General features: G+C 42.6%; 1 protein-coding gene across 1 annotated transcript; it reads right to left on the bottom strand.

Annotated features, from left to right (window-relative positions):
• Positions 1 to 9,733: 9,733 nt before the first annotated feature.
• On the bottom strand, positions 9,734 to 31,337 carry LOC308374851 (b(0,+)-type amino acid transporter 1; the record flags this gene model as incomplete). Its single annotated transcript, XM_080850799.1, has 6 exons — positions 9,734 to 9,964; positions 19,172 to 19,259; positions 28,760 to 28,884; positions 29,397 to 29,526; positions 30,009 to 30,142; positions 30,639 to 31,337. 6 exons carry the CDS (start codon positions 31,335 to 31,337, stop codon positions 9,734 to 9,736), a joined length of 1,407 nt encoding a protein of 468 aa, XP_080706925.1.
• Between the last annotated feature and the right edge of the window lie 29,611 nt (positions 31,338 to 60,948).

Here is a 60,948-nt window from a genome sequence, read left to right as displayed (position 1 = left end):
TGAACATCTTGTGCTGTTCTCCAGATAAGAAGATTTTAGCAGAAACAAGGCCACAAAATGAGCAGCGGTGGTCCACTATAGTAAAGCTATCTTTTAAAAAGCACCTTTGTCAGACACAAAGAAATATTTTCTACTAATGACTAACTTCTGTAGATAATGGATTCCTAACCATGCGTTAGAAACACAAATGTTGCAGAGTTTACTTAATTCTTAGCCTGTGTCAGCTGGACATATTATTAAAAAGCCTGAAGATGGAAAACAGGCATTTGAGCAGTTAAAACAACTGTTATTTAGAATATAAATGATGTCTTAGCATATACACGACAAAGCCATTCGTACAAGCTGTAGACTGTAAAAAATAAAAATAAAAAATAAGGTTATATGAAATCTGTGTTAATGCATAAGTGGGGACTTTAAGTTGATACCAGTGGCATACTATTCAACACGGCTAGATCCAGTAGCCCAAGCAATGTCTGAATGTTTACAAGCAGTAGTGGCTGCAGCCTTGGCGGTGCAGGCCTCTGCTCCTATTGAACTAAACAGACACTTACACTGAAAGTCCCACATGCTTATCTATTTAATTTTGTTTTGCTCTCACAGCCTCATATCACTATTGACCACTGCGTGACATTTAAGCCAGCTATACTTTTACGTACAGCACAAACAGATAAAAATTATGGCAGCCAGAGCTGACCTACGAGATATGCCTTTTTCCAGAAGAGATTTAGATATTGTTTAAAGATGGTTCAAGCAAACAAACCTTGAACACATAGCCACTACTTCCACACTATTCCGCACTGGCAGCGGAACTGATTGCCCTGATTGTGCACACAGGTGCAAAAGGAGTTTCATTGAGAAACCACAAAGCAGACAAGGCCACTAACCAAGCAGAAAGTTTTATTACTTTTATTATGATTTTAGTAATCCAAGAAGCCTATTGGAACAACAGGTTCTGATACGATGTTGACCATTATTTTACTCCATATATAGCTTTTGCTGCTTGCTTTTCTTGATTTAGTGCAAAACACCTTGAGCTGAAACAACCATCTGACACATACACATTTGAAGAATTAAACACACAAGACTAAATGATATGCTGCAATATTGAGCCATGGTGAAAACATGCCTCAATAAGAGGGGATAGTAAGCATATATTTTTACTTCTTGTTTTTATTTTATGAGAAAGAAGGTTAATCATTCATCATTGATTTTATATTGTTTTAATTCTTATTACATTATTTAGTTTGAAAGATGTTTTAACATTCAGTTATAGATTTTATTGAGTTAAATCCCAACGAAAGAAAGAAATATTGTCTAGCCATAGACAATCACTGCTCATACAACCCCCAGTCAGCCGGACTGGTAGAAAAGAAAGAATTGATCTATTGAAAGCCAATTCAGAGAGTGAAATTAGTGAAATTAAGCATGCATGTTGATATCACTGTTTGAAATGATGTATGGAAGAATCTACACTGCCTAAACTCTCAAACCATTTGCTAAAACAGACAAAGAGATTGAAAATACATGGCAAAGATGATGTTGGAACTAAATGCTCTCAGACTTCTCTCCCCTACACAGGAACACTGTGAGACTGAAACCAAGGTTGGGCCAGGAGACTGGGTCCTAATCAACAGTCTCAAAAGAAAACATTTCCACTTGCCCAAGTGGGACAGAGCATACCAAGAGCTACTGTCAACATCTACCACAGTCAAAATAGCTGAGAGAGCCACGTGGATACATCTGACTAACTGTAAATGGGTAAGCCTGCATACGAGGCAGAGGAATAAGGACCATCTTTCTTTGCTGTTTCCAGGTATTGCCCGCAGTGACAGAAAGACCAGTCTACAAAGGGGGGTTGATGTATAGATTCTTCTCGTCTCAAACGCTGGCAGTAGATATAGTACTGTCCTGTGGGATTAGAACCGAGTGGAAATTGTGGAGTAAAAGGTGTATTCCTCTGCAAAGTCATGGGAGGTTACGCAAAATGGGCCAAAGTATGTGGGGGACTCCTAGTAACGAATGTGGGATTTTACATTGTTGGTCTAATAACATGCTTATAAATAATAGCTATACAGCATCACTATTCACATTTTAACTGGCCCTACGTGCCAGACAATGCTTCACCACCTCCACACATCATTAGCAAAGATGCTCTGTTTGAATGCTATTGAAAACCTGGGGAAAAGAACGATGCACACCTAGGACACTGGACACAATGTAAAACCATTACATATGTGCTTGATAATGGAAGAGAAATACAGTTAAATATTTTATCTGAATGTAAAACAGCAGGGATGTGTTTGAATGGTAGACTTCTTGAAGTACAGGATATAGCCATAGCTGATATGGGGTGGCTATGTGGAAATGGTGAATTAAGAGCTACACTGCCTGTGGGTTGGTCTGGGACTTGTGCTAGAACAATGTTAGTACAACCTTTTCAGTTTACCCCCAGGTCCAAGATGCACCAGTACCTGAGGAACGTTCCAATGCATTCCGCACGAGGGAGGAGAGAAGCAGGGGATGACAGCGAGATTTGGTTCGGCCGCCTGGGCATTCCCCGAGGCATTCCAGACGACTACAAGGCCTTAAACCCAGCAGCGATGGCCTGGCATCTACCCCCTGCCCCTGGTGCGTCATCGGAGCACACACAGATTGGATTAATTTCCTTTACTACGCAGAGATGAAATTCCAAAACCTGACCAGAGACGGACTACAAACGATCAGAGAAGAACTACACGCCAACTCCAGGGTAACACAGCAAAACACGGCTGTGCTTGAGATCCTCACTGCCGAGAATGGAGGCATTTGTGTCATGCTTGGTACTGACCAATGTTGCACACATGTCCCTGACAACACCAGAGATGGGGACTACCTAAAGATCATCCGTGATGGGGGAACCAGACTGCCCAAACACATTTTCCACAAAGAGACTGTTTACATTTTCCTGCCCACTGTAATATTCAACAACCGATGTGTTCTGCAGAAGGCAGAAGGCCTTCAAGGACACAGCAAAGAAACCTTGTTTGAATGTTATCTGAATCCTAGGCGAGCTAAAGAAACACACATAGTCGACGCTCACTATGTTGGCCTACAAATGCAAAGTATTCAAATGTGTGATGAGAAATATGATGACATTTTTGAGTGATTGACTGATGATGATATGGAGTGATGCTCAGTAATGTTCTCTGTTCCGAAAATCCATGTGATGAAGCTCAGAATGATGATTTTGAAGTTATCCATTGAAATTGATAATTAATGCTTAAGAAAGATGATTTGTGATTTTGATTGTGTTTGTAATTTTTGATTATCCATTGAAACGGATAAAAGGAGGGATTGATAGAGATTATTTCCAAACACTGTTAATGACTTAAGAATATAATAATCAAGTGACTTGTATGAATATATTCCTGTGAATTATGTGCTTATGAAAGCAGGAGCATGGCTTTTCTCTGTGTGTGTGTAACTAGAATATTAGGTGCCACTAAGTCTGCATATGAACAAGAGCATGTTTAGACCAGAGGAGATAAGAAAGGAACTGTGCTTCTTCCGACCTTGTGCAAAACTGCCATCCTTGCAAGACAGGGAGCCTCGGACGTGAGAAATCCACCACGTGATCATCCCTGCTCAAAGCTAAACTTCTGACTATATAAACTTGGTGCGAAGAGTTTATCAGGGCTTCACTGTCAGCCTCGGCTGGTAGGGGAGCCCAATTGCAATTGTTGTTGTTTGTCTGTCTAATAAATATACTTTCATGCAGCTCCGGAGTCCTGAACTAACTAGGGTGATTTTTCACCTATCAGTTTCACAGCGAACGAAAAGAAATGTGGCCATTTCATTAGTATTGGTATAGTGTCATGCCCAGGGACACTTCGAAACAAGGTCAGGAGGAGTTGGGATTGAACTAGAAACCTTCCGATTGCTGAACTCCTCTACCTCTTGAACCACTGACACCCCACAACCACTGTCGCCCCAGACTCACTAGAACAATATGGTTTATAGAGAGAAGAAGAGGTAGAAAGAGGTTACCCAGCATGGAGTATGTGAAGTATATTGCAACAGGTGCCGGATATTGAAACATTATTCCTTACTATAGTTGCACTTCAGAGGAATGTTTTAGTCCTAATTTAAAGATGGAAAGGGCGTCTGCTTTTCCGATGGAGATAGGAATATTAATTCACAGGACGATAGCAAAAGGTTCTGCCTCCTGTTGTGTTTTTTGATACTCTTGGAATTACAAGAAGACCTGCACTCTGGGAACGAAGGGGTCTTGGTGGGCATTAGGGGACATTAAGGTCAGTTGAGGTCATTTGGAGCTAAAACATTTAGGGCTTTGTATGTTAGAAGGAGTACTCTGTATTAAGCGCCTAGAGGCAATTGTATTGTTATGGCGCTATACAAATAAAATTGAATTGAATTGAATTAAAATCAATTCTACTTTTGACAGGGAATCAGTGCAGAGAGGCAAGTACAGGTGAGATATTGAAGTAAAATGATTGAAAGAAAAAAAAACTCTTGTAAATAAATATTTTTCCCTAAAACATGTGTGCCACAATTATTGGCACCCCTTAATATAATGTTTTGTGCAGCCTCCATTTGCCAAGATAATAGCTCTGAGTCTTCTCCTATAATGCGGTATGAGGTTAGTGAACATATGGCACGGGATCTGAGACCATTCCTACATGCAGTATCTCTTCAGATCCTTCAGAATCTGAGGTCAATGTTTGTAGACTTGGCTACAGCTCATCCCACAGATTTCTATGGGGTTTAGGTCAGGGGACTGTGATGGCCATGGCAAAACCTTTATTCTGTGGTCGGTGAACCATTTTTGTGTTGATTTTGAGGTGTGCCTAGGATCATTGTCCTGCTGGAAGGTCCAACCACGGCCCATTTTAAAGGCACCCAGTGCAACTTTCGAGGCTTAAAAATAAACATTCAATTTCTAGTCTTTTTTACACGTAGTAAGTTTCAATAACTCCATACCATTACATACCGACATTCAAGCAGCAAAGATAGTAAGTAAGTAGTAAGTAAGCTTTATTTATAGAGCACATTTATATACAGCATAAACTGACCAAAGTGCTTTACAATGAGGCAAATAATACAGTATAACAATAATACAATAACAGCCCACATAGGCAAGAACAGGGGGTTAACAGTTCAGGGGGAAAGGAAGGCCAGGGAGTAAAGATGGGTTTTTAGCCTAGACTTGAAGGCAGAAATAGAGGGGGCGGATCTAATGTCCTGAGGGAGCTGGTTCCACAGACGTGGAGCGGCGACAGCAAAGGCCCTGTCTCCTTTCTGATTGAGCCGTGAGCGTGGCACATGCAGAAACCCTTTGGTACAGGATCTGAGAGACCTTTGGACTGAATGTGGCTGTACAAGGTCAGTGATGTAGGCTGGGGCCAGCCCATTGAGTGCCTTAAAAACAAATAATAAAACTTTAAACTGTATCCTAAAATGAATGGGGAGCCAGTGCAAGGAGGCCAGAATGGGGGTGATGTGCTCACACCTCTTGGTGCCAGTTAAAAGACGTGCAGCTGCATTTTGGACCAGCTGTAGACGTCTGAGTGAGGAGTGGGGGAGGCCGAGGTAGAGGGAATTGCAATAATCCAGCCGTGATGTTATAAAGGCATGAATTACTATCTCCAGGTCTTTATGAGATAGGATGGTTTTGAGGCGGGAAATCACTCTAAGTTGGTAAAAACTAGTTTTGACCACATTACTAATCTGTTTGTCAAGACAGAGTTCAGAGTCAAGGATGACACCTAGGTTTCTGGCGAAGGGTGTGACAAATGGGGTGAAGTAACCTAAATTATTTAGAGTAGTGCATCTTGCCTTGGGGGGGCCAAAAATGATGACTTCTGTCTTGTCACCATTTAACTGGAGGAAGTTGTTGGCCATCCAGTTTCTAATGTCTTCAAGACAGACCAGGAGAGATTGGATGGAGTCCCTAGATTTTAATGGCAGGTAAAGCTGTGAATCATCTGCATAGAGGTGAAAAGAGATGTTATGCTTTCTTATAATGTCACCCAGTGGGAGCATATACAGGCTGAACAGTATGGGACCCAGTATGGACCCCTGAGGGACCCCATAAGAGACAGGGGCAGATGATGAAGAGAACTGGCCTATAGAGACAGAGAAAGTCCTATGTTTGAGGTAAGAGCTAAACCAAAGTAATGCAGTCTCCCTGATACCCACCTGCTGGTCCAGGCGGGTGAGGAGGATGTTGTGATCTACAGTGTCGAAAGCAGCACTAAGGTCAAGTAATATCAAGATGGCATTATCACCAGAATCCAAAGTGAGGAGCAGATCATTAGTTACTTTAAGCAGGGCAGTTTCTGTGCTGTGAAGGGATCTAAAACCTGATTGAAAGGGTTCTAGTATGTGGTGGGTGGTCAGAAAGGGAGTCAACTGTGACAAAACAGCTTTCTCTAAAACTTTAGAAAAAAAGGAAGCTTAGAGATGGGGCGGTAATTTTTGGCATTCAGCATCAAGGTTGTGTTTTTTAAGCAAGGGTTGGACAACCGCATGCTTAAAACATGTAGGGACAGTGCCGGATGTGAGGCATGAGTTTAGAATTACCTGAATAGAGGGGCCAACTGCATCAAAAACATCCTTTATGATAGAAGAGGGAATGGCATCATGGGGGGATGCAGTGGGTTTCATGTGCAATACTAAATCCTGCAGTTCAATGAGAGAAATGGCCTGAAATCGGTTAAAAATAGCTGGTGCACCAGAATGATCTGGTGGAGTGGGTGATGGGGAGGGGGTAAACAATGATCTAATGTTCTCTATTTTATCGGTGAAAAACTTAAGGAATTTCTCGCAGGTATCAGTAGATACATCAGCAACTGGGGAGTTAAGAGGGTTGATAAAAGAATTAATAGTGCTAAATAAAATGTTGGGTTAGGGCTGGCTTTTTTTGCTGCTGCCTGGAAGGAAGCTAGTGCAGTTTTAAAAATTTCAAAGGAGACAGTGAGGTGATCCTTTTTCCATTTCCTTTCGGCTTTACGGCAGGCCTGTCTAAGAGAGCGGCTGGCCTCATCCAACCAACATTGAGATTTTTGCTTGGGGCGGCTATATGTGAGAGGAGCTACAGAGTCAAGTATGGAAGAGCAAGAAGAGTGGAAAAGGCTGACTAAATCATCCGGGCTAGAAGAGGATGATGCCGCTGTTGCAATGGTAGATGCAACAGTTTTACTATGAAAGCTATCAGAAAACTGGGCTGCAGTAAGACAGTTTATGTGGCGAGAGTAACGACCTTGAGTTCTGGCAGTTCGCAATGGATTGGAGAGGGTAACATCAAACAAAATAGGCTTATGGTCAGAGACAGTGGCATCCTCAATCACAATATTATCTACAGAAAAGCCATAAGATAAAATAAGATCAAGTGTATGTCCCAAATTATGAGTAGCTTTATCTATATGTTGAGTAAGACCAAAGGCATCTATTACACCACGTAATTCTTTAACCATGGGTCTGTCTGGACAGCAGACGTGGATATTAAAGTCACCAAGTATGAGAAGACGATCGTGCAATGACACAAAATGGGAGAGAAACTCAGAGAACTCTGTTATAAAGTCTTTGTCAGGCTTAGGGGGCCTATAGATGAGTACACAAACCAGTGGGGACATAGCAGATTCTACAATTACGCATTGCAGTTCGAAAGTGGAGAAGCTCCCTACAGAAAGAGTCCGTAATTTAAGATTATCTTTGAAGACGAGAGCTACTCCGCCTCCTCTTCCAGCGCACCTCGGTGTGCTAATGAACGAGCAGTTAATAGGGCAAAGAAGACTGGCCAACTCCAGCGCTGATCCAAGTCTCGGTTAAAGACAGAAGGTCCAGATTGTGATGAGAGAAGAAGTCATTTAAAACAAAAGTTTTGTTAGACACAGACCTGCAGTTGACCAGGGCAGCTTTTGCTGTGGAGTGAATCACAGTCTGGGGGTGACGGCAGAATTCCAGAGGGCGGATATTCAGGGGATTCACCCCACCGCTACGGATCCGCAATCTCGGACGAGCAGAGCTGACAGGTGTTTGGGGTCGGTGCGGGGTGATGGATAGGCCTACATGACAGGAGAAACTCGGATCCCACGAACAACGAGCCAGGGAGAGATCATTCCGGCCTGTGAAGTGTTGATGGAGGACTTCCTTGATGAGACGTCGTTGTGTGGTGAGAACTGATAGAAAATCGATAACAACAACAATCGCCGCCATTTTCTTAATTTTTTGTAACCTACAATAAATAAAGCAGGCTTCCAGTCAATGCAAAAATGGCTTCTCCCCACCGGCGATTGTTGTTGTTTACGATTTTCTATCGGTTCCCACCACACAACGACGTCTCATCTTTGCTCCTTGAATGTGGACATGTAAGTTATTGAAACTTACTACGTGTAAAAAAGACTAGAAATTGAATGTTTATTTTTCATTGAATGTTTACATAAAGTTGCACTGGGTGCCTTTAAGGCTTACTGGAGGGGGCTGTTAGGTTTTCATTTAATATCTGCTGGTATTTGATGGAGTCCATGATACCATGTATCCTAAGAAGATGTCCACTGCCTTTGGAAGAAAAACAGGCCCACAACATCAAAGATCCGCCACCATACTTCACATTGGGTATGGGGTGCTTTTCTATATGGCTTTCTTTCTGTCTACGCCAAACCCACCTTTGATGTTTGTTGCCAAAAAGCTTAATTTTAGTCTCATCTGACCATATAACTTGGTCCCATTGAAAGTCTCACTTACATTTGGCAAACTGTAAGCGCTTTAGTTTGTTGTTGATTGACAGCAGAGGCTTTTTTTCTGGCAACCCTCCAAAACAACTTGTGGTGATGTAGGTGGCGCCTTATGGTAGTTTTGGAGACTTTCTGACCCCAAATCTCAACTAACCTCTAAAATTCCCCAGCTGTGATCCTTGGAGATTATTTTACCTGTAGAACCATCCCCCTCACGGTGCGTGGGGTCAATGTACAGACACGTCCTCTTCCAGGCTGATTTTTAACATCTCCTGTCGCTTTAAACTTCTTAATTATTTCCATGATAGTGGAAATGGGTATTTTCAACAGTTTAGAGATTTTCTTGTGTCCATTTCTTGATTTGTGCAGCTCAACAACTTTTCGTTGCACATCGTCACTATGTTATTTGGGTCTTTCCCATAGTGACGATTGATAATGGAATTTGGCCTATATCACCTCATATTTGTACGCCAGTGGAACTGGAAGTCATGGTTAAGAGTTCCTTATCATACAGGTGAACTTAAAAATGTAAAATATGACTGGCAATATACTTAAGTTAGATTTTAATTAAAGATTTTTCTAGGGTTGCCAATAAATGTGGCAAACATGTTTTAGGGAAAAATATTTATTTAATGTCAACAGTTTTTTTTTCTTTCAATAACTTTACTTCAAAGAAAAGGTAAGATTTTTGTGAATATTTTGAGTGAAAAACCAAGAGGATTAACAGCAGACATATTTTTTCATAGCCTGTTTAGCTCATATTCACTAGGGGTGCCAATAATGTGGAGGGCACTGTACCCTCTGTTGATGGCAGCTTTCTGTAAATCACAAGTGTTTAATAGGTGATAGCTAAGAAAATCCAGCTAGCTTCTTAGTCGTTCTGATGATCATCTGAAAATTTGTAAAAAATCCTTTAAGTGTCTCTCATTTTCCAGAACTTGCTGCCCCGTCATTACAACATAGTCCACTCATTGTTTGCAGGCCTTTGGTATTCTTCATTACAAGTTTTTTTCAGCCGGGGCAACCTCAAGAAAAAGTTGGAGGAAAACGGTCATCCTGTTCAGCAGTCCAGGGAAAAGCTTGAAGTGGATGAAGGGCACATAGACAATGATACCGCTTAAGATGAAAAGTGTGACATACAAATACTCAATCTGGGGATCATCGATGATGGGTGCAAGGACTAGGAAGACGGCAGCCATAATGACTAGGATGGGAATCAGGATGGGAACCTAAAGGGTCAAATTGTGAGAAGTAAGTGAAAGTTAGTTGTATTGCATGTTTATGCACAGGTTACTCATAGATTCCAGTAAAGATTAAAGAGAGCACATATTAAGATCGTTTTAGCTTCAGCACATAATAATTATCATAATAATAATAATAATAATAATAGACATAATTCATAATAGAATATTCATAACTTGGAAATGCATTTCCTGAAGGATATACCAGTGCATGAAAAAAGAAAAAGAGTGAAAGAAGGAAAGAAGAAAGGAAAGAATGGTAAAAGAAGGAAAGAAGAGTGGAAGAAGGAAAGAAGAAAGGAAAGAAGAGTGGAATAAGGAAAGAACAAAAGAAAGAAGGAAAGAAAGAAAGAAGAGTGGAATAAAGAAAGAATAAAGGAAAGAAGAGTGAACAAGAGTGGCTCTGGATTAATACAGTAAAGAGAGAGTGAAAAGGGAAAATATTGAAAGAAGGAGAGAAAAATGGAAGAAGCAGATAATTGGAGTGTGAGAGAAAGTAGACTGAGAGAGATGAGGAGAAAGATAGAAAAAAAAAGTAGAATATGGAAAGTGTCTCTTAATATTCCTAGTTATACAACTGTATAACTACTGTTGAAGCTGTCAAAACCTTTTTTACGTTTTAGCACTCGGGGCAATTTGGCACATACTGCTGGACCCATGAAAAGCCCTGTATTGTTATTCCTTATACTTTCTACCTTTTTCTGCGCTTCGTTCAAACTTTGTCGCATAGGTCTTGTAAAGGACACTTATGCTATGTATTTTTAACTTTTCTGAACTTTATGCTTTTTGGAGAGGGACAGAGAGAAGAGGAGCCTTGGAACCTTGGCGCAGGTGTCAGGTGCAAGTCAGTTTAATGACCCTATTATGATGTCACAATGGCCCAATGTAAGTCAATGGGAACATTAGTATTAGTTTTTCTTTAATACGACAATTCAGCATGACGTCACAATAACAAATATCTTACTTCCGGGTGGCAAACTTCGCCCCTGCCCATAGTAAACCTTAACAAACCAATAGGATTTTCCATGTAATTTAACCAAGGTACGAACACGTTTAATCATAATTATGAATATGAACACATTTTATGAGGATGATCTTGTCAACTGAGAAACTAGACTTTCCTGATTTTGTTGCTGTTAATATTTGTTAGCGAATAACGGTAATATTGCTACGACCAAGTCATTGAAGAACATTGAAGTATCAAACTTCTGAGTATCAAACTAGTGACTCAGATCGCTACAATATCCAACTTAACATGAACGATTTTCAGGACGGTTTGTAGCTTTCCAGCTATTTGTGTGGACACAATAATTTGTCCATACAGATCTATCTATAAATCCAGAAATCTCTGTGTGTCCGTCTAGGGCGTATCTCCCTGACGGTAGTTACGTTAGTTATGAGCTTTCGCATGTAGCTTACGCATGTCATGAACCTGTGCATCCTTGATTTTGAAGATTTTTGAATTCATAGTTCGCGAGATATTTGTATTTTATCGTTTCCCGTAGGCACTATGGGTTATCGTTTCCCGTAGCAAGTCCCACTGACTGATTGTGCACCGAAATTACGTCACAATCAAACAAGCTACGTCACGCTCAGAACCTATAAAATCGGATGGTCAAACTCGATTGTCAGTTTTTGCAACAAGACAATTAAGTGGATTATTATTTACACATACTGGAACAAGAAAACACAGACTACATACGGCAGTGAAACAAGGTGAGTTTCCAATAGATCAAACATGGTCTGAATGGAAACCATATGGGACCATCATACCTTTCAGAGTATAATGAATGGTAAACTGTTATTGGTTACCAAGGGTCTTACATTAAAGTGTTCTCAGAGATTCTAGCCCCGGATCTCAAAATAATGATATTTAAAAAGTGCCCCGTCTTCAAATCCAGAAATCTCTGTGTGTCTGTCTGTCTGTGACAGGCGTATCTCCCTGACGGTAGTTACGTTAGTTATGAGATTCGCATGTAGCTTACGCATGTCATGAACCTGTGCATCCTTGATTTTGAAGATTTCTGAATTCATAGTTCACGAGATATTTGTATTTTACCGTTTGCTGTACGGTGCAAACCCATGTCACCGTTATGAGCGACGCAATTTCTAAACCCAATGCATTTCAACGGGAGCCAATCCATTGTGACGTAGACCAGCGATTTGGGCGATTAGTGTAGGCTATTCATGAGGAACACACACTTCGATGAACACACACTTCGACGTCTGGAGTAGGCCTGCTCATCTGTAAGTTAATTTAACCTGTTTACGTTAATTGCCGTGAAATTAGCTAGCCTATTGACGTGCATCGAACTGATTAATTTTGAAAGTTGCATAGGGACGTATTCTTTGAAAGTTAGGGACCTATGTTTTATGGAATGTCAACAGGCAGGGGCTACGAGAGAGATTCTAGAAGTAAACTGCTTAAAATGGTTGTAGTTGTTATCATTCGCATGTCCGTTTGATAGCATGTCAACAGGCAGGGGCGCCTGCAGAAAAAAGTAGGCAACGCACACAAAAAAAAAACCCGCAAGCACATTCACACAAACGCGCGTAAAGAATGGGTTCTAATTGAAGTTTGACAGGCGTATCTCCCTGACGGAAGTTACGTTACGTTACTCAAATTAACCTACATTTGAGTCCAACTGCATGACCATTCTTACCCTACACTTACCCTTACAATAAAGAAGTGATCCTATTTCAACCATAACTTCATTTAAAATTATTTCTTTATGACATTTAGTTTATAGTTTAGACAGCAACTTTGACATCTATATTCAACTGCATCCATACATAATCTCAAACTTTATTTGTTGGTGTATCTCCAAAAAGGCTATACAACATTAAAACATTTCTTAATGAAAAGGAAACATGCATCACAATAATACTTCAGTGTAACCTGTACCTATGTGGAGAGCAAATATATGTCTTGCTATTACACTACCCAACAGCTACACCGACGTCTGCTAACACTACAGAATGCATAATTCCTACGGGCACTGCACTAGTATAAATAAAGTACCTATCTATCGATATTATTGAAAGCATTGAAAACTTTGTCATTTTATTGTACATGAGCAGTTTTGAGGATTTATGATCTCTTAACAGATGTGGTTGGACTGGAGTTGGCTATCTCAGGTTCCACATGTTGTGATGAGCAAAATCAGTGTGGTCAGAATCAGGGTTTGGTCGACCTGCATTATGAAAAAAGATTAAGCAACCGTATCATACCCAAGCCAGATCACGCCACTGTGTGTGGTTTGTTTATTTATAACAACGGGACTAGCACTCTCACGCTAGCAAGCTAGCACGATATGCTACCCAAAGTTATGCTACCGTTAAGTTATCCAACAGCAACCCAACAAAAACGTTTTATTTCCTATTATTCTATTTGTATAAACTTACACAAGCTTTTGAGATATATTCTGCAGGTAACATTGTGGCGAGTTGATGACGTTGATTGACTAACTTTCGACATCCTAGCTTGTTAACATTTGCTAGGGGAAGAAAGTTGACATAACTTTATGTTAGCTCAGCTTTCAGCGTGCGCAGGCAGAATGGCAAAATAAGCATTGATTTGAGTTGCCCGCTTGTGTTGTTACTCTCAATAAAAGGATAATTAACGATTGAAATCTAGAATTTGATAAAATAGTGCTTTAATAATTATAATAATCATCCTTTACGTCGCTGGGTACATTTGGCATTACAACCCCAAACGCAACACGATTTCGCAATAACATTTGCGTTAATGAACTACTTCAGCTGTTGATAGGATGACAGTTTGCCACCCGGAAGTACCTTGGCAACCTTTGTTTACAAACATTCTGATTCGGTCTATATAGAATAGAATAGAATAGAAAAGCCTTTATTGTCATTGTATTTACATACAACGAAATTTGGAGTGCTTCTCCTGTTGGTGCGACGAGGGACAACATATAACACAACAACAACATATAACACAACAATATTGCATATCAAAAAATGGTAGGAATAGCATAAAAATATATATATAAATATTAAGAGTGCAACAAAGCGCCGTGGAATATATTTAAGTACTTATATATACAGCCGCGGAAAAAATTAAGAGACCACTTCAAAATTATCAGTTTCTCTGGTTTTACTATTTATTGGTATGTGTTAAAGTAAAATGTACATTTTAGTTTTATTCTATAACCTACTGGCAACATTCCTACCAAATTTCAAATAAAAATATTGTCATTTAGATAATTTATTTGCAGAAAAATGACAATTGGTCAAAATAGCAAAAAAGATGCAGTGTCTTCAGATCTCGAATAATGCAAAGAAAACAAGCTCATATTCATTTTTAAACTACACAATACTAATGCTTTAACTTAGGAAGAGTTACGAACTAGGAGACCTTCCAGTCCGCTTTGGTTCAATCCTTATGGTCTTTTACAAACCTCAGCCAGGCAAAGTACAACGTTGTCCCGGAAGAAAAACTTGCTTCCTTTTGCTCTGACAATGTTCCCCAACTCTGAGAAGTGTTTTTTCCAGCAGGGCAATGCTCCGTGCCACAAAACCAGGCCAGTAAAGGTGTGGATGGAGTACCACCAGATCAGGACCCTGTCATTGCCAGCCCAATTTCGAGACCTGAATCCCATTAAAAAAACTCTGAAATGTGATCAAGAGGAAGATGGATGGTCACAAGCCATGAAAAGAAGCCGAGCTGCTTGAATTCTTGCGCCAGGAGTAGCATAAAGTCACCCGACGGCAATGTGAAAGACTGGTGGAGAGCATGCCAAGACACATGAAAGTTGTGATTTTAAATCAAGGTTATTCCACCAAATATTGATTTCTGAACTCTTCCTAAGTTAAAGCATTAGTATTGTGTAGTTTAAAAATGAATATGAGCTTGTTTTCTTTGCATTATTCGAGATCTGAAGACACTGCATCTTTTTTGCTATTTTGACCAATTGTCATTTTTCTGCAAATAATTGATCTAAATGACAATATTTTTATTTGAAATTTGGTAGGAATGTTGGCAGTAGGTTATAGAATAAAACAGAAATGTACATTTTACTTTAACACATACCAATAAATAGTAAAACCAGAGAAACTGATAATTTTGAAGTGGTCTCTTAATTTTTTCCGCGGCTGTATATATAAGGTACAATGGCCCATATATATATATATATATATATTTATATATATATATATATATATATATATATGGGCCATTGTACCGAATTGGTGCAAAGTCACGTCGGAAATATTTTGAATTTTTTTATGTTTTATTCCCAAAACTTTGTCCGTATGTACAGTACTGTGCAAAAGTTTTAGGCAGGTGTGAAAAAATGCTATGAACTAAGAATGCTTTGAAAAATGTAAACAATAAATGTTTATTTTTTATCCATTTACATGGTAAGACTGAGCACAGCAACAAGACACAACGTAGTTATACTGCATCAGCAGGGTCTCTCCCAGACAAAGATTTCAAAGCAGACAGGGGTTTCAAAATGTGCAGTTCCAGCTCTTTTGAAGAAGACGTTGAGGATCGTAGACGCAGTGTTCAGCCAAGGAAACTTAATGCAGCTGATGAAAAACACATCAAGCTTATTTACCTTCGAAATCGGAAGATTTCAAGCAGTGGCATCAGCTCAGAACTGGCAGAAACCAGTGGTACCCAGGTACAGACATTTACTGTCCGGGGAAGTCTGGCCAGAAGTGGTCTTCATGGAAGAGTTGCAGCCAAAAAGCTCTACCCCGACAAGGAAACAAGGCCAAGTGACTGAACTAAGCACGTAAACATAGAAACTAGGGTGCAGAAACATGGCAGAAGGTGCTCTGGACTGATGAGTCAAAATTAGAAATATTTGGCTGTAGAAGAAGGCAGTTTGTTCGCTGGAGGCTGGAGAGAGGTACAATAATGAGAGTCTGCAGGCAGAGTCTGTCTGGGTTTACATGAAGAGACAGAAGAATTTTAGGAAGCCTACATCCACAGAAGATCTGTGGTTAGTTCTCTAAGATGTTTGGAACAATTTACCAGCCGTGTTCCTTCAAAAACTGCGCAAGTGTATCTGGAAGAATTGATGCTATTTTGAAGGCAAAGGGTGGTCACACCAAATATTGATTTCATTTAGAATTTTCTTCTGTTCCTTCACTGCATTTTGTTAATTTATGAAGAATTGATGAAAATAAACTGTTAACACTTCCATTTTTGAAAGCATTCTTAGTTTACAGCATTTTTTCACACCTGCCTAAAACTTTTGCACAGTACTGTATATTGTATCATATCTAAAGTACACATATCTAGTAAAAGAACAGTCAATTTTTATATTGTATTTTCAGAATGTGTTGGAATGTTTTTTCTCTTCCAAAAATTGTCACTACCGAAACATCACAATTACTTTAGTGAAAAAGTATTATTATTGACCTGTTCAGATTGTGTTTCCTTCCCTTCTATGAAGAGTCCCCAGTATTGTGTTTCGGTAGTGACATGAAAACTAGGGACATGATTTTTTAAGTATAGTTAATTGATTTAAAAATTAAACCCACAATAAATCTAAATATTCCAAGTTCTGTCTCAACCCAATCATAAAGATCTTTGAAATTAAATCATTGGAAAAGATCTAAAAAAATTGAAAAGTGTTATTTAAAGGCATTGAAATTTAGATGTCCGGGTTGGGGACAGCTACTTCTCAATAGAAAGTAGCCTATAAATGATGGTTTTGTATATATTTAGCTTATCACTATCTCATTTAATGCATTGGGTTTATATAGACCCTAACATTTTCTTAGTAAATATCTATGCCTAAATACCTAATTGTTTTGTAAATAGTTTTTATTGTTGAGGGACTGCATATTACACGAATTCGGTAGAATGGCCCATATATATATATACAGTGGTGGCCAAAATTATTAGAACACCTTACAGATCTGAGAATATGACCTTTTTTTTGTCTCCGAAACATTATTTAATTTCATAATGTAAATGAAACATTCAGATGGTTGTTCTGAGCACAACAAATATCAGATGAAGTGATTCCTACTGTTTTTATCCACTTTTAACTCTAATATTTGGTACGCCCACCTTTGGCAGCAATTACAGCAGCACATCTCTCTGGCATAGAGTCAATATATTTCTTGAGAAATTCAACACTAATGTTATCCGATGCCTTCTGCAACTCAAGCTAAAGGCTTTCCTTTGAATGTACACTAGATCTGTCCAGTTTAATTTCCAACTCGCCCCAAATTTGCTTGATGGGTTTGAGGTTCGGACTTTGAGGGGGCCGGTCCATAATTTTCAATGTTCCAGAGGATTCCTTCTGCCACAGGTCGTACTGGCAATAGTTACAAGAATGTTTAGGGTCCTTGTCCTCTTGGAAAATAAATCCAGGCCCATTAACGCCACTCCCAGAAGGTACTCCATGCCTCACCAGAATGTTATGGTATACTTTCTTATCCATGATGCCATCAATTTCGCCAAAGTCATCTGTTCCTGAGGATTAAATGGCACCCCACACCATAATACTACCCCCTCCTTGTCTAACTGTTGGCTAGAGACACTCATTTTTATATCTCTCCCCCTCACTTTGTTAAACATACACTCTTCGCTTGTTGCCAAACTATTCAAACCTGGACTCATCAGTCCACAACACTTTATACCAATCTTTCTTTGTCCATTTCTTGTGTTCTTTTGCAAATTTCAGGTGTTTCACTCTATTTTTCTCTTTCGGTAATGTTTCTGTGCTGCTATTCTGCCAAAAAGTTATTTTTCTCACAGCTTCCGACGCACAGTTCTTGGGAACACTATTGAACCATTAGTCATTGTGTTGTTGATCTCGTCACCAATTCTCGTGAAGTCTTTCTTCAGTCCTTAAGACTGAGAATTCTGAGATGCTTCACTTCACACAGTTTATTTTTCGGTTCTGGTGGCATGGCGTTCTAAAGTTTATTTTACAGTGCTTGGACTGAATGTCAAGTCCTTGGCTATGCGGCAGTAGCTACAGCCAGCATCAAAAAGGGCCTTTATTCGAACCCTTTGCTCACTCATTAGCTCATTCTTCACCTTAGCCATGTTCAAAGAGCAACATTTGCTTTAAGACTGCCTCTAGAGGCTTTGAATCTAAAACAATAGGTGGTGTGGCCTCAGTGACAAACCCCTTATGTTACCAATCACTTAATGCGGAAGATAGGCCTTGTACATTCAAAAGAATCACCGAGCTGTGTCCTAAGACTCTTGCATCACCATCAATTTAACCACGACCACCCCTGACAATGATAAAACAAGTAATTTGGCTTCTTCTGTGAAGGAACATGATTGTGTGACATTGACAGTGAAATAGGCCTAGTTTGTTTTTGTACGGAAATTGACCTTAATCTACTTATGATAGCTCTATTCTATGGTTTATAGAGCATAATGATGACTTTGTAGGTATTTCATTAGTCTTAAGGGTATTTTAATGGCCAATTCAACAAAAACAACTGAAACCTCTTAAATATGCCTAGTGTTCTAATAATTTTGGCCACCACTGTATATATATATATATATATATATATATATATATATATATATATATATATACATATATATATATACATACAATATATACAGCAACAACACACAGCATAACAGAATATATATATACTTATATACAATATATTCAACAACAGTACACAGAATAATAAATACTGAAATAAAGATGTTATGTGTGACTTGCAGTCAATAAAGTGAACGTTTAGTGCATGACTGTATTTAGTGTTCTGATGGGAAAAAACTGTTCTTAAGACCTGTGGTCCTTGCTCTAAAGGATCTTAATATCTAAAAAAAACATAAAGTTCAGAAAAGTTAAAAATACATAGCATAAGTTAAATTTAATTTGATTTATTAAGCGCCAAAACAATACTATTTACAATAAAATAAATGTCATATCATTAAAAAGATCTTATCTGATAAATCAGATATCAGTGCACTTGCATCAGTGCCAGCCATCTTGGCTCTCAAACTAGGGCACTTCATAATTGTTGACTGTTCTATACTGTACATTTAGCCAATTCAGAGATTGGAATGTTCTACAGACCCCAAATATTGTGCTTAAAGACTGAAAGTATTTAATTTATATAAATGTATATAACAGATCTGCTCAGCACAGTGTATATTTGCACATGAAATATAGAAATTGTGTCAGCCCCAAAAATGAGAAAACGTTTGGAAAGACCTAATTTGTCACCTACTTTATAAGCCCGTGGCAGATCAGCCCTCTTGGTCTTCAGATACAGGAGACCACACAGGGTTATGGCATAAAAGAACCATGCTGTAAAACTAAACAAAAGTTGAGATATTAAACATTGCATTTAATTCCTAGGTCAAACATCAAGAACCAAGCCAAGCTGACATGCAGGGAGAAATGTCAATAAACACCATGTGCTCTCGCTGAATAAAGTGGTTCCCTGTAGGGCTGTCAACGAATATTCTAAATTCAAATATATTTTCGATTAGCTTTTAAAAACAGAATTTCGAATGTGAAAATTGATAGAGATAATTTCCAAACACTATTATATTCTAAGGTCATTAATAATCAAGTGCCTTGTATTAATATATTCCTTGTATGAATTATGTGCTTATGAAAGAAGGAGCACAGCTTTTCTGTGTGTGTGTGTAACTAGAATATTAGGTGCCACTAAGTCTGCATATGAACAAGAGCATGTTTAGACCAGAGGAGATAAGAAAGGAACTGTGCTTCTTCCGACCTTGTGCAAAACTGCCACCCTTGCAAGACAGGGAGCCTCGGATGTGAGAAATCCACCACGTGATCATCCCTGCTGAAAGCCAAACTTCTTACTATATAAACCCCGTGCAAAGTGTTTATCAGGGCCTTCACTGTCAGCCTTGGCTGGAAGGGGAGCCCAATTGCAATTGTTGTTGTTTGTTTGTCTAATAAATATACTTTCATGCAGCTCCGGAGTCCTGAACTAACTAGGGTGATTTTTCACCTATCAAAAATGTATATTCAAATGTAAAAAAAAAAGAAAGAACAAGTGGCAGCGGCAGCAAGTCAGGGATAGGTGTGGTACATCTTACAATCCACTAGGGGCACTACGCTAGGATAATGAGATACCTGAGGAAATGAATGTAAATAGGATTGATGAAGAAGTGAAGTGAAGTAAAGTATACTACGTGTGCTCCGTTGCTTGCTTTCAGGAGTCACACTCTCTGGCACAGCGTCACTGCTGACAGTTGACTTTTGTGAAAGATGGCAGAAAGTGCAGAACCTAGCTTGACCGCAGCAGAGAAAGTGATTGTAACCCCCAAAAATCTAGAGTTATGTCTGGAAAAATGTCGGATTTATGTCAGTTGATGGTAAACTTGTTAAGCCTACAGCTAAAGTAGTGTGTACGCTATGTAAGCTAGTTAGCTTAACATTCAACAACTAGCAACTTTAGGCTACATCTCTAAAATGTGCACCCAAGTGAATATGGCATAATATGTGGAACTTCAGCAAAACAGCCACGTCTTGATACATATTTTGCGCCGTCCGCCACAAGTTCGTTGTCTGCGAAGGAGACTTGCACGCAAAAATTGATTTCGTTCATATGCAAGGGCATGAGGCCGATGGATGGGATAGGCTTCAGGAAGCACTGGAAGCGAGGTACCATATCACTAACCGGTACGGCCCCGACAAACAGATCACAACAAAAAACAAAATGCTCAATGCCAGAAAAACTAAACATATCTAAGTACCGCAATATGCAACAGGCAAACCGACACACAGGTGACATGTCCCTGGTTGGTGAAATGATTCATCTGTGTGTTTGTTTGTGCTGATTCCCGACTGACAGACCTGCAGACTGATTCGTCATTTCCTGTTTGTTAGATGGATCAGGAGGAGCCTCCTGGGCCTGATCACTCCCCTCCTCAGCCCGCCCCGAAACGCCCCTGCAGACCGGCTCCAGAGCAACACCAGCATCGCCCACGCCGCCCTGCTCCCCATCCTGGGCCCTCAACACAGTCATCATCCCCTCGACGACTTCTCCCGCTGGATGTGATGACCACCACTCTGGTCATCGGCAGCTCCATGGTCCGAGATGTCCACACCCCCCCTTCAACAAGCAAGGTCCACTGCCTCCCCGGAGCCAGGTGTATTCCAATCGCTGATGGAAGTGGAACTATCCCTCCCCACCCCCACCACTCTGCACGTAGTCTCTCTACCTGGTCTACCTAGAGAAACCCTCGGCCAACCGCACCCACCGCCACTGCATTGCCGTACACCTACTCTACCCAATACCCTATGCTAGCATTTATATACAATATACTTACTTATTATTGCCTCCACCGAAATGTTTCTCTGTCCCTACATCCCTTACCCCTGTAACAGTAACCCTATTGGCACAGTAATCTGGTCTTGTCTGTATCATGTATTTACCATCAGATGTATGTATACATATGTCCAGTGACCAAATGCTGGCTGTGTATTGCCCCTGTTGCTTCCTTTCCCCTTCTGCCACACAACCCTTCCCCTTCCCTCCTTCCCCCCGTCCCACCTTCCTGTCTCAACCCGGCCGACCTCAAGCAGATGGGTCCCCCCTTATGTGCCGTGGTTCTGCTTAAGGTTTCTTCCTGCCTAACAGGGAGTTTTTCCTTGCCCCTGTTGCCGTTGTGCATGCACTAAGGGGGTTCAGGCTCTGGGCTCTGTTAAGCGCCGAGAGGCAATTGTATTGTTATGGCGCTATACAAATAAAATTGAATTGAATTGAATTGAATTAACCGTGGAACAGTCACCAATTGAGTCGTAGAATTGTATAACTGGGTGCCTCATTTTATTTAACGTAAACAGAAACATTACTAGTGTGGGCTATTCTCTACTGTACTGACTGTATATTGCATGAATAAAGTAGACAAAATAGTCTACAAAAGCTTCATCGCTGGTTTGATTATTTGCCGTTTCATGCCAAGGAAAAGTTCCATGTTTACCACAGCACAGCTCGCTCGGTGCGTTCAATGTCGGTTCTATACTGTAAAACTTCAAATAATGTTAATAATATTTCTTTCAATCACTGAATGAAGCCTGCCATTTTCAGCGCGGCCTTAAATTGCTTGCATAAAACTTGTTTATTGTTGTCGTTCATTTAAACCGCTATGTGCCGAGAGTGCGACGATGCGGGAGAGAGAGAGAGAGAGAGAAAGAAAGGGTGCGTGTGTGTGTGCGAATGTATGTGTTTTTTTAAAGGGAATATTCGAACGTCATTTTTGAGAAATTTTGACAGCCCTAGTTTCCTGAAGAGGCATCCAATCCAGTCTAAATTAAAGTGGTTTCCTCTAGAGGCATCCTATCAGTCTAAAATAAAGTGGTTTCCTAAAGAGGCATCCAATCCAGTCTAAAACTAGACGTAACGCAAAGCGTTACAAAATATGACCGCCGAACTGTTCAGTAGGTTTTGGCACAGAATGAGTCATGGTTGTCAGTGTGTTTGTGTCTTTTTATGCGTTTTGTGTGTGTAAATTGGTTTGTGTTTCATTTTTATGTATTAAAGGAATTATTTGTGCATGCGTACATATGTCTACTGTGTGTGTATGTGTGCATACGAATGTCTACTGTGTATGTGCGTGTATCTGTTGCAGTTTTGACCATGCATTATGGTGCAGTTTTGACCATGTCAGCCAGAGATACCTGCAATTACATCACCTCATGTTTGCTTTTTCATTTTTAAGTAGGTGGCGCTATACATAAAATGAGTGGTTATGGGATGGGTTGACATGGCCCCTTTAGACAAACATACAAAAAACATGTGGCCCTCCTAAGTCCTACAGTTCTCGGGATGTTCGTAGAAAACTGTGTCAGCCCACCTACAGGCCAGTTGGTGTACAGTCACATAAAAAAAAATATTGTATGGCCCGATGGACAAAATTGCACGAAACTTGGCATGCATTCAGAGGGTCTCATAATGATCCACCACTTTCAATTTCGTGCACTTGCGACAATATATGCATAAGTTGTGACTGGAGTTGTGAAGAGTGCATAGTTTGAGGGTCTGCCACGCCCACACCCTTCGAACTTTGTAAAAGACTCTAATAACTCCCCATTGCTGAAGAGTAACCTGATCACGTTTGAAGGCATTACCATTAAATCTGTAGGAGGAGTTCAATCACATGCGAGGTGTGGAAACAAAGTAAAGTTTCCAACCACCAACAGGTGGCGCTACAGGTGATCAGTCAGGCATATGTACGCATTCGGGCCAGATCCAGCGTCCACCCTAAGACATTGTCTCTGGATCAAACAATGTACGCAACAGTTATAAGAGACTTTGTGTTTTGTGGCAAGCACTAACAAGTTGGCAAAGTTTGAGGGTCTGCCACGCCCACACCTTCCGACTAATGAGAAAATCCAATTTCTAAAACTGATTGTTCAAATCCTTGATTGTGATTGGCTTTAAGCCGTTGTAAAATCCAGCATTACCTTACAATTTGACCTTATAACATTCTATGATAACATTCCATATTACTGCGCAGTGAATGGCAAGGCAAGGCTGTGTATTCATATTGCGCATTTCATACCCAGTGTTCCATCTGGCTGTTGCGTTGCTTCAAGGGTTGCGTGGCAACGATTTATTTAGGAACTATATGTTTTAGTGGCGGAAGAATGACGGTTTATCATTAAACTATTGTTTCTTAAATTGAATTGTCTTTATTTATGAAACCATATCAAATATTTGTAGTAACAGTTTTAGAAAAGCAATAAGCCCCGCAAGTCCGTGGTTTGCGCTGATTTTAGAACAGGTCAGGGGTTTAATGGCACTCTGCTTCGCGTCGTGCCTAACAACTCCCCTTACCTGTTCTAAAATCAGCGCAAACCACGGCCTCTTGGGGCTTATTGCTTAAATAACTTTTAGTCGACCATGGCTAAAGAGTAGCCAAACCACATTTCAAGGCGTTACCATTAAAGCTGTCGGAGGAGTTCGATCAGATGCGAGGTGTGCAAACGCCGTCAAAACGCATCATCCACTCAAAATAGCCGACTTCCTGTGGACCTGCCACCATGGCGTCGAGAGACTTTTTGGTGCGTCCAAGCATGATGAAGACGTGTACCGAATTCTGTCAAGCTACGCTAAAATAACCCCAATGCGCAGGGGTTTTTGCAATGTTCTAGGGGGCGCTACAGAGCCATTTTGCTCCATCCATGGACAAAAACTCTACCAAAGATGGACGGTTACAGGCTTAATGTCCCTGGCAAATTTGGTAATTTTTCGAGCACTTTGACATATATTCGATTAAAACACCTCATTTTTGCTTTTTCATTTTTAACTAGGTGGCGCTATACATGTAATGACTGGTTATGGTATGGGTTGACATGGCCCCTTGACTCAAACATACAAGAACAATTTGGCCCTCCAAGGCCCTACGGTTCTCGGGATATTCGAAGAAAACTGTTTCGCGCCACCTACAGGCCAGTTGGTGTATAATCATATAAATCAATTTATTGCATGCCCCCCCGTGAACAGAATTCCATGAAACTTAACGTGCAGTCTGAAGGTGTCATAATGATCCCACACCTCCAATTTCGTGCAGTTCTGACCTTGTCAACTTACAAATAAAATGTTTTACAACACTCCATTTTTGCTTTTTCATTTGTAACTAGGTGGCGCTATACATGAAATAAGTGGTAGTGGAATGGTTGACGTGGCCTCTTAAGACCAACATACAAAAAAAATGTGGTCCTCCTAAGCCCTACGGTTTTCGACTTATTCACAGAAAACTGAATCGCCCCACCCTCTTTAAAAGGGGTCCAGTCCGGTCATAATAAAGTGGTTTCCTGAAGAGGCATCCGATCTAATGTAAAAGACTCAGCAGTTCCAGTTTCAGTGTTTTTAGATTATGATTCAGTGTCACATCATCTGTCCTTTTCCATGAGACTACAATATACGTAAGAGGCACTGGTGTCTTGCCAAAATGTAGTGGATGACGTAAATATTCAAGATCTATTACATGTTTCGATAAAGATTCATACAAAATGGTGGAACCTCTCACTTATTTATGTCTACTAAGCAGAATCTAGGGGTTTAGGTAACTCTCCTAATTTAACTATGCTAAGGTAAATACAGTTTTCCATTCTATGCTACTTATTGCACAAGGTAGTGTTGTAGGTATACAGAACATAATTGCCCCTTAATCAGCTGGTCCCTAGACCAGATTTAGATTTTCATGACTTAACTTTAACTCATTAATTGGCTTGAAAAGATGAGAGGTTTATGTTATTGCTAGTACAACATTTCTATGATAAAGTGACCTCAAGGCAAAACGGATCTCTTTGTTTCATAACTTGAGAGCATTTCCAAAATAGAAGGCAATTTAAAGCTCTGATTTGAGGGACCACTAGCCTGAATACCAGCCCAAACCCCGCCCACAACATTTTTGTTCTGGGAAGTTTGGTCTGGGGAGACAATATCAGTTTTCAGAAAAACGATCTGACCAATGAAATTCTCAGAGCGGGCTTTATACGATGATGAACAGATGATCAACCAACGCTTTAGTTGAATTAACCGGTAGATTTGAAATAGTTCCAAGATGGCGGCGTCTCGGCCTGTTAGTGGGAAATATTTTATGTGAATTAAGCTATCTACACGACTTTTTTAATGTCTACATTGACTCCGTTAGTTGTGTATGTGCAACACGAATGTTGCAGAGTATTGTTTGTCTTAACTAAAGCTCTCTAGACCATTATTGTAAGGTAATTGCTAAAGCTTAGACCAAAAATCCATTGAAACACATAGTAGCTAGCTAGCCTCACTGCTAATAAGTATAACAGGAGCAAGCATATCTCACAGATATTGACGCGCATTCATTTTGAAAGAGGAACAGAGAAACGCGATTAAGGCATTTGTCGATTGAAAAGATGTTTTTGCCGTCCTTCCTATCCTACGGGATCAGGTAAAAGTTTAATGTATCAGATGATCATACTAAGTTGCTCTAATTGGTTCTAGGTATCCAATTCAGCGAAGAGGCATTTTCTTTCCTGGTTCGTTGAAACACACCCCATAATCACAGCCCAATGGGTCCGGATCAGACTTATATTCTGACTAGAATTATGAGTATGACATCGTCAGGCTAAGGGACTACACCTGTGTTTGTAAAAATTTCATGTTTTCGACAAGGTCTCACATCTCTCTATCTGCCAGTGCATATATTTCAAGGGCACATTCTCTCTTTTACTAATCTTCTGGGGCCGTATTCACAAAGAATCTTAGGGCTAAAAGTAGCTCATAAGTGGCGAATTTAGGAGAAACTCCTAAAAATAATGGGCGTGTCAGTCTTAAATGTAGGACTCCTAATTTTTTTTACTAAGAGCAATTCACAAAATATTTTATCCCTAAAAGTAGCACCTAAGTCTAGGACAGCTTAAAACTCCTCATGAGGACTCCTAAGTCACTAAGACCTATTCACAAAAAATCGTAAGATGGCTGCAGCCGACTTGGAATTGATAAAAGACATTGCTTAAACCGTGAAGGTATTAATATTGTCGTAGAATTAGCGCGGGATGCAATGACGCCTTTAAACAACGATGTGTCCCGAAGTGAAATGTTTGGAAACATAAAGATAGCCTATTTGGCTTCGGGGAAAACGCAAATGACGACACTGGGATATCATCAGTCAGCCGTTTAATTCATCAAACTATCAACGCACTGTAGACCCCACATCATCCAACAGTTTATCCAGTTGCCTTTGGACAATCTATTACACAAGATCAAAGTAAATTCCATGGCGATCGCAGGAATGTCCAGTGACGGGACACACATTACAATAATTGCCCCATCAAGATGAGGACGTTGTACCGATGACTCGTGCATTTCAAGCGGTCTGCAGCAGGTTTTTGAGAACTTACCAGCTGGATGCCGCTGGGGTGACAGTGGCTATGGTCCTGGGACCAGTAGGGTTTCGATTAGGCTACGTTTCACGTTCGTTTCGCTTTGATCAATTAAGATTGGAGGGCTTAAAGGGCCGCATGTGCTGATATTTGAAGTGGTCAAGGGCTGGAAATATAATAGCCTTACAGTTTGCTGGGTGCTTTAATTATTACTGCCTTGATTACATGCAATTGCCATATTTTATATTGATCGCTTTATATTTCTCTTAACGTGCAAAGTGTCATTCCCGTTGGATGCACAAACTTGTCATCATGCGTGTGCATTCTGCTAACTGCACTGTCCATAACTATTTAATATGACTTAATTTGAAGCCTAGGTTATTCTCTTATTTTCAGTCGATATAGTGGGATTGTTAGAGAGACGTCACGAATGAGTTTTTAATGAGAGAGCCTGTCAACAACCAATCACCGTCCTCACCCCTTCTAAACTCGTGCATGAGAAGCGACGTCATCCATAGCAACAGAGTTTTTATCTTAAGCTTAGGAGTTGGTATTATCCTTAGTATGAGTAGGTCTCAGAGCCGTTGTGAATCACTTTTAAGAAATTACTCCTACGTAAAAGGTTTTAGCGCGAGTTAGGAGCACTCCTAGTGGTAAGATAAAAGGCTTTGTGAATACGGCCCCTGATGTACAAGTTCTCAACTTATGAAATAAATGGACCACACCCCCAGTCCTTCTCTTACCCTAAACCAGGTTTGTAGCCAATAGAAACCATCAACCTAGTTCAGATTTGGACTCCTAACGGTACTTGTACATGCCAGCAAGTGAAATGCTCAAATGTCATCGGTGTTGGTCCAGAAAAGGCGGAGGTATGTGTGAAGGCCATCTGTGTCCTCCACAACTACATCAGGAGGTCCAGCAGAACCATATCCCAGCATCCAGTCCTACCCGGGAAGAGGATTCAGCTGCACTGCTGGATGCTCCAAAAACCCGTAGCAACAATGCTGCCCGAGAAGCCATCCACTGCAGGGGGAAATTCTCCACATTTTTTAACACAGAGGGTGCTGTGCCTTGGCAACACCATGTGATGTAATCCAGTGGCTTCATAAATCAACGGCTCTTTTAAGAGCCACTCATATTCAGCATTTAAAAGCAGATATTTGCAAGTGATGTGTTGTTTTTTGAAGGTGTGGAAGCCTGGGTTGGTGATGCTATTTCCGGCTGGCTGTCTGGCTCCGTGGCTATTTGGCTGGCTTTCAGGGAATGCCACCAGGAATGCCACCAATCTCTGACTCAGCCATCCACGCCTTGTTTTTTAAAACATCTCTGTAGACGTGTAGAGATGTATCATACAACACAGGGTGACTGGAAACTGCAATGATTCGTTTATCCTCCATTTTATTAGATCTAAAAATTGCAAAAGGTCAAATATGGCATGATATGACGACCAGTTTTAAAAGCAATCTGATTGGCCAAATTCCTTCCTCATTTGCATAGTATTTAACTTTTCCCAAAGTGTTTTGCTCGCTTCGCCCAATCCTGCCTCCAACAGATGTGAATGCAATACAGAACTTCGCTTCGCTGGCATGAATCAGATCTGTGAGCATACTTTCTAACCCACATCCGACCCTGGGTACTTGTTGCATGCCATAATAACTTCTGTTCCGTGAGGTAGACTACAGGGCAGCTGTCCTTTGGAAATAGACTCAAACATGCAGAGCTTTGTGTTCCCCCCGCAGCTCTGTACAAATCATCTTGTCTTGATCAAAAAAATGTATCACATAAAATACATGTACAGTATGTTTGCATTAATCTCCAGTATATAAAGGTCAGGTTCTAAATATAAAGCAAATGCAAATATTTTTAGCAGAGTTAAGCTTTTTATCTCTGGTCTTCCTTAAGGTGACAGTACCTGATTTAGTTTTTCTAACTTCCATAGTAAACAAGTGCACTAGCTGTAAGATACCTGAAGAAGTTGACAATGCTCTGGAAGTCTCCAGGAATCAGCACAATGAGAGCGATGGCAGTGGTGAAGATGAGAGCTGGAGAAGGTGTGAGACGATCCACATGCGCCATGGCCAGGATGTCTGGCTAGAAGAAAAGAAGTCTGTTAGAAAATCATTTGAAATATAACGGAGCAACTGCTCATTGATGATATAGATGAGGAGATCAGGGACTTGAGTTCAGTGAGGTCAATGGGTGCTTGCCCAGTAAAGTCTTAAAATAGACATAAATTCGAACCACTGTGCTAGATACAGCTATGAATGAGAGTTTGTTTTAATGGAAACACTAAACGGACAGCTAGAGGACTATGACATGTCCAAAGTGCCAGCTACACAAGCGTGCACCAACGACAAAAGACAATTGCTCTCATTGAAATCAACAAGATTGTCTTAACTAGCAGCAAGCGTCAAAGAGCAATGCATCGCAACGTTTTGACCCAAGCGTTGACGAACATTCGGACTTGATGTGTTGCATCACTTGCAGATGAATTCTCAAAAGTTTCAGGATGTTCCTAAGCTCAGCTCAGCTAGCCAAATGATAACTGGCAGTGCAATTGCCCCAGTTCGGGAGATGTTTGGTTTTATTTCAATTCTTCTCACCATATGCCCTTCTCTGGCAGCCACGAAGCACACCCGCCCACCACTGAAGAATGTTCCGTTCAGAGATCCAAAGGCAGAGAGGGCTGCTGCCACAGACATAAGCCATCCCCAGCCTCCCAGGACTTTATTCCTGGAATCACACAAAGGGTTTTTAATGTAGGAATCAAAATTCTTAAAGTCCTGCTGTCACATTGTAGCGTGAGCAAACTATTTTCTAGTCGTTAATTTAGATCTTTAGCATGAATTTTTCATTTTTGAATTTGACTGTGATCTCCACGGCTAACTGCCACTCTAATGACTTCTTGACAATCAGATGCTCTACTGTCTTAAAACTCTGCATCAGGGGAGTGTTGATGATTCTAATAAAAGAATGTGTTCATCAACAATGTCAGATTCTAAAAGTCCACGTTGTATTTCATGGCTCTAGATAATCTTTAAGATTCTACAACATTCTAACAGCACCTGCTGAAGGGTCAATGTGTTAAATGATTTCTTCTGCAGTTGTACTTTACCATAATATGATAGATTACCATACAGTATGAGTTTATTAATCCATTACATTAATTACATCTTTTTTCAACATCAAAACTATGAAAATGGACATTTGTTCACCCCCATGTCACTGCAACGGCAGTTGATGAAATCATCTCCCGTGGTGTCAGGTATGCCAAGTAACTCACATTAACCAGCAAATACAGTATTGTTACCATGGGAATGGCAATCATCACAGCTCTCGGTAGATTCACCTAAAAAGAATCATAAATAAATATCAAAAGCCACAAGCTCTTGGTAAAAAATGTACTTTCCAAACTGTTACTGAGCTGTTACTGACCTCCTTAACACTCATCTTTCATGTCAATGTATTTGTTATATGAGCCTACAAAGTATACTTTTATTATTATTATGATATGTAGTAGTAGTAGTAGTAGTAGTAGTAGTAGTAGTAGTATCTAATCATACATGTGTGAATTAGACATCCATTTTTGTTATTGTTAATGGTCTACTTTTTAGAATATACCTTGTTTAAAAGTAGCTGCCAAATACCTTAACCTTATGATTGTTATATAGCCTTACAAAGAGATAGTTATATCTTCTGAAGGAAACAGCTCCACACATGTATTTTAGGTATGTATGTCAGCTAAATCTGAATCACAGTAGAAGCATTAAAAACAGGCATGAACCGAGGCACCGAAGTTAGCGTCAGCACTAGCTTTTCCACTGCAAACTTAGACTTAACTATACCTGTGGTTGTTTCAACTCTTCTGTCACGTAATTCAAATTGTTCCAGCCATCATAGGACCATAGGCACTGGAAAAAAGCCAAACCAATGGAACTGATATCCAGATTTGTTCCTTCGAATGAGTTCTCAAGGTTGACTGTATTCCCTTTGACAAGTAGCACAATACCTCCAATCACAATAATGGCTAAGCTTAGCACCTTAGCTGCCATAAAGAAGACCATAACTTTCATGGCAGAGCGCACATTCAGGCAGTTCACCACAGCCAACAGCAGTATGCCTGCAGCAGCCACACACTTCACTACGTTGTCAGGTGGAGGACAGTCCTGGTAGAAGGGGGCCACAGCATTCAGTGCAAAGCTCAGTGATACTCCTGCCAAGCTAGCTGGACGCACTACCACCACAGAGGTAAAGATGAAAAGAAAAGCAATGGGTTGACCAGCCGTACGAAGGATATAGATGTATTCTCCGCCTGATTCCCGTATGATAGTGCCCAGTTCTGCATAGCTTAGTGATGCCAGCATAGCAAGAAGTCCACTGCATGCCCAGATGACAAGGCTGGCACCGGGACTGCCGATGTTAAGCAGCACCAACTGGGGAGACATAAATATTCCTGAGCCAATCATGGTACCAGCAATGAGTGAGATGCCTCCCAACAGTCCCACTTCGCAGCGGAGCTTCAGCTTGTCTGCTTTGTCGTCCATATCTGAGGCAGAAAAAGAAGCAGAGTTTATCCTTTCTGTTGGTTTCAGCACAGAAAGAGAAGGAACGAGAGGCTACAGTGCTGCATGTGTCAGGATGGGACAAAGTCACAAGTGCTGTAATGGCATGGGTTAATAATTACAGGCTTCGGGCTGTTTCAACTTCCTGTTGCTGACTTATGAGACGCTGAGTTTGTGGTACTCTTCTGAGAAAGAGTGGAAGTAATCTGTACTTACCTCAGTGAACATTCCTCAGGCATCACCTCCAACAATTTAATTTCACAGATTTAGCTTTTCATACATTGTAGGTATTATGGGTTATTGGAGATTTTCATAAGCACATTAAACATGAAGTATTCAAGTTCTTTTTTTTTTTTGTGATTTTTCAGGCAGTTTTTGAAGCGCTGCTCTGGTGTTTGAATCAATTGTGAGTGTCTTTGCATGATTGATGATTGACAGTAGGTCTGACAAATGACAGTGTTTCATCACTCTTAGAACATACTGTGGGCCAATGTAAGTACCTCAATTCTGTACAATATTCATGGCATTCAAACAATGACATTACAACCATAAAGAGGTTTTTTGCTTTCAGCAAACATTAATGTGGTCGTAAGGATCCTTGCATTCTCAAGTTAGCTGGAGTCTAATACATGTTATAGAAGCAGTTGGAGCTCCAACTGGACAGTCTTGAGGCCGAGTGCTAATACTGGCCAGTACCAATAGGAGGAGCTCCAGAGGCAGCCTTGACACCTTGCACTAACTGCTGGGGGCCCTGATACACAGAACAACTAAGATGGTCTACTAATGAACATTTTCAGAACACTTAATACTGTGACAAGATTTTAGAAAGCCAATGTCATCTCAATGCAACATACACTTAAAAACATAGACAGACTACTATATACATTTCAATGTTGAAAAAGGAATGGAAAGGAAATAAAATATTTACCCTATTATTAATACTGCGCTATTTTGTTTCAGAAAGTTTGTATTCGTAGCCTTTTACTTCAACCCTCCAGTAGTTCCTAACAGGTTTAGTAGTGGTGTCAGATAACATAGGCGGTTAGCCTGTCAGCTAGCTCAAAGCCTCCTGTAGTTACTAACAATTTTAGTAGTGGTGTCAGATCGTTAGCAGTTAGCCTGTCAGCTAGCTCAAACGCTTTTGTTAGTCCTGCCCCTCTAGAGGATTTCACTTATCACAAACTACACTCAGATATCATTTGCTCCAGGGTATGGCTACTTGGCAGTGCCTCTGACACCTTACACTAAACACGGATAAGGACAATTACAACCAGCATCAACTTATGACTAATATTGATCATTTCGGCAGGGGGATCTCTTGAAACTTGTCAGTAACCATTCAAGTCTGATGTTTTAAGTGATAATCTTTTGCATGGCTTTACGTTTTCCACCCAAAAGAGTGTTTTATTATAGGACATTATGTCAGATATATTTTGTATGTATGAAGTATTTTGGTTTAGAACAAAAGCATTTAAGTCAACAAATAGGTCTGTTTTATAAAAAATGTATATGCCATAACTAATATGAGTAGTCGACATCATGTCAAAATACTGTCAAAATGAACAGAAGGACAGTTCTTGAATAATCCAATCTGTATGGGTCTCTCACATGTCAGTTTGTAGTCCCTGAAATGTAATTTCATAAAGGATAAAAGTTATGGTAAATATACAAGAGGAAAGATTTCCTGATATAGATTATTTGTTCTTCCTTTTTCATTAACAAAGAAGTCAAGGTTTATTTTCTCAATACTTTGTGTTGCACGTTACAGGTGTTAATTTGATTGCTATAATACATTAATTGTGATTGTTAGTAAAAGAGTGCACAAGGTATAAATGCATCATTTTAGATGGAAGTTATTATATTCTACCCATTCTCATCAACAATTACTTTATTCCAGCAAAATCCCATTTGTAATCACTGTATTTCTCATGACTTTGAAGCCTCTACCGGGGACAACAAAAAGGTATAACAAAAGTGAAAAAAACTGGACTGTAAAGGGTGAGGTTCGGGTATGGTGCTCTCGCCCTGGTGTGTCTGTAAAAACACCTCCCGAGTCAGAATGCAGTTCATGGGTTATTTCGCTATTGCAGGCAGCACAGTAATGCACAGGATTCAAACAGGCATATCCAGCGAAATACAAAGGCAATTTGTATGTTTGTGGTCTAGCAGAAAGCAAATAAATTACAAATTATAAATTGGTTTGCACAAAAACATAAAGGCTTAATCCTTGCGTTGTAAATAATAATAATAAAAGGAAATTGACAAATATGAAACAGCTCTAACATGCTAACTAACATCATTAACAGTTCGCCTCAACTGCATTTGATAGCCAAAAAACTAGTATCATCAACAACACCAACAACGTTATCACAGTATGGAAATCGCTTGTCAGTTCATCCAACAATGAACACAGACTTACAGTTAGTCAGTGACGCACAAACTAGCAGGAAAGTTGGATATGCAGTCCGATGTATAAACGAACGAGCGAACTAGTTACCGGTGCTGACTTATCAGGTGATTTTCCGCTATCTGAACTATTGAGGAGATGTGCCTGCCGCGAAACAGATCTCTGCGCATGCGCGCAGGGATGTCTGCTACGGTCACTGTCCTTTCTAACAAAAAGTGTCCTAAAAAGAATAGCCTTTCAATTTGATTTGGTTGCTACCCACAACTCCAAGGGGCAGTCATGATGATGAACAGCTGCATGCAAGGCTGGCCTTGGAAGGAGGAAGGTCGCCTTGTTAGAGAAGCTACAGAACTGTAGACCAAAACCACCAGACACAGAAACAGTTTCTTCCCCCTCGCCGTCACATTAATGAACAGTTAACCCACTGTGGCACTGTGCAATAAGAACATTATATAACCACTGTACAAATTACACCTACAAATTATTTGTATCGATTTTATTCTAAAATACAAAATGTGCAATACATTTTATCCACTACTGAGTACTGAGGCTGTATATACTGTACATTATTACATAATTTTCTTTTTATCATTTAACATTTGTCTGTTGCACTTCTTTGCACTATTTGTTGTCTTTACAGTTCACAGAAACGGTTTCACCTGTATATAGTCATTCATCCTCCCAGTGAATATTTCTTAAGACCGTTGTGCTGTTGTGAGTGAATTTACTTGGCCAATAAACTTGATTCTGAGAGTGCTCATAACTAGGCTACTGCATACATAATTAAAACCTGCAAACAATACAACACAAGTGTTTCTGATAAGACCCCATTGTTGAATCAGGCTGTGTGATATGTGAAGATCACACGAATAGGGCTGTCTATTGGCAAGAATCTGGCCATAATATTTATTATTTACGGAAAGGCTTTTCACCCCACCCAATTAGTCAGAGACCCAGCACAGATATCTATAGGGCTATCAGCTCAAATGTTTTACTTATCTTATTTATTTTTATTCATATTGTATTCCTATTACCTTTTAACCCACCCTACGGGGATTAATAAAGGTTTATCTTATCTTATCCTATATGTATCATGATACAGGGGTTACAATTCAATATATTGTGATACTGTAAGCAAGGTGACATATTGTGACTTTTAAAATCTAATTATAGGAAAACTCTTAGTGATAAAGTCACATCAGATGCATAAAATCTGGAAAGTTTCAAAAAGTTCGAAAGACGTTTACTATGGTGGAATGGAAGAGTCAAATGACTGAAGGTTTAACATTCTAGCTTTTCAGTAGTGGAGGCTTTAAACACAGCACAAAAATGAACTAGCCTGACGATGTCATACTCATAATTCTAGTCAGAATATGAGTCTGATGCTGCACCATTGTGATGTGATTATGGGGCGTGTTTCAACGAAACAGGGAAAAGAATGCCTCTTCGCTCAATTGGATACCTACAACCAATCAGAGCAACATAGTATGACCATATGATACATTCAAACTTTTACCGGATCCCTTAGGAAGGACGGCAAAAACATATTTTCGATCGACAAATGCCTTGATCGCGTTTCTCTGTTCCTCTTTCAAAATGAATGCACTGTCAATATCTGTGAGATATGCCTGCTCACGAACTTTTTAGCAGCAAGGCTAGCTAGCAGCTACCATGAGTTTCAATGGAGTTTGTGTCTAACGTTAGCAATAACCTATCAATAATGGTCTAGAGCGCTTCAGTTAAGACCTACAATCCTCGGCAACATTCGTAATGCACATACACAACTAACCGAGTCAATGTAGACATAATAAAAGTCGTGTAGATAGCTTAAATCACATAAAATATGTCCCACTAAACTCCCGAGACGCAGCCATCTTGGTAAAAATTTTTAATCTATCTATCTAATCCAGTGGTTCCCAAACTTTTCTGCCTCACGGCACCTCTAAACATATCTCTCTCCATCCACGGCACCCCTATTTTTCATGTCATATTTGTACTTTAGGCCATTTGATTTAACCTTGTGATGTGTTGAATAGGCTATAACTGCTTTTATTAAAGGCATTACATTAAGAAGGTGAGGTTTATCTCAGTTTTGTTATATTCAAATTAACCACTCTCTTTAATTCAACTAATTTAATAGAACTTTTGAATAAATAGTGAACAGAATATGAACAGACAACGTCTGTCCCTCTCACAACTATATCACAGCCAAAACGTATGGGTAATAATCGAGAAATTAGCTGGCAGTAACAAAACATAGCAGGAACAAACCTTCAGACAACTTATCAACTTAGTGGGACACATGTGCCTGTCTCTGACTGCATAGTTTGTTAATGCAAGGAGGGATTGTTGACAGTGCAACACGGAGGTCCTGTTCAACTGACAGCCTTTGTCTCAGGTGTAGGAGGGATTGTTGACAGTGCAACACGGAGGTCCTGTTCAACTGACAGCCTTTGTCTCAGGTGTAGGAGGGATTGTGGACAGTGCAACACGGAGGTCCTGTTCAACTGTTTGCCTCAGGTGTTGCACTGTCCACAATCCCTCCTCCCATTAACAAACTCTGCAGTCAAAGACGGGCACATGTGTCCCATTAAGTTTAGCATGGTTGTCCAGTTCTTTGCAAAATAAAGTTCTCTGTAAATTTGTCCTCATCCACATACTGTATCTCACGTTAAAGGCACCCAGTGCAACTTTCGAGGCTTAAAAATAAACATTCAATTTCTAGTCTTTTTTTACACGTAGTAAGTTTCAATAACCATACCATTACATATCGACATTCAAGGAGCAAAGATGAGACGTCGTTGTGTGGTGAGAATTGATAGAAAATAGCAGCAATAGCAGCAATCGCCTACAAAGCAGGATTCCAGTCAATGGAAAAATGGCGTCTCCCCACCGGCGATTGTTGTTGTTTACAATTTTCTATCAGTTCTCACCGCACAACGACGTCTCATCTTTGCTCCTTGAATGTCGATATGTAATGGTATGGATTTATTTATTGAAACTTACTACGTGTAAAAAAAGACTAGAAATTGAATGTTTATTTTTCATTGAATGTTTATATAAAGTTGCACTGGGTGCCTTTAACGATCATCTGGCAAAGGCCACTAGCATTAGTGGACTCGTCTATTTTAAGCGCAAATGTCCCCCTTAGCCGTAGTTTCTCACTCAGTGCAGATTACATGTTCTCCGACATATCATCAATGCGACGTTTGATCGTGTTATCAGAGAGGGGGATTTTTTTCTGAAGTGTGTGCATTTAAAATTTGGCAAGCAACTCGGCAACTCAAAAACTAGTCTTTTGTGCCTTCTCAGACACACGCACGGTAGAAAGCGTTCGCTCTGTGTGGTATTCTGCGTTTTAAGTCTTTCAAAAATATTCTAGTCTTTGTTGTGGTGTGTCGGGTGCTTGGTCTACAGGTGCCTTGCCAACTTGCTAGGCACCATGGCTGCATTAGCCAACGTCTCCCTGCAGAACTCGCAAAATACTGGAGGTACGGGTCGTTATAATGGCTCACTTTTCAATTTGCTAAATTCGATTCCGATGTTTGTTACTGTGGAGATGGATGCACTCTCTTTAAAAGTTTATCCATTGCGCCTACCTTCACTGCTGTCAATACGGAATAACAAACAAAGTCAACGAGAGAGCTGTTGTTGATGTTACGCCCTGAATCAACTGTAAACTGTAGCCTATTGTTGTTTGTGCTGCAAATCAATTTTTTAATTTATATAATTACAATAAAATTAATTTTGAAATTGATATATATTAAATGATCAAGCCTTGGGCCATTCCACGGCACCCCTGAGCATGTGTCACGTCTCCCCAGGGTGCCGCGGCACCCACTTTGAAAACCCCTGATCTAATCAACTCAAGCGTTGGTTGGTCATCTGTCCATCATCGTATAAAGCCCGCCCTGACAATTTGATTGGTTCGGCTTTATCATGCCGATGATACTCTGTGCCAACTAACTTAGAGCCAGACCGAATCTCCCTGACCAAAAATTTTGTGGGCGGAGTTCGGGCTGGTATCCAGGCTAAAAATGAACCACTGTCTGCCACAAATCTTTGCATGTAAACTATTAATTAAAAATCTACAGTGCTTTTGAGAATAAATACAGTATCATCAAACATAATCAAGTCAAGTCTTTTTATTGTCAGATACACAGAACAACAGAGTTGGACTGGGCACTGAAATTCTTAGGACAGGACACCATACCACACTACCATAACATAACAAGACATAACATATAAACATATAAGTACTCCAACATGATATAACATAACATAACTTAACACACTAAGTACTGAACATTAGATACAAATATGATAAGACAGAGTAGTAGACCTACTAGATAAACAATAAATATACAATATAGATACTAAACATAAATACACATACTAAACATAAATACACACACTAAACAGATAAACATACCTACATGATATTTTTAGCTATACTGAACATATTATACACATTATAACCTGAACACAGAGACAAAGACACTTCAAGTGTGTGGGTGGTGCAATACTGCAAATGTAGTGCAAACAGCAGTGAAAGTGAGCCTGTGTAGAGTAAAGTGGCGAGTGTAAAGTGATGAGAGTGCATTATTGTTCATTGAGGAGTCTGATGGCCTTAGGGTAGAATCTGTTCTCCAGTCTGCGGGTGCGAGACCGGATACTTCGGAACCTTCTACCAGAAGGCAGCAGGGTGAACAGTCTGAAGGATGGGTGGTGACAGTCTTTTAGGATCCTGCCAGCTCTTCGGAGGCATCTTGTGAGGTAGCTGTCCTGAAGGGAAGGGAGTTTCCTGCCGATGATGAACTCAGCGGATCTGACCACACTGCGTAGGGCCTTACGGTCCATGGCTGTGCAGCTTCCAAACCACACTGAGATGCTACCAGTCAAGATGCTTTCTATAGTGCATCTATAGAAGTTGGTGAGGATGTCTGGATTCATGCCAAACTTCCTGAGCCTCCTCAGGAAGAAGAGGCATTTCCGGGCAGCTTTGGCCACCTTATCAGTGTGGGCAGACCAGGTGGGATCATTGCTGATCTTGACCCCGAGGAACTTGAAGCAGCTGACCTTTTCCACTTCAGATCCGTTGATGTGAAGGGATGCATGCTCCACCCCCGCCGTCTCCTAAAGTCCACAATCATCTCCATAGTTTTACTGATGTTGAGAGAGAGGTTATTTTCCTGACACCAAGTTGTTAGGGTGTCAACCTCCTCTCTGTAGGCTGACTCATCATTGTTAGTGATGAGGCCTACGATGGTTGTGTCATCAGCAAACTTCACGATGAGGTTGGAGCTGTGCATTGCCGCACAGTCGTGGGTGAACAAGGAGAACAGGAGAGGGCTAAGCAAGTGTATCAATATTTTCTAACACCCTTACACATGACACATGCAATAAGTGAGTATGTTCCTTATCGCAGGAACTGTGATATAACAAACGGGACTTGACCTAGTGTCATGGACCAATCGAAGAACTTTCACTTTTTCATTCATTCACGCCGATTGACAGGGAGACGTGCGTTGCGCTCTGGCCTCGCCCCCAACGGAGCCCGTAAATACCGCAGCGCACGTCTCCATCTTCCTTTTCAAAATCTTTAGGTAAGATTAGGACGTTCCAAGGACTATTTGACGCTCCATTCCTGACGGTCTTATTACTTGTTTCTATTTTTAAACTTAATTAACTCAATATGAGCTGGTGAGGTTAAAGTTCTCTAACCTTCACTACCTCAAGAGTGCTACAAGTTCGACTCGTAGTACAGAAAGTCGAGTTTCACTGTTTAACTTGTTAGGCTGGCCGCTCTCTGACTAGCCTGCTAGCGTGGCTTGCTAGCCTACTAGCTTGGTATGCTAGCCTACTAGCTTGGTTTGCTAGCCAACCAGCTTGGTTTGCTAGCCTACTAGCATGGTTTACTAGCCTGCTATCTTGGTTTGCTAACCTCTGATTGACTGTGATAGTGTGCTCTTTCAATCTTTCTTGTGTTCCAGATATGTCGCGCCAAGCATACCCTGACTGTGGTCATGCTCGAGAGAAGGGTGACCGCTGCTGGAGGCAGCTTGAGCGGTGACGCCCCGGTGTGCGACATTTGTGTGGCTATGGCTATACGTATGGAGCTGGATCAGTGCCGCGGGCTTCCCCGGTTACATCCACCATGATCTCCCTCTCCCTCCCCTATGAGGCGCCCGGCCACGCGGGTGGTCAGGCATCGGCTGGCTCTGGTGAAGAAAGCCTATAAGCGGCTGGGCAGGCAGCGTGTTCTACGAGCATGGCTGCTACAGCGCTAGCAGGCGAAGCTCCTGACAGAGCTGGCAGCATCGTTGGGTAGCAGTCAGGAGATCAGTCATGCAACGGGTCTCTCACTGCGTCTCACGCGCTGCAACTCCCAGACTCTGGGGAGAGTAATGGGAGCGAACGTGGAAAGCCAAATTGAGGAGCAGCAAAAGAACGAGGAGGCATTGCAGGTTTGGATGCCTCGCTCAAGCAGCTCCGAGCCCTGGCAGTCATCTGGACAGCAAACCCTGAGTGCAGGGCATGAGAGAAGTGAGTTCCGCTCACCCGCTCCTCTGGCAAAAGTGCAGGCACGTTGGGGCCGGGAATCTCAACCAGTTCAGCCCCGCTACGCAAGCGCAGCAGCAGCCAGCTTGCTCCACGCAGGGCGCTACCAACACGGGACGACAGCGCACTGCTCGCCATGTCAAGCGCCACAACAAACACCCCGCCACCTTCGGCCGTTGACCACAAAGGGGAGTGAGGCGGATCCATGGCCACCGAGGAAAACTACACGTTGCTGGCATGTAGAGCTCATGTCAAGCACAGTAAAAGTATTCCACCAAGCACCACATTCCCACATGAGTCTTATAACCACCGTCCCTTTGGGACAGACATAAGGCATGCTTGTGTAACTTCCCCCACGGCATTTGTACACCCAATTGTATTCAAACCATGCGGGGGAAAACCCAGATCTCGCCACCCCAGATCTCTCCCTAGGCAGAGTGGTGGCAGATCAAGGTTTAGAACTATTGAATAATGAGCGGGACAAATTCAACTTGAAGCCTAGCTTGGCAAGCTGTGTGGACAGTTGGCGCACATTCATAGCATCACTGTGGGTGCTGAATACAATAACAGTGGGTTACGCACAGCAGTTCACCCGCCCCCTCCGAGGTTCTGCAGTGTGATCCAGTCAGTTCAGAGGTTTGCATATGCGCCACTCAAAGTCAGCGGTGGTGCAAGCCTGCCATCTAGTAGTAGCACACTTGCATCGACCCGGCTTGTCAATAGACAGAGGCAAGTGCGCTGTGTGCCTCCCGAGGAGGCGAGCTCTGAGCTATACACGAACACTTCATCATCCCCAAGACAGATGGAAGTTGTCGTCCAATACTAGATCTACGTACAGTGAACAGAGCACTTAAGAAATTGAAGGTCAGGATACTGACCCCACGCACGCTCGTTCAGTTCATACAACCAACCCATTGGTAAGTGTCGTTACGATCTAAAGAATGCATATTTTCATATACCGATTCACGACAGACATCAGAGATTCTGAGGGTTGCATTCGGAGGAACTGCATGCCAATTTTGTGTTCCCTGTTCGGCCTGTCTTGGCTTCAAGGGTATTTACGAAATGCGTAGACGCAGCCATCGCTCTGTTGAGAGAGGGAGGAATACGCATTCTCACTTGTCTCGACGGCTGGTTAATATGCGCCCACTCAAAGTAAGCGGTGGTGCAAGACTGCCATCTAGTGGTAGCAAACTTGCATCCACTCGGCTCGTTAAAAAAACAGAGGCGAGAGCGCTCTGTACCTCGACAGTGCGCTCCATTCCTAGGCATTGTACTAGACTCTACCTCAATGAAGATCTGTCTGTCCCCAGCGAGAATTAAAGCCATCCAATCATGTACACGCCGGTTCAGATAGATAGAAAGATAGATGGATACTTTATTAATCCCGAGGGAAATTAAGGAAAGCGAGGACAGGCGGTAACGTACCTCTGCCGTCAAAGGCTGCTGGGGATGATGGCATCAGCCGCGGTAGCGCTGCCTTGAAGGCTATTATGCATGAGGCCATCTCAAATATGGTATCTTTCCCTGAAGCTCAGCTCCACTAAGGACAGGTACAGTAAGCTGGTGGTGAACGCCAGATGCATGATAGAGGGTCATCATGTGCGTGTAAGAACGGACAACACTTCCCCTATGGCGTATATAAACTGCCGTTCTCAATTACTGTTTCAATGGCAAACCGCCTACTCCCGTGGACAGCGGCGCATTTCCCCCTGATCAGAGCAGCACACATGCCAGGCCGGCTCAGCTACAGAGCAGACCTGTTATCAAGAGGCAGCCCCCGGGCAGCAGACGGGGGCCTGCACCATCAGGTGGTAGAACTGATATGGCAACGCCTTTACAAAGCAGAGGTGGACCTGTTTGCCAACAGGGAGAACACCTGTTGCCCACTGTGGTTCTCGCTGGGGGCGATAGCCCCCCATTAGGCATAGACGCGCCGAGCCACCAATGGCCGAGCTTACGTCTATCTGCGTTACCTCCGATCACGCTTCTCCCACTGCTGTTGAGCAGGATAGCGGTCGAGGGCAGGGAATTGCTGTTGGTGGCCCCCCACTGGCCCAGTCACCCGTGGTTGGCAGATCTAATTAGAATGTCCGTGCAGCCATCATGGGAACTCCCTCTGAGGAGGGATCTTGTATCGCAGGCGCACAGGTCGATCTGGCATCCCCAGCCAGAGCTGTGGCGGCTACGAGTTGTCACCTGAAAGGCATAGGCTCCTAGCCTCAGGTTTATCTGACTCAGTGGTGGCAACGGTACAGAGCGCACGAGCGGCTTCGACCCGGTCTGTATATACGCTCAAATGGCGCAGTTTCACAGGTGGTATGTTGCGCGTCAACATGATCCTATCAACTGCGCGCTGGGCGTCATTCTGGAATTTCTCCAGCAGTTATTTGATGAGGGGAAGGCTGCTTCCACTCCCAAGGTTTACCTGGCAGCCATCTCCGCCTGCCACGCGGGTATTAATAATAAACCCCCGGGCTGTCATCCACATCATGGGATTTACTGATTGTGTTATGTGCTCGTACAGGGCCTCCATTTGTGCCCCTATAGATAGCGGACGTAAAATGTGTTTCGTTGAAAACGGCGCTGTTGGTGGCACTAGTGTCAGCAAAGCGCGTTGGTGACATGCAAGCCCTGTCCGTCAGTCCATCGTGCCTTCAGTTCTCGATCGCTGGGGACAAGGCAGGGATGAGACCTAATGCTGCATACACACCTAAGGTAGTAGCAGCCCCGTTTCGTAATTAGGCGATTGAGTTAGCAGTGTTCTCGCCTCCTCCGTTTGCAGAGGAGGAACATTTGAATACGCAGTGTCCGGTGCGCGCTCTCCGTTGTAAGAGCGCACCAAGAGGTTCCGACGATCAGATCAGCTGTTTGTGTGCTTCGGGGCACGTGCAAAAGGCAGACCTCTGTCTAAACCGAGCCTCTATCGTTGGATAGTAGAGGCTATTGTGTTATCTTATACAAGTTTGTCTCTGGACACCCCGGGAAGGCTGCGTGCGCACTCGATGCGTGGGGTTGTCTTCTTCCTGAGCCTTGTTAAAAGGCGTCTCAGTGGAAGAGATATATGAGGCAGCAAGCTGGACTTCTCGCCACACTTTCATTAGATTCTATATGTTAGATGTGGCTGAGACCAATTTCTCAGTTACAATGCGTTCTGCAGCCAAGCGATCTCTGAATTGCCAGAGCCTAAGAATAACTAAATAGTACAGGTGTTCATCAGCTCCTACGTGGTAAAAGGCAGTGAACAGAGCCCTAAACGTTGACAGTTTAGTGTGGTATTAGAAAGTACTCTACAGGCCGGCGAACTCCGAATCTCCAGAGCCTGAAGAGAGTTACGAGTTTCATGTGTTTGTCAGCTTCTTCATGGTAGAATGCAGTGAACAAAGTCCTTAACGTTGACAGTTTAGTGGTGTAGTAAAAATAACTCTGTAGGCTGACGATCTCCGAATCTCCAGAGCCTGAGGAGAGTTACGAGTTTTTTTTTTTTTTTTAAACATTTGTTTATTGAAACAAATCATATGAAATAGCATAGATACATTACAATTAGCTGTGTGATCCATCTTTTTTTTTTTTTCTTGACAAGACATGTAAAAAATAAAATTTAAAATTAAAATTAAAATAAAGAGATACAAGAAAGAAAAATATACACAACTTAAAAACCCACCCACGCTCCCATCCCATGTTGGTCCACCTTTCTCTATCAATGTATCGAATCAGTCAAAGTGTCTGTATGTAACAGTTAAACTGGTACTAGTACTTTAGTTCTAAGTAGTAGGAGTATAGCTACTTTATCAAAATATGAGAGGAGAGGCTGCCAAGTAGTGTAGAAATTCCCAATTGACCCTCTAAGTGAGAATTCAATCTTCTCCAGCTTAAGGAATGACATAAGATCATTCTCCCAAGACTTATCTGCTGGGGGTTTGGGTGACTTCCAGTGTAGAAGGATACATCTGCGGGCAATCAGAGAGGCAAATGCTAAAACATTTAATTTCGGTTTACTAAATTGAAAGTGGTTCAGGGGTACTCAGGGGTACTAAATATGGCAATAAGTGGACAGGGAGTGATATCTGCATCTAGAGCCTCAGAAATAATCTTGAAAAAGTTCTTCCAGAATCCTGTTAGTTTTGAGCACGACCAGAAGGTATGGGCTAAGTCAGAGGGGGCAAAGGCACATCTATATAAGGCATCACTCGTGCCAGGGAAAAACTTTGCCAATTTGGCTTTGCTGAAGTGCATTCTGTGCAGTACTTTGTACTGTATTAAGTTAAGGCGGGCGCAGGATGAAGAATAATTTACTTGTAATTTGGCCCTGTCCCACCAGGGGTCTTGAAATTGGACTCCTAGCTCGTTTTCCCATTGCTGTTTAGCTCTGACCAGCGGCGAGGGGTTGAATTGAAGAATATCTGTGTATAAGTTAGACACCATCCTTATCAGGCTTTCAGGTCTGTCGGATAGTTATTATCTTTGACAAAACTGCGAAACCTGGAGGTAGCGGAAGAAGTTGCCATGGTGTAAGTCATGATCTTGGGCCAAACTTTTGAAGTCGATAAATATCCCATTTAAAAACAGATCTCGGAATGATGTGATACCTTTCTCCTTCCAAAGTGTAAATGTAGAGTCAAGTTTAGAAGTTAAAAAACCATAATTATTGCATAATGGACCAATGAGGATGAAATTGTTTAGTTTGAAGTGTTTGCGAAACTGTGTCCATACTTTCAAGGTTGACAAGATTACAGGGTTTGAAGTATAGTTTGTGGCTAAGAATGGTAAAGGGGAGCATGTCAGAGCTACAAGTGAGGAGGTGGGGCAGGAGAGGGACTCCATTTTACACCAGTCCAACTCACTCTCATACCGCCAGCTGAGAATTTTTTGTATGTTTGCTGCCCAGTAGTAGAACATGAAATTTGGTAAGCCTAGGCCACCCTCTTGTCTTGCTGCCTGCAGAGCGCATTTATTAATTCTGGCAGCTTTGCCTGCCCACAAGAATAGAAGGATAATTTGATCAAGCTTCTTGAAAAAATTATTTTTGTCATAAAGAGAGGTAGACATTGAAAAAGGAACAAAAATCTCGGCAAGACATTCATTTTTATAGTTTGTACTCTGCCTGCTAATGACATCGGCAACTTGGACCATATCTGAAGGTCGGTTTTCACTTTATTCATTAGTTTGCAAATGTTATTTTTATGCAACCCCTGAAATGAATCGGTAATATTTATCCCTAGATATTGAACACTTTCTGGTGAAAGATTGAAAGGTATCTGTCCCTCTGTGAGTGTTTTGGCTTTAGAGTTTATTGGAAAACACACTGTTTTTTGGAGATTGATTTTGTAGCCTGAAAATGTACCAAATTCTTCTAGTGTCTGTATTATTTTATTAGAGCAGGCAATGGGATCAGTTATATAAATCAGTAGATCATCTGCATACAGGGAGACACGATGCTCAATATTTCCCAATCTGATACCCTGCAGATGTGTTGATGTTCTCAGCAATATGGCCAACGGTTCAATAGCAAGGGCAAACAGCAGTTGGCGGGTTCCGCGGGACAGGGGGAAATATGTTGAGTATTGCCTGTTTGTGTTAACCTGAGCAAGGGGGGATGAATAGAGAAGGCGTACCCATGATATGAATTTTTTCCCAAACCCACATTTTTCAAGTACCTTAAACAGATACTCCCATTCTACCCTGTCAAAAGCTTTTTCCGCATCTAATGAGAGCACTATTTCAGGCTTTGTTGCATTGGATGGTGCAAAGATAATATTTAATAGACGTCTTATATTTGATGACAGCTGACGACCTCTGATGAAGCCAGTTTGGTCTTCGGAGATTATTGAAGGAAGACAGACTTCCAATCTTCTTGCCAGAGTTTTTGCTAGTATTTTAACATCAACATTAAGAATATAGGTCGATAGGAGCTGCATTCAGCAGGATTCTTATCCTTTTTAAGGATGACTGAAATAGATGCCTCCGTCAAAGTTCTTGGCAACGTTCCTGTAGACAGGGAGTGGTTAAACATGTAGCAGATACAAGATCTGCATAAATGGTTTTCCTCCTCATATGAAATAGTAATTTCCTAACCGTGTATCAGCCAATCAGCAGGTTGGAATTGAGGTGACGAGAAACAGGAAGTAGTGAGAGACTGTTGAATGTGGAGTACGTGAGGGCAGCTGCCTGAATGCAGGATTAGAAGACTGAGCAATTAAGTTTAATATACCAAATAGTTTTAAGCTAGCGAGACAAAGCGATTCCCTTTTTGCCTTGGAGTGTGTAGCCGGTTAAACGTTAGTTAGACGTAGTGCACCAGCCAGAGGAAGAAGATAGAATCCCGTTTGGTTCGAGTTCATTGCCCTTGATCTTTGCCGCCGTTGAGGTCGACGGTTACCTGCCATCCAGAGACTGCTCCAGAGCTCCGGCGACGGGTTGAAACTGAAGTGAAGATTTAAGGTGAAGTGAGAGAGATTTTTGTTATTTGATTTGATACTTTGCCTGGTTTCCTGAGGATTAAGAGAACGTGATTTGAGTATTTTTGGACTGTGGAGCGTCATTTTCACTCTGAGCCATTTTTCTCATTTTATGGACTGAAGCCATTTTTTTTTGTTTAAGACTGCTACTAGGTGAAAGGACACTGGTCAGCGACATTCATTGTATATAGTCTTGGGTAATATCTTTAATAGTACTAATGTGAAGGGTGATTCTAGTAACGGTAGTAAGTTTCATTTCTAAACACTTTTTATTCGTTTTATTTTTCCAATGAACTTAGTATAAGTACAACTCTTAACCTCAGTAGTTCATCTTCTCTGAAGTAGGGGCGTCTCATCCTCTGCCAGTTTATGATAGTAAGGGAAAATACAGGGTAAGTTGCACATACACCCTGTTCTTTAGGTCAACACCGTGATATGTCAAAATCCTAAAGCCTGAACTATTATAATCATTCCTTTAAGGCAGATAGACTCGAGACTATTAGGCCTGGGGGTTAGGGACTCAGATCCTTTTATCTCCAGCCGTTCAGGGAACAGTAGTTTACCCCTACTAAGCGGACGTAGGTCCCGTTCGCTACATTTGGCGTCACGAACAGGATTAATTCCTTGTAGCTTTGTAGTTTATGCCCAATCATGGCCGAAATGGAAAAGATAAGGAAGCAGTTTGAGGCTCTCCAGCAAACAGTTGCAGATCAGGCGGCTAGGCTGGGGGAACAAGAGGCAGTCCTTTATCAGGCCAGACAAGATCAGAGGGAGGCCCTGTCATTGGCGAAGACCGTTATCGAGCAGCAGGCCAAGACCCCGGCATCCTTGTATATTCCAAGAGAGAGAAAATGTTCTGATTTCTCTGGTTACCCAGCCCAAGGTGAGCAATGCATTGAGGAATGGATAGCGTCCATTAAATCTTGTTTTAAGGTTGCCAGAGTCCCAGAAGAGGATAAAATCGAGTTGCTCAGACAGCACCTAAAAGGTGAGGCAAAGCTGACTGTTAGGTTTCTATTAGGTGAAGAAAATACTGATGTTACCAAAGTATTTGATGTTTTGGAGAAAACATATGGCGACAAAGTCCCCGTTGCTACTCGCCTTAGAGAGTTTTATGATCGGAAACAAAGGCCAGGTGAAAAGATACGTGCATATGCTTATGATCTTCAGGAAAAGCTGCGTAAGCTGAAACGACGAGACCCAGGGCGAGTTCAAGATTATGACAAAATGCTAAAAGAACAATTCGTGCTTTGGCTGAGAGATGACTTCCTACGGCGTGAAACGAAGAGACAGGAGAAAGCGCAACCAGCTCTGGCCTTCCTTGACCTGATGCATTCGGCTATCACATGGTCTGAAGAAGAAGAAGACCCTGGAGATACAGCCAGGGGCCCAGTGCGAGGAGCGGTTCATGCAACAGCTGCTGAAGAAGCATCTTCTCCTCTGACCATGAAATCACTCCACGAAGCCATTCAAAGTCTTGCTGCTCGCCAGGAGGAGCTCTTCAAAGCAGTTCATGGCAGGGGGCAGGCTGCTATGCCTGCTAGACCACCTGTAAGAGACAGTGAGGGACGACTCATTTGCTATACCTGCAATCAACCTTGTCACACGAGCCGCATGTGTCGACAGGGTAATCAAGCAGAGCGTGGGGTGAGGATGGCAGCCGTTGCCACCACAGAGAGAAGCCAGGCCGAGAGTGATACACAGAGCCCGACTGGTTCGGCTTCTGCAGGCATTAGAGCTGCCACCCAGGCAAAAGAAAGCGGCTCGGCATCTCCCAGCAGTGCATTTGGGGAGTGCTTCACAATTGATGTTTTAATAGATGGTGTAAAGACCAGCTGCCTTTTAGACACCGGTTCTGAGGTCACTTCCATTCACGAGAGCTATTTCAGAGAACATTTTCAGGGGAACGAATGCTGTCTGTCACCAGCTAAATAGGTTCGCCTAACTGCTGCTAATGGCATTGAAATCAATGGGTGTTTGGAGGCATATATTGAGTGTATGGGCAGGCTGTTGAAGGGCCGGTGTGTTTTTGTGCTGAAGGACAGTTGCAGTGGCCCTAAAGAAAGGAAAATAGTGCCTGGTATTCTAGGGATGAATGTGATTGGAGAGCTCAAGGGCTTTCTGACCGATTTCAAGGGTATTAAGAAACTGGACCGAGGTACGCCACAGCCAGGTCAGGCTAGCCTACATCGTGTGCTGGCCAACATTGAAGAAGAGGAACGGTGTGTGGGCCCGAATGGACGGATTGGTTTTGTGAGAGTTGCAGGGAAGCAAGCTGTCACCATTCCCCCGTTCAGCGAAAAAGTCATCGAAGGCCGCTGTAGGATACCCCCCAGGGCAACATGTAAGGTGTTGATTGAGGCATCTGCCAGTGCAAGTCTCCCCCGCGGTCTACTAGTGGCGAATGTTCTGGCCCAGGCTACTGAGGGAAAGGTCCCAGTCCGCATACTCAACTCTAGTGAGAAGGCCATCACATTGTTCCCAAGATGCAGAGTGGCAGAACTGAGTAAACCAGATGCGATCGCACCAAGCGAAGTAGTGTCGGTGAAGGAGGTGAATGGAGGAGTGTATGTGAGGAAGGTCAGCCATGGAGAGGTGAACTCAGTAGAGGTGGTTGAACCACTGTCTGTTCCGGTACAGGCCAACCTCCAGGGCCTGACACCACCTCAAGTGCAGAAGTTAGACAACCTTCTAAAGAAGCACCGGGATGTGTTCTCAGAGCATAACAGTGATTTTGGATACACCACCACAGTGACTCACCGCATTCAGAGTGGGGATGCAAGGCCAATTAAGCAAAGGCATCGTCGTATACCCCCACACATATTTCAAGAGTTTAAGAAACACGTGCAGGACTTGATTGCACAGGGGCCGTACTCAAAGAAAGCTGCAGCCTGTGGGCCTCCCCTGCTGTAATTGTCATTAAGCGAGACCAGTCTGTACGGTTCTGCTGCGATTACCGTAAGTTAAACAGTGTCACATTGAAGGACGCCTACCCTCTCCCGAGGGTCAAGGAGTCACTGGATGCCCTCGGAAAGGCAAAGCTCTTCTCGTCTTTAGATTTGACAGCAGGCTATTTTCAGGTGGCAGTTCATGCAGACGATCAGGAGAAAACGGCTGTTACCACACCGTTTGGCTTATATCAGTGGACTAGAATGCCCTTTGGTTTGTGCAATGCCCCTGCTACCTTTCAGAGGCTAATGGAGGTAGTCCTAGGCGATCTGGCATTTGATGTTTTACTGATATACCTTGACGATGTTGTCTTTTCTAGTGACTTTGATAGCCACTGTGAAAAACTGGACCTGGTGTTCAGTTGTCTTAAAGAACATGGGCTTAAGCTTAAGCCGAGCAAGTGCTTCTTGCTTAAGTCAGAGGTCAGATTCTTGGGCCATATAGTTTCTGCGGAGGGTGTTCGAGTGGACATGGAAAAGGTCAAAGTACTCCAGGATTGGCCAGTGCCCAGGAGTACGAAAGATGTGCGGCAAGTGGTTGGGTTCATGTCGTACTACAGGCGCTTTGTTCCGAACTTTGCCCAGTTAGCCAAGTCGATACATTCCCAAATGGGAAAGAGTAAGAAAGAGACCGGAGGCCAGTCTGTTCCTTTTGTTTGGAGTAGAGAGTGTCAAGAGGCCTTTGATAGGTTAAGGGAAAACCTTATGTCATCTCCGGTACTTGCGTATCCTGACTTTTCACTTCCCTTCACCCTCACAACTGATGGGAGCCTTCTTGGATTGGGGCGGTGCTCAGCCAGCGGCAAGAGGGGGTAGAGCGTGTTGTCGCGTTTGCTAGTCGAGGCCTCCGGGGTTCTGAGCGAAATGACAAGAATTATAGTGCATTTAAACTTGAGTTATTAGCCCTTAAATGGGGAATAACAGAAAAGTTCTGGGATTTTTTAATGTACTTCATTGTAGTGACTGATCATAACCCTTTGCGCTATCTGGAGACCGCTAACCTTGGGGCGGTGGAGCAGAGGTGGGTTGCCCAGTTGGCAGAGTACGATTTTGAAGTGCGTTATAAGCCGGGCAGGGAGAACACAAATGCTGATGTGCTGTCGCGGCTCCCTCGTACACAGGAACCCGAGGTTAGCGACACTGAGAAGGACTTCTTGATCATTCAGGCTGACAAAGTGCGTGCCTGTCTATGGCCTGGACAGGAAGCAAATGCAAGAAAATCTGGTGTGCATGAAGCCTCCCAAGATGCTGTTACAGCAAACGTTTCTGGGCATAGCTGGGAGGAGCTTCAGCAACTTCAGTCAAACGATCCTGTCGTGGGTCCAATAGCAAGGGCGGCAAAATGCAATGCTCGGCCCAATAAGAACCAGTTACATGAAATGACCCCGGCTCTTAAAAGATTGGCTTCGCAATGGGATCGGCTGAAGATCCGCCAGGGTGTTCTATTTCGGTGCATTTGCGACCCCAGGGATGGAGAAGAGGTGCACCAGCTGGTGTTACCAGAGTCTCTGAGGAAACATGTGTTCAGTATGGAGCATGAGCACGGCGGTCATTTCAGCAAAAAGGGTACGCTTGCACGGATGACTCGAAGTTTTTACTGGCCCTCAATGAGCAGAGATGTACAGGAATGGGTGAAGCAGTGTAAGCGTTGTGCACTGGCCAAAGATGTATTTCCAACTATTCGAGCCCCATTGACATGCACTTATGTGACAACACCTCTAGAGGTGTTGGCCATGGATTACACCCGATTAGAGATGTCTGAGGGAGGCTACGAGAGTGTTTTAGTGCTAACTGACATGTTCACGCGTTTCACAATGGCTGTACCCACTAAAGACCAGACCGCGAAAACTACAGCTGGTTTGTGTATTATGGCTGCCCATCTAGGCTTCACTCAGACCAGGGGCGCAGCTTTAAAGCTAGTGTCATCAAAGAACTCTGCCGTATCTACAGCATCTCTAAGAGTCGTACAAGCCCATATCACCCTCAGGGCAACGCTCAATGTGAGCGATTCAATAGAACGATGCACGATATGCTAAGAACTTTGACGCCAGAGAGGAAACGCAATTGGAAGGAGTATCTTCCTGAGCTTGTGATGGCTTATAACAGTCATGTTCACTCATCAACGGGATACTCGCCGTTTTATCTCCTCTTTGGTAGAGACGCACGACTGCCTCAGGATATTTTGGGAGGAAGGGACCTGGAGCACAGTGACATTGACAACCTCGATGATTGGGTCCTCGATCACCACAAGAGGCTGAAAGTGGCAGCGGAGGCAGCTACCCCGCAAACAGGGAACGTCCCCAGGACGTTAACAGGACATTGGCAAGGTCCCCAATCGTCCCCAATTGGTCCCCGCCACAACGTTCGCTAGAGGACGTTACCAGAACGTTTTTGACGTTTGTAGCAAGTCTACGTTTGGTCCTTCTGTCACGTTCGCGAGTCTTAAATCGGACTTTTAGGGAACATTATAATTTGGTCTCTCAGCACACGTCCCCATGACGTCCTTCAAAAACGTCCCCGTTACCTTTACCTGTGGTCCTCATGCGTGACGTTCGCATGAGCCTTAAAACGGACTATTGGGTAACCTCATAATTTGGTCTGTTAGCACAAGTCCCCAGGACGTCCTTTAAAAACGTCCCCATAACCTTTACCTGCAGGTCCTCTGCGGGACGTTCGCATGAGCCTTAAAACGGACTTTTAGGGAATGTTCTTATTTGGTCTCTCAGCATACTTCCCCAGGACGTCCTTCAAAAACTTCCCCGTAACCTTTACCTGTGGTCCTCTGCGGGACGTTCGCATTCGGTCCTTCCAAAACGTCCCCTTGACGTCCTCTGATGGTCCTCTCTGAGGTTCCGCTAGAGAAAAATGTTTTTCATTTGTCCGACATTTTAATGATAAGCCGGGCAAATATCTATTTCTGCTCCTATTGAAGAAAACTGACGGCCTGCGTAGCTTAAATTATAACATAATAAGGTAGTTTAGAAAGCAACATGTTTATTTTCCTTAGTTTACAATGGGAAACAAAAACATTAATGTCTGATGAGCGTCAATAAGTGGCCTTTAATCGCAACCTGCTGTGGCGTTAAAATGAGTGCTGCAACATGGTCATTGCTCTGTTCAATGAGAGAAGAGATTCTTAAATTATACGACCCTCTTGTGAATCCTTTGCGTCGCCTTTTCGCAGTGCTGACAGAATATTTTACTGTGACTATCAATTACCTCGCACCTTAGCCAAGAGAACTTGTCACTCCATAACGACAGAAACGCCCGACATTTCGGCTTTTTTCTCTGGTGAAGCTGTTCGAACATCTAGGGCTTCGGGTAGGCTATTCAGTGTTTGGAAAGTTCACTCTCTACATGAACTAATTCAGTTCATTGTCCATAATTAAAAAAGTTCACAGCTCCAATTTTCAATATGCTGCGAGTGCAAGCTATAATTTTTCCAAATCTCTGACTCTCGGCTCGAACTTCGGGGCGCTCACGCACAGGCATAGACAGTATAATACAATTCAGACTCAACACTACAGGTATTACAGGTTCATCCTCGTCAAAAGGTTTACCCTCATCAGTTGTGTTTGGCCTCTGAAAAAAAGCTTTTAAGGCTAGTCTGCTTGGCCATGTTGTATCCTTGTCACTCAGTTCGCTCCTCGTTTGAAACCGAGGGTTTGCGCTTTATTTAAAATGCAGCATGCGTGTTGTTAAATAACTTTCTAACGGCAGATTAGCCTGTTCCTTTAAAACATAATAAGGGCAGTGCACGTTTGCTTTATAGGCCTTAATATTAGGATTGTTGTCAAATCCAGATTGTGTTTGCGAGACGGGATTTTTAAGAAATTCCAATCAGACAATTTGACCGGTAAGCTCTAGCCTACGTTCTGTTGCAGCATCTTTGAAGGCCTGCGGAAAGCTCAATGTTAAAGCTAGACACTTGATACACCTTCCTATGTATGCATTGTATTGGAATCATGCAGACATTACATTTATAGCACAGATCAGTAGAGAAGCATTCATATTTATTTTATTTCATCATTCTTAGTTTGGCTAGTTATTCTGCCTCCCTGCCCGCACGTCCGTGACCTGCCATGGATGTTAATTAAAAAAGGAATCATTAAGGAAAACCCTCAATGCGTAGTGACTGAGATCGCTACAATATGCTTTTCCTCAAACCCTCGGAAAAAAATGACTAAGTTTGTTGGCTGTCTCACACTGTGATAAACGTGTTAAAGTGACACAATAGTAATCAGACAGTGTTAGTACAGTGGGTAGCGAAGAGGTCTAGTAATAGGAAGGTTTACGGTTCTGTGGTCTTTGTTATTCTCCATGTCTCTGCCCCGTAAAGCAGGACTGATTTTACATTGGAGTTAAATATTCTTATTTTTGTGTGTTGTTTTATCTCTCTAGAGCGCCAGATGTTCTTTAGAAGTAGGAATGCTGTTCTAGCCTTGCCTATCCTAGCTTTCACATCTTCATCCGTACCACCCTGGTTGCTGATGATACTCCCCAAGTAGGTGAAGGACTCTACTTCTTCCAACGTGTCGTCCCCTAGAAGGATTGGCTCTGTGCTGGTGTTATTAATCCTCATGTATTGCGTTTTCCCCTTGTGAATGGAGAGTCCTACTTGTGAGGAATTCTCTGCCAGTATTTAGTTTTTTTCTTGCATTTGGTGGTGTCTATGTGAGAGTAGTGCCAGATCGTCTGCGAAATCCAAGTCTTTTAGCTGTGACCATAATGTCCACTGAATTCCGTTCTTTCTTTGTTCTGTGTTTTTTTGCATTATCCAGTCAATGGCAAGTAAAAACAGGAATGGTGATAGTAAGCAACCCTATCTGACCCCCGTCTTGATCTCAAACAAGTTTGTGAGCTGCCCATCATGAATGACTCTACAAGTCATTCCAGAATAGCTGTTTTTGATAATGTTCACTACTTTAGTGGGCACTCCATGGTGTCTTAGTAGCTTCCAGGTGGTCTCCCTATGTACACGATCAAAAGCTTTTTCGTAATCTACGAAGTTGACATAGAGTGATGAATTCCACTCTATTGACTGCTCTATAATAATGCGGAGGGTGGCAATCTGGTCTACACATGACCTGTTATTTCTGAATCCTGCTTGCTGATCTCTTAGTTGCTGGTCAACTGCATCTTTCATTCTGTCCAGGATTACTCTATTTAACACTTTCCCTGCCACTGAGAGTAGGGTGATCCCTCTATAGTTGCTGCAATTACTGAGGTCTCCCAGCAGACTGGAAAGAGGGCCTTATCAATAAGCTCCCAAAGAACGTCTAAAACATAGACATATATATATGTCTATGCGTCTAAAACACGTTTCCCAGAAGTCACCACAATGCCCTCAGGACGTTCTTGCAACTTCCTGCAGAACGTCCCCAGGACCTATAGAAACACGTTCCCCAGACGTAACCACAATGCCCTCGGGAGGTGCTTGCAACGTCCTGCATAACGTCCCCAGGACCTATAGAAAACGTTTCCCAGTTGTCACCGCAACGTCCTCGGGACGGTCTTGGAACGTCTTGCAAAACGTCCTTGAGTTGTCAAGGGAACCATACACATTTACGTTTTTAGAACGTTCAGAGAGACCATTACAGGACGTTGAGGGGACGTAATTTTGCTTACAGGGTAGGGACGCCGCCCAGGATGCCTCACGGCGACGCAAGCGACTCTACGACCGGAAGTCACGCGCTGCACTTGTCAGGCCAGGTGATCGGGTACTGTTGAGGAATCATCGAAATCAGATGAAACATTGCACTTTTCAGACACCAGTTAGAGAAGCAGTTGCCCCCATGCGCAAGAGAGCTACATCCGGTTCAGACACTGACTTCACTGACCAGCTACAACGCTGGAGGGCAATAACAACCAACGATTGGCTCCTCGATACACTCGAGAAAGGCTATCGCTTGCAGTTTCGCCGCCGACCACCACCCTGCGCTCATGTTCGTCCTACTGTAGTAAAGGACGCATTCCAGGTTCTTGCCCTTACTGCAGAAGTTCAGCAGTTGTTGCAAAAGGGTGCCATAGAGGAGGTGGACCCCCAGGGTTGTGTGGGGGGATTCTACTCCCATTATTTTTTAGTTCCAAAGAAGGATGGCACGTTCAGACCAATCCTGGATTTAAGGCGTTTGAACAGATTCCTCAAGCGTCTACCGTTCCGTATGTTGCACACAGCAGATGTGATTCGAGCCATAGAGCCGGGTGCATGGTTCATCACAATAGACTTGAAGGAAGCCTATTTTCATGTGCCAATTGCAGTGGAGCACAGACAGTTTCTTCAGTTCAGTTTTCTGCAAAAGAAAGACTTATCAGTTCAGAGTCCTTCCCTTCGGTCTTTCTCTGGCGCCTCGCGTCTTCACAAAATTCATACAAGTGGCTCTGGAGCCCTTGCAACAGGAGGGCATCTTAGTTCTGCCTTACCTGGACGATTGGCTTCTGTGTGCAGCGACCCCAGAGCAGGCAACAGCCAACGCCAACCGCCTCATTCACCATGTCACGGCACTGGGCCTCAGGGTCAACTGGGAGAAAAGCTGTCTCGTCCCTGCCCAGACAGTAAACTTTATCGGCATGGAATTGGATTCCAGGGCAATGCGTGCCACTCTCACCGAAAAGAGACTGGAAGCGATTCAGCATGCCCTAGCGAGAGTCCGCACAGGGCACAGGACCCCATACATCCAACTATTGAGGCTTGCGGGGCTGCTCACGGCAGCAACCACGGTCATTCAGCTGGGGCTTCTGCACTTACGACCTTTTCAGCGGTGGCTGATTGCGCTACACCTGTCAGCAGTCCACCACAGACGGACTATGGTGCGGGTGACGGACAGTTGCAGCTCATGTCTACTCCGATGGCGGCAGGAGGACTTCCTACTGTCCGGAGTGACTTTGGGTCCACCTCCTGCACGCAGAGAGGTGGTCACAACGGACGCCTTCAGCATGGGCTGGGGGGGCGTGTGGCAGCGCCAAGGGGTGAGTGGTCAATGGGACCCTCACATGAGACGGTGCCATATCAACGTCCTGGAACTGCAGGCAGTCTTCCTTACTCTGAAACACTTTGAGCATGCCCCGGTGGGAAAGCACGTGTTAGTCAGGACCGACAACACCTCAGTGGTGTTTCACATAAATCATCAAGGAGGCACGAGGTCTCACCCCTCCCTTCGGCTGGCACTGGCACTTCTGACTTGGGCGGAGACACGTCTCCTGTCCCTACGTGCGAGACACGGTCACCTCAACATCACAGCGGACTCGCTGTCCCGAGGGGGACCAAGGCCGGCAAATTGGCAGCTGCACAAAGAAATCGTGCAGCTAATCTGGAACACGTACGGTGCGGCAGCAGTGGACTTGTTTGCTTCGAAGCAAACCACACACTGTCCCCTGTGGTTTGCAGAACAGGTGGAGTCTCTTGGCAGGGATGCTCTGTCCCACGAGTGGCCAGACCGCTTACTTTATGCCTTCCCACCGATACCACTTATCTGGGCAGTGCTCAGTCGGGTTCGGGAAATGGACCACAGAGTGCTTTTGATCGCTCCCAGGTGGCCGAGCATGCCATGGTTTCACTTGTTGCTGACTCTAACAGTGGGGCCACCCAGTCCACTTCCCTCGAGGAAGGACTTACTGTCGCAGATGGAGGGCTCCCTGTGGCACCCTTGCCCCGACAGGCTGAAACTTTGGGTTAGGCCACTGGGGGGAACCAAAGTGTCTAGGGCTGTTCGGAGGGGGTTAAACACACTGTTCTGAATGCCCGTGCTCAGTCCACAAGAGCAATGTATGCAAACAGATGGAAACTTTTCACTGCTTGGTGTAATACTCACAGCCTAGATCCTTCTGGGTGTCCTGTGACAGCAGTACTTGAGTTCCTCCAACATCTCCTCGATGAGGGACGCTCTCCAGCTACACTGAAAGTATATGTTGCGGCATTTTCAGCCCATAGGGCACCTGTGGATGGAGTTTCCTTAGGTGCTCACAAATTAGTGGTGGCTTTCTTGAAAGGCGCACAGCGTTTACACCCACGGCTGAGGGTTGTTTCTGCCCCTTGGGACTTGCACATTGTCCTTGACGGCTTATGTTTACCACCGTTTGAACCACTGGAACATGCTGACATCAAGTGGTTCTCATTTAAGACGATGTTCTTGCTGGCAATCACATCTGCCAAAAGAGTTGGGGAACTCCACGCCCTCTCAGTGAGCGCTCAATGTATGAGGTGGGGGCCAAATGACATCCAGGTTACTATGTGGCCTAACCCTTGTTTTCTGCCTAAAGTGCAGTCTCCACAGTTTGCTAATCAGCCTATCACTTTGGCTGCTTTTTGTTCTGATGAGGGTTCACGCTTACCATTGTGCCCAGTACGTGCTTTAAGAAGGTACGTCTCAGCGACTGCTCAGTGGCGTACAACAGACCAACTATTTGTCCGTTTTGGGGCCTGTCGGAAAGGGGCAGGACTCTCAAAACAGAGGCTGGCACACTGGGTTACAGAGGCCATCAGTTGTGCCTATCATTCTGTTGGTAAAACAGCTCCCACTTCGGTGAGGTGCCATTCTACACGTGCTATGGCAACCTCTTGGGCAGCCTTGAAGGGTATAACTCTTGCCGACATCTGTTCCGCGGCAACGTGGTCCTCACCCTCCACATTTTCGAGGTTTTACAGGTTGAATGTGGTTACCCTGCCTCCGGTGTCTGCAGCAGTGCTCCCTAGTGATGCCTAGGTACATGTTGCATTAAACTGTGTTCATTAATAAAGGTTTTGAAATTTAACCAAAATGACTGAAGTGTTTTGTTCCTCGTGACTTGGTGGTATAAATCTTCCACTATGTTAAACTGCCTCTGGCGGTCTGGAACTATGAAATAGAACGCTGGTTACGTATGTAACCGTGGTTCTATGAATAGTGGAAGACCGCCAGAGTCCTTGGTCACTTGGAAAGGCGAGAATGACCTTGGAGAATGATCGTGACGCAGGTGTAGTCTATATACCTTTAGGGCGTTACGTGTCACGAGATGACAATCAATCAATAAGTTCTCGGCCAATGCGCGGGCGCATGATGTCTTCCACTATGTTAAACTGCCTCTGGCGGTCTTCCACTATTCATAGAACCATGGTTACATACGTAACCAGCGATTTATCTGAGGCTGCAGATAACTCAGAGGCAGATAATGAACCTGTCAGGGAGGGACGCCCACAGAGAAGCACTAGGAGTCAGTTACAGGTATCGTAATGAATATGTTCTAATGTGATTTTGTTTTACACTAACAAAGAAAGAAATGATGAATGCAAGTGTGCTGTAGAAGGGTTTACAGTTACCCAGTGCAATACTTTGTATTTGTTCTGCTAATGCCTGAGCTTTTATTTACTTGCAGAGTGTCCCTGGTGTCTGTGGAGGAGTCTCTGGTATGGCAGGGTTTGGAGGGGGGGGATGTAGCAGATACAAGATCTGCATAAATGGTTTTCCTCCTTATATTAAATAGTAATTTCCTAACCGTGTATCAGCCAATCAGCAGGTCGGAATTGAGGTGACGAGAAACAGGAAGTAGTGAGAGACTGTTGAATGTGGAGTACGTGAGGGCAGCTGCCCGAATGCAGGATTAGAAGACTGAGCAAATAACTATGAACTTTCATTTTTTAAGTATATATAGTTATCACGTCTCCTAATCCCACCACATAAGCCACAGTATTCCAACTAATTCAAACCTTTAGCCACCAATACAAGCCTATAGTCTAAGTTTTAAAACCCACGTGTAAAACAATGCCTTCTTCCACGCCGAACAATAAGCCAACCTAAGTATTCTAAACCAGTAAAAGTTCAGTTCAGCTTTCCTTCGTATCCTACCTACTCAATGCGTGTCACCGGAGCTAATATCCCTATATTATAATTATAGCACAATCAACAAAACAATTTATCTTATGTTAATACAACAACTTCCAGACGCCTTCATGTTAAGATAAGTAGTTCAGAATCAACTTATCCAAAAAACACAAATTCAACTGGTATGAGTAGCCTACTATTTTCCAGATGGATGTAACACCGTCTCTACGATTTCACTTCAACTAGTAATTCAACAAATATTCCTACCTGAAATGAACCGAAAAATACGGAGCGTTGATGTGTTCAAATCAACCTAATAACAGCTCAAGTGACTGAGCTCCTAAACTCAATATCTCTACACCACCATCTTTAAATCTTCAGCAGAATAACATTCTTACAATCTAGCTGCAACTATCCATATTAGCATTTAGCCAATTCCACCAACGATTATAACCTAAATGTATCACGCATGTATTCCACCAGCGACCAGTTCCCTATCCTCAGAATGTAAACAATCACACGTGTGCTACTCACAGATTACCACCAGCCATGAGCATTTGCCAACATGTATTATATGCTATACAATATTTATATAATTGTGCTTCATTCAAACTTCCAAATATCTTATTTATGTAATAACTACTTTACCTTTCTAGTAAAAAGTATGCATCTTACCTTATTCGTGCTTGGAGCGTCTTTTCATCCTCACCTCCGTTAAACACATGGTTTGCGCCTCAGGTGAATGCCACTCACAAAGGAAACTCACTCGTCTCTTGAATAGTTCGTCTCTGTTTTAGCAAAAACATGCACTCCACAAACCACTTGTTAACACTTAAAAAACTTTCCCTGTGAAACAAAACGTATTCAAAAATCCTACACACGACCATTATTAAGTAAAATGCCCGTCCGCTTTTCTTCACCATTCAGGGCGTCCACATGATAACTGCTCAACAAGACCTGTAATACATTTACTTAACAAAGGTACACAAACGACAAATACAAAATCACAACAAACACAATATACGGTGAAGGTAATGATTCACTTCCACGCAACACAACACAAACACAAAGACAACAGCAAGCGCGCAGCCATCTTCCTAGTTCGTGAACTGGCCTTAACATAATAAATCAACCACCCGGTTGTCCTTAAATTACCGCAAATTAAATTAGAAAACCAACATTTTCTTTCCACAGTTCTGCAAACTGGAATTAACTCACCGTTTTCCACAGCTTCGCAAGCTGGACCTTAACCCTTAAGCCAACAGTTTTTTCCACAGTTTCTGCAAACTGGAATTTCCAAAGCTCAACCCTTAGCTCTTACCATTTTGTTTATACCTTTGTTTATATATGGTTGCAATCCAATTCGATTTGACTATTCCATTAGAACAACCACGTCCAAAGCCAACTCTGCGGTTCAATATG

This window comes from Sprattus sprattus (genome assembly GCF_963457725.1).
Source record: "Sprattus sprattus genome assembly, chromosome: 13".
NCBI lineage: Eukaryota > Metazoa > Chordata > Actinopteri > Clupeiformes > Clupeidae > Sprattus > Sprattus sprattus.
Note: the sequence above shows the minus strand (reverse complement) of the source record. Positions and strands in the feature narration are given on the sequence as shown.